Below are 72,089 nucleotides of genomic sequence, written 5' to 3' on the forward strand. Positions count from 1 at the left end.
ATTTCAAAGAGCTTCGAGCAAGATTCACTGCATCTCCAGCATCCTAACTACCTTTGCTTGTAAAATCACTAGAGAACTTTCATGGGAATCTTGTTATTTTCTATTTTCTCTCAACTTCTTGTATTCTTTATCACAAGATTCATTATCAATTCAACTTATATTCTATATCTTCTCTCAACTTCTTGTATCATCTTCAACCTTCTTATATTCATTATATTCGAACATTTTTTTTATCACAATTGTAAAGCAGGTAGAAATTACAATCATCTAGCTCCTTTTGGCTAATCTATAAGCTATAACATTACAGTTTCTAGGGACATAACAAAAGGAAATATAATGGAAATTATGAATCAGATTAAAGATTTCTTCAATAATAATCTTCGTTCTATGATGAAGTCGATTAACTTTCAGAACATGCGATAACACCTGCAAACAATCAGAAAAAAAAAAAAAAAAAAAAAAAAAAAAAAAGAGATATGAACAAAATTAGACTCCAAAGCAGCAGTTAGTCTTCCCGAATAGTCATATCCTGAATAGCCAGAGTTTCAGCTTGTTCCGCACTTTGTGCAGATGAGCAACGGTTAGCTGAGCAACGGTCACCCTACAAAGTCACTTCTCCAGAGTTACTCTTGATGACCCAACCTAAACCAACAGACGGGTTTTTGTGCCATAAAGCATCAACAAACAAATCAAGTTGGTCATAATTATGCTTAGCAAGAATAAGAGGAAAAAAAAAAACTATTCCTTAAATCCATCAACTGGTTGTCAACAGGATGCAAATCTCCTTGGGGATTCATCCTATTGATGCGTGCCTTTTAGATGCGTTTATTCACATGTTTGACACGCATTTCTATTATCTTATTTGATTATTTCATTCTATTTCCTCCTGTATTTGTTACCTTGGGTGTGTTTTAATAGGAATATTACGTAAATAATCTCATATATATTACTCCGTATATCTTAGCACATAATCTTCATACTTTCGCACGTAATATTTGCATATCTCTTTATATTATCATAAGATGCTTCTTTCCTTATTGTAAACATAGTTTACGGCTACAACAGTGTATTAGGTTAGGTAATTGATAATTTTATAGCACTATGAATATGTATCTTGATCTATTATGTAATTATGCAATTCTAAATATAATTAATTTGTCTTCTAATTCTTTCTATTCTATCATGGTATCAGAGTTTCGTGCTCTTGATAAAGGTTAACACCTTAAGAGTTGATCCTCTTCCGCTACCACCACTCACCACTCACCACTCTTACCCTGTCTTCCGCTACCACAAGAATTGCATCAAATTATCCGATCAAACCCAATCTAGCGATCAACCCCTAATTTTATCACCCATGACCACAACTTAAACTTGGTCTCCCATGGCCATCCCTTACAATTTTGGTCACCCACGGCCACCCCTTTATTAACTTGGTTGCGCAAAACTTGGTCACTCACGACCACCCCATACAAATTTGGTCGCCACGTGACCACCCTTTTATAAATATGGTCAACTACTCGACCACTCCTTGAAAATTTAGTCACTCATGGCCACCCCTTTACAAATCTGATCTAACTACTAGACCAACTTGTTCACCTTGGCCTCTCCTTACAAAATTGATCAGCCGTGACCTCCCCTTACAAACCAGGTCACTCTCGACCACCCTAACAAAGTTGGTCACTTATGGCCTCCTCTTACAAACTTGGTCACTCTCGACCATCCCTTGCAAACTTGGTCATCCACGACCGCTCCTTATAAATTTGGTCACTCACGTGACCACCCCTTAAAACTTTGTTGCCAATTTGGCCGCCCCTTACACACTTTGCTATCAAGCGATACCAACGAATTTGTCTTCAGTCATAATCCAGCACACGGTTAAATGGCGATTTAGCTCTACACTGCCAAAAAAAACTAAAGTCTTTTTCCCCAAACCTTCGTTTTGGGGAAAATTATCATGACACGTAAGAGGAGTATAAATGATAGTGAGACCGTAGCTTTGACTGAGGTGGGGTCAGCCCTATTTCAAAATAAGTTACCCCCTAAGCAATCAGACCCGGGTAGTTTTTCGATTCCGTGTCACATCGGTATGCAGTTGATTGATAATGCGTTATGCGACCTAGGCGCTAGCGGCAAGTCCTGGCACGGGACGCACGAGCTCCTCTTGATGGACGCCCATCTTGTATTAAAAAATGCACGTCCTACTTTGGGGATGCACGGGTAGAGCTTGGGGACGCCCGTTCTGAAGGGCAGATTTACTTCTTCTTCATTTGGCTGTCCCCTAACTCGTGGGGATCCTTCAAGGGTCATGGGGGTCCTTCATCATTGCCTATTTATTTGTTCCATCAACTTAGGCCTTTAGTATCGGTCTCATGTTTGGTGCTTGGTCGTTATATGCGATCAATTTAGCTTCGTTTTGCTCCATACACACAAGGCTAGCGCTCCTCCCCTACAAAGAGCACAAAACCTCATAGAATATGCAAAGTAGGAAGCTTAAGATAGAAACAACCCTAATACATGGTAAGAAGCATAGGAACGAGGCTAGTTAAGGGACTAAATGTGCGTAAATACGAGTCACATCAAATATCCTCAAATCGAACCTATACTCGTCTTGAGTAAAGAGGTGACTAAAACTATTACCTTTATTTATAACATAGTCGATGTGAGACAATTAGCGGGTCTCACTCTGCCCCTTCAACTCACAAAAAGGCATTTATGAGGTAAGATGCCTTATTGCAAGGCAAGGTGGGGTCAGCCCTATTTCAAAATTGGAGAATTCGAATTTGCGTGATAAGATCTTAAATCCACAAAACCCTACAAAAAGAGAGTTTTTAGGTCATCTTAGCCAAAAGCATTGAAATACCCCATGACTCAATGAGATATAGGCATGTTTATACCGAGTAATTTAGTATGAGGGGGTTTTCAAACTAATATTCCCGGTACTGTAGCCTTACTCGATCGAGAGGCAATTAAAACGGCGGTATGTATGAAGTATTTCTAGCTTATTTGGTGCGGTTAATTCTAGACATTTTTCCGTAGGAAACTCCTACATACATACCTTACTCTTTAGTGTTATCAACAACTTAATGGGTTCAGTGAACGACTATGATTCCATCATAGTCTACCGGGGATCGGTACGGCTGGGCGTTCCGGGGTATGAGATGTTTAAACTATTTTTATATGCCCTTATTTCGAAATGAAACCTTTTTACACATTTTTAACGATAATCCGAGTTTCGGCGAATGCTGATTTCTGGCACACCGGCACCCCCAAATGTCTTCCATTGGTGCTCAAATTTGGCGTGGCCGCTTTATCTGACCCGAGGAACTTTCTATGTGATTTCCGGAGAATTTTTTTCCGGGACCCCGGAACCCCGAAAAACCGTGTATTATACACTTCAATTTCAGCCGTTCGGAAGGTCAAACCGGACCCTGTTTCTTTTTCTCCCTGTTTTTCAATCACGCGTCCGAGCTCATTTCAGGAATTAACCTGTACGATTTCAACTTCAAATAACGAGCTTTAACACATTTTTCACGATAATCCGAGTTTCGGCGAATGCCAGTTTGTGGCACACCGGCACCCCCAAATGTCTTCCGTTGGTGCTCAAACTTTGCGTGGCCGCTTTATCTGACCCCAGGAACTTTCTATGTGATTTCCGGAGAATTTTGTTCCGGGACCCCGAAATCCCAAAAAATCGGTACACTTCAATTTCAGCCGTTCGGAAGGTCGTACCGGACCCTGTTTCTTTTTCTCCCTGTTTTTCAATCACGCGTTCGAGCTCATTTCATAAATTAACCTGTTCGATTTCAGCCTCAAATAACGAGTTTTAATACATTTTTCACGATAATCCGAGTTTCGGCGAATGCTGGTTTGTGGCACACTAGCACCCCCAAATGTCTTCCGTTTCTTTTTCTCCCTGTAGCTTCAAATAATGGCGATTTAGCTCTACACTGCCAAAAAAACAGACTCATTTAGTCATTTCCCCAAAAGGGTACGAACTAATTGACTGGCCTCATTTTAACAAATCTTCTTAGCCTAAAATCTCATTATGTCAAGCTTTTGTGTGTTGATTTGTTAGCTCTACACTCGAAGCTCATTTAACAAACTAATATCCCCAAAAGGAGTGGCCTCATTTAAATCCATATAAACGGATTGCGTTAATGGGATGACAAGGGCATGTTTATATACTACAATCATCCAATGAGAGGATGAGAGGTTATATGGGGTATAATTACAATTACTGTGCTATACTCACATAGAAAGTTCCATAGTGACTCGTTGTGTAAAATTAACTTTCATTAATTATAAACCATTACTTTTGTAATTTGGTATAGCTCAAAGGAAATTATTGTACGAGCGGAGTCGCCAATCTATGGACATGCCCTTGTCATCCCATTAACGCAATGGATAATCTATATTTAACCTATTTGGGTGTTCTATCATAGGTATGATTAAATTCACAAACACAACCTTTTCAATAACTGATGGTATGATTAAATATAGTCACAACCGGTAGGTTAAAATTATTCCATACCCTTGTCATATTAATTTTATGGTTGCATTGTAAAAGGTTAATTCATATTATTACAATGATAATATTATTGGGTATTATCAAATATTCCCAATAATATTTATGGTTGCCCATGTAACCATACAAGTATCCTTATATTTACTCAATTTTATAATCACCATAAATTGTAATGATTATTACTATATTTAAAATGTATATCCTACATGATTACTTTTCATATTAAACACAAATTTTATTGAGTTAGTGTTCTGAAGCAACCTTGTAAAAAAAAATTTTTTTGTTACTGTTCACGTTCAGCCGTGAAGAAAAAAAAAAATTGTTTTGGTTTTTTTTTTCCGGCCAATTTGTGCATAATACGGATTTTATGCATTCGCTTGATAGTGAAACGGTTCACTTATGTATCATTTAGTTATTTTAAAACGATTTAAAGTAACGGATTATCACGGATTAAAATTAAGTTGATTAAAGCGGTTTTGTCACATAATTTTAATCATTAAAGGTGGTTTGGATAAATTTAACATAATTACGGAATTATGTCACGAATAAATTTGTTTTAGTTGATGCATTTTTATCGTTATTGTTGAATGCCTTGAATGTTTTTAATTACGTATTTATTTATTTTTACAAACGATTGTAACTTAGTGTGGCCTTAGTAGAACGTGTTACCGTAATGATGGAACACGGTCTTGGTTGTATTTTGAGATCTCGTATCTCCATTTTTATTTTTCCCCAAAGAGAATAGCAAATTATGACTAAAGTTTAAAGATGCATATTGGAGGACAAAATTGTTTAAAAGAGAATAACAAAAGACCTCTCTTAGATTAGTTTGTTAAATGAGGCCACTACGGGTGAGTCGGATATAGACCGTTAATTAAAGGTAGTTTAACAATGAACATACTGAGCAACCGTGATATTAAAGGTATTGTTCATTTTGGCTAAGACAGTAATTGTAATTATACACCATTCATAATTATGGTTAATTCGTAAGATTGAAAATTATAATCTAAGAATCTTTCCTTTGAGCTATACAAAATTGTGAGTTTGTAATCCGTTCTGCCGAATTCTAGGAATACATGATGAGAATGATGAAAGTTATAGCTGAAATAATCCAATTACTTTTCGAGCTATATAGACATTTACAAGGTTGATTAAACATAATTATGAATGATGTAGAGGAATCTGTTTACAAAAAGAGTGGATGCCTTCTTGCAATGTCTATATTTACCCAAAATTATGGTCAAATTGTTAATTAAAGGTAAATAAAACTCTTATTTGTAAAGGCTATATCCCCCCCCGTTTGTAGTATTTTGAATACTTAATGGGATGACAAGGGCATGTTTATATACCCCCTGTCTTAGTTTGTATTTTTTTCGTTTTTCAAAAGGTAAGACAATTACTTTTTGCAATGCTATCAGAGCATCTTTGATCGATCAGCCAACCATTTATGGTCTTAAGCAAGCATTGAGAAAACACCGACTTGTCATCCCTATATATGAAATCAAATATGCAAATGCTAAAACCCGTTCACAACTCTGAACACCCATATTTATACTCCGAACACCCATATCAATACTCCGAAACACCTATATAAATATACTTCGAACACCCATATCAATACTCTGAAACGCCCATATAAACAATAAACTCCGAATACCCTTTTATATACCCCGCCACCCTTGGTCCGGGTCTTCATATATCACCCACCACCCCTGGACCGGGTTCATATAACAACAATACAAGTGTATGCAACATGAATAATAATTAATCAACGGATTAACAATGGCAGTTCTTATCAATAATCATCCAATATCCAATTCCAATCATCATTCAAATATTAAATATCACCAAAACACATTCAAGTTGAGTGGATAACCTACCTGATAAGCAAATACTCCAATTTAAGCAAAGCAATCCAATTAATAACACTCCTTGACAATTCCGATACCTAAGTAAATATAATATTTGCAATTACTAGTTATTCAAATTATATAAACTAGTATTGGTGCCCGGCTTCGCCCGGGCTACCTCTACTTACCATTAATTTTTTTTTCATTTAATAAAATTAATTGAAGTTGCATAACCCATAAATTTATCATTAATAAATTTTTCTATGATATATTCTAAAATTACGATAAAATAAATTTTGAGACAAATTCACTACTCCCGCTATTAATATTTTACTCTTATTAATGAAACAATAGTAATAACATTTCACTACTTGTCCGTAATCATTGTTACTTTCACTACTCCCGCCGTAATTATTGTTATTGTCACTACTGCCGTATTAATATTGATAATTTCACTACTCCCGCCGTAATTATTATTACTTTCACTATTGGCGCATTAATATTAATTATTTCATTACTCTCGTTGTTGTTTCTACCACTTTCACTAATCTCGCTGATAATATTGTTACTTTTACTATATTCAAATGAGTGATTATTATCATATAACTATATCCAATGTTACTATAATTCTTTTCTTTACTGACGAAATTATTTTTACTACTTAGGCATGCAATTTTAAGAGGATTATATATTTATATAAATATATTACATATATGCATTAAATCAAATCAAAAGAATTATGCAATATTATATATTATGAAATCTAATTTGAAATATTTATAACCTACTTATATTATATTTTTTTATGTTAAATAATTAACATCTCTATACATCTAATAAACTATAAAGTTTAATAAAGTTTAATAAAATTGCATAGATTTTAAATTTAATATATAATTTTATGATGATAATAATTAATACCATAAGTGTGCATGTTTATACTAATTAATTATTTTATTTTAAGGAAATTGACCATCTTCTATAAATATTTAGGAAAATTACCAAGCATCTTTTTTCTTTTAGTCTCCTTGAAATTGACCATCTTAATTAATTATTTTATTTAGGAAATTGACCATGTTTTAGTCCCTTACAAATGTTAAAGAAAATTATCAAGTTTCTATATAATTTAATTTTAACCCAAACTATATAATATTTGCATTGAGATTCCTTAATCGGGTCCATCACACGGTGCTAGTGATTTAAAACTATATAGTATAATTAATTTGTATAACTTTCTTTAATTACATTGAAGTCCCTTGGTTTCTGGATTTAATATATAGTATTGATTATAAAACAATTAAACTAATTAATTAATTATATTAATCATTACGTAACTTAGTAGTTTAAACCGGACTTAAAACAACCCAAACTAATTACTCATTAATTATAATATTTATATGACTACGTAAATTACTAATTAAAAACTCGTCTCAAACCATCCCGTCTTAACAAGCACCCTAATAACCAAAACCATTACATGGTTGAACCCGTTTAAAAAAACCCACAAACAATCCCCCTTCTAACACCCAAAGCACACGGCCTCACCACCCTACACCACCACCTAGCCAGCCACCACACTCTCCCACCTGCCACGGCACTGCCAGCCTAGACCTACACCGACAAACCTTCACCCAAGTCCCCCAAATGCCTGCCCTAACCCAGTAACAACATTCAACACCCAACCCGACAGTCCCTTAAAAATTCACGGTTTCACAGCCCTTAGCTCAGCACAGCCACCACCGTGGTCACCACTAACCCACGGTGGCACCAGAGGCGACACCAGACCACTGCCAACCCTCCGGCAGCCTGCCCAAACACCCAGCAGCAACAACAACAAACACCAACAGTCAACTCGCCCAAACCCATGTAAACAACCTGTTTTATATACTAACCACCACCACTAGCTACCCACAACCACCACGAACCACCAGTTGCAACCCCTGCCTAAGTCGTGGTCTAGACAAGTCACGGCGGGAGTCTAAAAATCCTAGCTATACATGGTTTAGCACAAAAATACAATCTCTCGCATTTTTCTGAAACCACCGCGCAAAACACCACCTTTGACCACCCATGGTGGTCGACTCATCACCTAGGAACCACTCTACCAACCCCAAGTCAAGGCGTGTGCAATTAAGGGTCCAAAACCCTGTCTTCCTTCTCACCCCCTATTCCGACACCACCAACGAAAACACCTCTTAAACCACCTCACAGCCGGTCAACGTCGATCAAGGGTAGGTCCACTAAGGTCGTGGTGGTCCACTGCAAGGCCTAGGTCAACGGTGGGTCACACGGTGGTCAATATACGATGATTAATTAAAATAATACGAGATTGATTATATTATAAGACGGTCTTACCTTGAGGCGAATAAAAGACGATAAATTCCTTTGCTTTTCTCCTTCTTATTCTCCCTCTCTTTCTTTTATGTGAATTTTGTGCAAAAATAATTTATGAATAGATCTAGTCTTGTATTTATACTAGTAGAAAGTAGGTATACGGAAGGTACTAGGAAATTTCCTAATTCCTATTAGGTATTATTATTATTATTATTATTACTACTATCGTAATTGTAAATTATTATTATTATTATTATTATTATTATTATTATTATTATTATTATTATTATTATTATTGTTATTGTTGTTGTTGTTATTGTTGTTGTTGTTGTTATTATTGTTGTTGTTATTATTGTTGTTGTTGTTGTTGTTGTTATTATTATTATTATTATTATTATTATTATTATTATTATTATTATTATTATTATTATTATTATTATTATTATTATTATTATTATTATTATTATTATTATTATTATTAATAAATTATCTTCTGCTGAGCACATCCTATAGCTTGTAAGTATTTTATTTTTACTTTTGAATTTTTATTTTTATTTCTTATTTAAAGTTTAAGGATGAGCCTTGAAGGCTAATCCTTTGTATTGAACTATGACTGCCTAAACTAATGATTATCTAAGCTCCATGCTTGTTATACTTTTTGTGGTGCTGGTGCTTTTATACTTTGGCTGTATATAGCAGATAGTTTAAACTTGGGTCGCTATTGTTACGAGTTCATGGGATCGTCCTGTTGCCCGTTTTGCCTGGATCTGGCGTGTTTGGGGCGTTTGGAGTGGTCATTGAGCTGTAACAATATTAACCTTTAAGTTTTGTAAAATTTAAGAATATCTTTCATGTATGCTAAACTTGTTATCTTATGATAACTTTTTTACTGTTGTACACAAAAGAGTAAGTATTCATACACCCTTTTTTTTAGTCTTCATATAACAGGGCATTATGATGAAAATAATATTTGCTTGCAACTATTATGCCTCAATACTCTATTGAAGCCTCAATACAACCTTGTAAACATTTTAGTATTTCTAGCATCCGGAAAATTAGTGAGGGCCCGTTACAAGAACTCGTTTTAAGTGTTATTCTATATATGATATAAATTGTTATGTTTTCATGTTATGGATGACCAAGATAAATATTTTATTATTTTATTACTTGTAGTGATGATAAAATAATACTCACTCCTATTCACTCATTTCCTCCCTCTTTCCGTTTTTATGATAGTTGAATTTTCTTCCTTCTTTCCTTTTTTGGAAGCTTTTGTGTGGTCCAAAATCAATTATATGTGGGGTACAATGTTTTGTGTGGTCTAAAATCATTTTCTTATTTCTTGTGCAAAACAAAAGGGGAAGAAATGAGTGAATAGAAGGGAGTATTTTCAATGATAAAAAACTTTCGTAGAAATCCGCACCCCCGTTACTAAAATCCTGGAGACGCCACTGGTTACATCCGAAAACTAGGTCGAAGACGACATCTTGAGTTCCAAATGTGAATGTCTCAATTGCTAGAATCCCTCTAGCAATGGACGACCCGTCACTACCATAACGTTTCGTGTACGAGCAAAATTCTCCAATTTGTTGATCCTTGAAGCATAATTCATGAGTATTATAAGGAATTGGGCGATATGAACTCGATTTACTATTCTCATAAAAAATTGGAGGTTTTCCGAAACACTTGTTATTACCCTTTCGACAATCTTCACACTGTAACCATGTTAGTTCACTACCGGTATCAAAATCTAAGTAATATGATTTATAAGGGGGCGTAACCAACGTACCGATTCCAAGTTTTACAAGGATTTGTGAACCCTTTTCGATTCGAAGATCTTGTTGTGACGTCCATTCATCTAGTTGTGTGAAATTGACGGTTTTACGTGAAGTTCGACTAGCGAATAGACTATTAGCTCGATTTCTAGAGTGTTGAAGGAGTCTCTCTATAGTTTGTAATCGGGTTTGATTTTTTACGTATAGGGGTGACTCCGGTGAATTTGGAAAAATGAGTGGTATCGTCGTTGCACTTGAATTTCTTACAAAATATTGTGAAAATAAAAGGGCTAATGAAAGAAACATGTAAAATAATGTCAAAAATTCTGGTTGCTCCATCCTTAAGCTAGTCTGTAAATTATTGAGAAATACACTTCTTTTATAACACATCGGAGAAGTAAATCGACTGTAATAGGAATCTAAGGGATTACAAGAACAAATTTAATAGTTTAACCTAAGGACTACCTTATAATTTTAAGAAATTACAAACTAGTTGCTAAATTAGTGGAGTTATCCGATTAAATGATATTAAAAGTATTACTCCCTCGCATTGAATGACTTCAAATCATTTTATTAAAATATATAGGAGTCGCATATATTTAACATGAATCCAGTTAGTATTTTGATTTTCAAATATGTTTTTACCAAATAAAAATCTAAGTATAGAGTACTAAACTTGTTAAACAAATAGAGAAATGAATCATTTAAAATTAATTGAGACATTAAACTACAATCCACAATTATATTCCAATTTTTGAAATAAATCATCTGAATTATGAGTTTAGATTTACTCTATTCCTCCATGATCGAGTTATTCCATCCAGAAACGGATCTTAATAGAGCTGGTCTAGGGCCCAGCCTGGCCACAAATAGGATTATACATCCAGTTGTAACATAAGCATGGTACAACCAAGTATAAGAATTCGAGCTTATGTGTATTTTTTTCAGAGCTAATTTAAATTTCATGTTTTTAATGTGTAAATGAATGAACTCAATACTTTCTAATAAAGCTCATATTCTTTAATATAAAGCTCGGATACTTTGACACAAAGCTCATGTTCTACACCGTACAACATATACATCTGGTTGTATAGTCCATGAATTGCAGCCTGGCCCCGGCCCCCTAACTCTTAGCCCAAACAAACGCTGGCCCCGACTGATTCTTGCAACTACTAAAACTCTATTCGGCCCTCTTCTATCTACTGTTTGATGTAAATGCACTGCTTTGGCTCACGTGTGCTTACTTTCTTTCAAACTTCCAATTTCATAGTCAACTAGATTTAATGTCCGGACGATTTTCGGGCCAATTTGTAATAACGTATAATTATGATGTAATAATACTCTAAGTCACTGTTCTTTCGTACTTAATTTTGCTGAAATGAACCTATAGCAACTGAACTAAATTCAACTTATAAGATCTTAACTTTACTAAACAGAATTGTCTCTGTTTTTTTGTACTTTATTTTGCTGAACTGAACCTATAGAAGCTAAACTGAAAGATTTTAACTTCACTAAACTGAATTCTTATAGGAACTAAATTGAACTTATAGCTTAACTTATAAAAAAATGTTTATAAACTGAAGTTAACTTTTCTCAACTGAACTTATAATAGTTGAACTTATAAATTGAGGTTAAAATTTTACCATTATCGTCACTTGGCTCAATAATTCTATAGGATTTGTTTGATTGCCCTGGAAAAACATGAGAAATGGAAGTTCCCATTAATTAGAAAAAGTGGAGGTATTTTTGTGTAACTTTTAAAATTATACACTAATTATATTTTTTAGCTTCGTTTTTTTTATCTCTTGTTGAAATCTCACTATAACTTAGTGAATAATTACAAAAGTTGGATTTTCTAAGGTCATTCGAAAATCCAATTTCAGTGAACGGTTTAAAATCCAAATTTATTATAATGATATTGCTAAAAAAAGGCTTGCTTGATGCACGAGTCGATTCCAACTATTATACCCCAACAAATCAACAATCAATATTGTGTATACTTTAGTTATTATGTATATAAAAATATAACATTGATTAAGTTTCGCTCGAAAGAATTTCTCGTAACACTAAGATCGACACGAATACGTTGGTTAAGAGGAGTGCCCATACCTTAAATATATTAATATTGAAAATGTTCTCCTAAATCTAATCAACTTAACACTACGCCAAATCTGGCCTTCAATAACGGACATATCACAACGGTTTAACACATATAATAACGGCACTTAAAACACCGTTGCCCTAATATTGGCGGAAACCTAAGAGGGGGAGGAGATGAATTAGGTGTACCTTTTTAAAATTTGTTCTTAATTTAGTTAATTGATGACTTAAGTAAAAAACCTTGAAGTACAAACCTTGAGAAACTTAATGGAATAATGTAAGTTCACAAGATGATACAACAATTTTATGTCACAGTATAGTTGACTATGACATAGAACTTAAATAAGTATGAACGAGAAGGAGCAAAAAAAATAAGAGAACGTAAAAGTAAATGAACAAACAAACGACATTTTAAAAATTGGTTCATCATCTACTCTGGGGCCTACGTCCAACCATTATTTTATTGCTTGTTTAGAAATTTACTCAAACAACTAAACCCTTACAATGAAAATAACTCGCCAATCTACCCCGATTACACTCAAACTTAAAGCTACTCCGATTCAAGAGTTTATATGTTCTATCTCACATATTTACAGAGTCTTTGAATCTCAAGAGTTCACTTGTTGTGTTGTTGTTGTTGTTGTTGTTGTTGTTCTTCACCCGGATTTGTTGTTGTTGTTCTTGTGTTTTTTTTTCGAATTTTTTTGTTATTTTTGAAGCGGATTTCAATTTGTTAATTTTTTGAAGCGGGTTTTTAAATTTTTGAAGCGGAATTAGTTTGAATACGAAAATGAAAAAAAACAAGATGGTAGTGAATAAAGGAGCAAGGGGCAAAATAGTACTTTGTTAGGGCGGAATGGGTAAAACTAGGGGCGACATTTAGCAAACCCCTTCCTAAAACACGCTACACAAGAATAACATGTTTCTTCCGAATTTCAATTCGCCAAATATTTCAATCCACTCCCATTTTGATGATTAAGAGTAGGATTGGAAACGGGTCGACCGTGTCCGCTTTTGGTCAAGTATGTAACACCCCGTAAATTTGAAAACCTTTATTATATTTTAAAAGTAATATTTTAATCTATTTTAATTTTATATTAATTTATTTGAAATAAAATTTATTTGATAAAATATAATCTTATTTTATTTTGAAGAAATGTAATTATTTTTTATAGTTTAGAAATGTTTAAAAGTGATTTAAACTATATTTAAACCTTTCCCTTTGATAAAATAGATTTCGGATAAAAGTCGTAAAATTGGGATTTTCCCATTTCTTACGGTCGTTGGGTAAACGAGTTTGGATATTGGGCATATGAGTACTTAATCTTTTAGTAAAATCGTGTTTAAGAACTTTAATATTCTCGGAAATCGCGTTCGACGAATATTTCTAATTTCCGTCGAAACGAACCAAAACGTAAACAATTGAAACTCACCCAAGCACCCTATCCCAAACCGTGCCCCCTCCATCCTCTATGGGTCTCCTCTTCATCTTTCATTTCCTCAATTCTCATTCTATCACTTCCTTCTTCCAAACACCAAATTCATCTCAAAAATCATCCTTACCAAACCCTAAATCCACCCTAACTTCTTCATTTCTCCACCAAATCGCATAAAAATTATATATTCGGAATCCTCTCTTCATTCCCCATCTAATAGTAAACTCTATTTTCATTTCCCCCAATTTTGTTTAAGACACAATTTTCTAGGGTTTCGAGTTAAGGCTAATTAACATGTTTTTATTAAAGTATCAACAGTCCATTACTGGGCCATTAGTCAAATATGTTGCATTTTCAACAAAGATATTATACTGGGCCATTAATCATAGAGAAAGTTTTAGGTGTGGTTGATCATTCATTAATGTGAATAGTACTTTCCTTCTTGCACAGGTTGAAAATTTTTGTCTTATTGTTTCTGTACCGTTCACTGAGTTGCTTATGAAGGTTGCCATGATTCTGATGATTGTTGTTTTGTCTATATTAGGGAGGATTTCCGAGTCCAGTACAAGCAGAAACACCCCAACAACAAATCTGTTGCTATTGTAAGCACTGTCTATGCTTGAGTTTGCAGATTTGAATCTGACCTCAACAATGTCGAGTGTTGCTTTGTTTAACCTGGTAATTGTTATGTCTATAGGTTGGGAAAGCTGGTGGAGAGAAATGGAAGTCATTGTCTGATGCTGTAAGTTCTGTCGCTATTGCTTAATTTCGATGTAAGAAGTTGGGGAATTTAACCAAAACGCTTGTATATTGATGTTTGTGTTCTTTCCAACTTATAGGATAAGGCGCCTTACGTTCAAAAGGCAGAGAAAAGGAAGGTTGAGTACGAGAAAAATATGACTGCCTACAACAAGAAATTGGTACGTTGTTTACCTTGGGAACCGTGTGTTATTTAAATACTGTAACTCTTAAGGTGTTCATTACTTTTATGATCGACTCTATTGACAATGATAATCTGTTAAAAATTGTAGGCTGGAGGTCCGGAGGAAGAGCCTGAAGAGGAGTCGGACAAATCCAAGTCTGAGGTTAATGATGAGGATGATGATGATGGTTGGGTAAGATAAAGATGACATACTTGATATCGACACGAAAAAGGTTTGACAAATATGATGATGATGAATCGTATTAGCTAGAAAACATAAGACGGTTTGAAATGGCCCCTCGATCTATTACACGTTATTATGCCCGTCACTTCTAGAGAGCATCTTTGATCGATCAGCCAACCGTTTGACTTATGGCTCGTTGAATCCACCGTCAATCGACTGCACAATATAATAGACAGAGTTATTAGCTCATGTAGGCGATTACGGACCAAAACAAATATGATGTAATTCAGTTCACTTTGTGGCGTTCAATGTTGTCATACAATCCACATGAAAAACAAAATATGTAATAAAACGATGAAGTTATAAATAGCATATGAAAAAGATAATGTATCGAATCCATAATCATCTAGTACAACTCAGGAACACGTTTAATTCCCATGGAAATAACATGCCCTTCATGCTTATCATATGACAATGGTTTAGTGAGAGGGTCCGCGATGTTGTCATCCGAAGCTATCTTGTCAATCACTATATCCTCTTGCTCCACATAATCACGGATCAGGTGAGCCTTCCGATGTACATGTCTAGACTTGGTGCTAGACTTAGGCTCCTTAGCCTAGAAGATGGCACCTCTATTGTCACAATAGATGGTGATTGGGTCATTCAAACTAGGAACTATGGTTAGTCCTTGCAAGAATTGATGCATCCATATAGCTTCCTTTGCTGCTTCTGAAGCGGTATAGTACTCAGATTCAGTAGTAGAATCTGCTACAACATTCTGTTTGGAACTCTTCCAGCTGACCGCAGCACCATTAAGAGTAAAGACAAATCCAGACTGAGATTTCGAATCATCTCGATCTGTTTGGAAGTTAGCATCTATGTAACCAATATCACATAGCTTAGTATATCCTCCATAAGTCAATACCCAATCCTTAGTCCTCCGTAGGTACTTGAGGATGTTTTTAACAGCTATCCAGTGTGTTTCACCTGGATTGCCTTGGTATCGACTCGTCATGCTCAATGCATATGCCACGTCTGGACGTGTGCATATCATGGCATACCTGATTGATCGTATTATTGATGCATAAGGAACACGACTCATGCGTTCAACCCCTTCAGGTGTCGTGGTTGACTGAGACTTGCTCAAATGCATCCCAGACGTCATTGGAAGGTTCCCCTTCTTGGAGTTGGTCATGCTGAACCTCTCAAGAATCTTATCTAAATAAGACTCCGGACTCAATGATAACATCAGTCGTGATCTATCTCGATAGATACGGATTCCCAATATGCGTTCTGCCTCACCCAGATCTTTCATCTGGAAATGGTTCTTCAACCATCCTTTTACCGAAGATAAGAGAGGAATGTCATTCCCAATCAAGAGTATGTCATCGACATACAATATCAAGAAAGCAATCTTACTCCCACTTGACTTGACATATAAGCATGGTTCCTCGACCGATCGAGTGAAACCATACTCTTTAATCACCTGGTCGAAACGATGATTCCAATTCTGAGAAGCTTGCTTAAGTCCATAAATGGAACGCTTTAGCATGCACACTTTCTTAGGATTTTCAGGATCTATGAAACCTTCGGGTAGCACCATGTACAACTCCTCCTCTAAATAACCATTTAAGAAGGTGGTTTTCACATCCATTTGCCAAATTTCTTAGTCATGAAAAGCGGCAATCGCTAAGATTATCCGAATGAAACGTAGCATAACTACGGGTGCAAAAATTTCATCATAATGCAATCCGTGCACTTGAGTGAAACCTTTTTCCACTAGTCGTGTTAGATTTGGAACTGAATTGAAGACCCAAAGAGAGGTCTTAACTAAAGTTATCAACAACTTTATTATGCCCGTCACTTCTAGAGAGGTTTCCATTCATTCGATAACGTCCTGACACAAAATATCAAGTATGTCATTGCTCTGAAGTATGTTCTTTTACTCTTTAGTGTTATTATTCTAGACATAGGATGGTTTTAGGATTATCATGATTATAGTAACCTTCAAGATGGTGTGACTTCCACCAGGACATTGGACACACCACAGAAGAATGCATTCAACTCAGGAAACAAGTGGTGTACCTCCTAAAGAAAGGCTACTTGAAAGATCTGATCCAGCAACCCAGAGGCAAAGATGAAGGATCAGGCAAAAGAGATCCAGGGAACAGCAGGGATCCTCCTCCTCCTCCCCCATCTACGAAGCCAAATTCATAAACGGAGGCTCATAAATCTGTGGCTTGACCAGTTCAGCAGCCAAGAGAGTTGCCAGGGAGTCAAAACTTCAATATCCTTTCAGATCTAAATCATTACCCGGTATTACTTTTGATGACTCAGACTTGCAGGGAGTACCAGATCTGCACCACGACAGCCTGGTGATTACCATGCAAATTGGTACAACAAAGGTGTTAAGAATCCTAATAGACAGAGGCAGCTCAATTAACTTAGTGATGCTAGACGTCCTTAAAGCTATGAAAATAAATGAAGAAAAAATCGTCAAGAAGTCCAGTGTCCTGGTTGGGTTCAGCGGAGAAATAAAGAGTACCCTGGGAGAAATCAACTTGCCAACTTATGCAGAAGGAGTAGCATCCTATGAAAGATTCGGAGTCCTGGATTGCCTGTCCTCGTACAACGTAATCCTGGGCAGATCTTGGATCCACAACGTCAAAGCCATCCCATCAACATACCACCAGTGTGTAAAGATACCAACTGAATGGGGGATAACCACTATCAGAGGAGAACAGAAAGCTGCTCAGGAATGTTACACTCAGGCTTTGAAACCTTCAAAGTCGGTAAGTCCCTTGCATAGCAATTAAAGTCCCCTGTCAGGAGTGAATATATAGCCCAATCACAGATGGAAACAAGAGAGGTCATCCTAGACCAAGAATATCCTGACCGGAAAGTACTTGTGGGATCTGATGCACCTGACTCGGTCAGGCCTTATCTGGTCAGCTTTCTTAAAACTAAGATGTATTGTTTTGCTTGGTCACATTTTGACATGACTGGTATAGATGCTAACATTCATGGATTCCTCAAGTGGATTCAATCAAATAAATATGCATCCTCCCACTGGAGAGTACAAACCTTCATTACCCAAAGAGGAGTATATTGCTATAGTGCCATGCCTTTTCGATTGAAAAATGCAGGGGCAACCTACCAAAGGCTAGTCAACATGATGTTTAAACATCAAATTGGAGACACCATGGAAGTTTACATTGATGACATGGTAGTCAAATCAAAGAAAGCAGAGGACCATGTCAAAGACCTGGAAGTGGCATTCCAAATACTGGAAAAATTCAACATGAAGTTAAATCCGTCCAAGTGCCACTTCGGAGTCTCAGCAGGCAAGGTCTTAGGCTATATGGTGACAAAAAGAGGGATCGAATCCAGTCCTGAACAGATCAAAGCTATCCTGGAGCTTGAACCACCAAAAAATGTCAAGGATATAAAAAAATTGACAGGAAGAGTAGCCGCCCTGAATAGATTCATTTCCGGATCATCGAGAGATGCAAGTCATTTTATAACTCGCTCAGAAAAACAAAGACTTCCATTGGACTCCGTCCACCATCACCTTTGAAGACCTGGAAAGCATATCTATCCTCACCTCCTTTGTCGGCCAAGCCAATCAAAGATAAACCCCTAACGATATATCTATCAGTCACTGAGACTGTGGTCAGTGCAGTCCTGGTCAAAGAAATGGACGGACAACAACACCCTATTTACTACGTAAGTAAAAGTCTACTAGATGCAGAAATGAGGTTTGGTTTACTTTAAAAGTATGTTTTGGCTTTAATTATGAGTTGCACTAAATTGAGACCTTATTTTAATGTTTATTATTCCCCCTTCCCTTGTTCTTACTCCTTCATTTATGTCTAGCTAATTCTCTTGCTAGGATTAGGGTATTCGATGGATTAATGTTAATTGCTGATTAGGTTGTTAGATTCGTCATTGTTGTCTAATCTATGTTGTTATCACTGCCCTTAACTGTATCTTGCTAGTTGATTCGAACCAATTAGCCTTTTATTATTGGTAAACCTTGACCTGGACCGAAAGGTTGGAATGGGTGAGACCCGCAGTGAACAATAGGATGCTTTAGTGAGGGCGAAAGTTAAGCTAATAGCATTTTAGGGTGAATTGAGACCGAAAGGAGATATTCATTGCCCCTTAAACCGACACATCGACTGATTTGTGACCTTACCCGCAATTTACTGACGTTCATTGATAACCCGAAATCCTAGTTTCCCTTTTCTTCTGTTAATTTCCCTCGTTCCTTTCCTCTCTTACCTTAGTCTTATTAGTTTAGTCAAAACATTTCAAACCCCCAATTGTGACATTAGACAGATATAATAGACAAGTAGATAGTAAACCGCCTCCCTGTGGAGATCGACCCTACTTACCGCTGACTTCTGTTAGTAATATCTAGGTATTTTATTTTTGGTACATAACGACCGTATCATTTGTGATTGTGTATCTGTTGTTATTTATCTTATATTGTTTATGCAGTAACTGACCCCGTTTAAATGTTTTAAAAACTGTGGTGATCCATTCGGGGGGTGGTGAGCAGTTGTTTAGTAGGTATATCTTGGATACGCGCGGGATCTAGCTGGGGATGGAGTCATCACATATAAGAGTCTTTAGTTATCCGCTGTGTTTGTTATGGCAGTTTCACTTAGTTGGTTTACAGTTTTGAGAACAGTTGTATTTTACTTTACCGTTTCGGGTTTTGGATATGTAATCAGTTAAACTTATTTATCTAAAGTATGTTTCTTTATGGTCAATTTGATATACATTGCCTCGGGTAGCCGAGATGGTAGCACTTCCATGCATTAGGTGGTCCTGGTAAGCCACCTTGTGTATGGGGGTGTTACAATGACATCAATATTTATTTTTAAAAATTCTGTTTTTTTTTACACACTGATTAAAATTTTAAATTTAATTTATTTTTCGTTAAGTGTATCATGATTAATATTTTACATATTCAATTAACATTTTTCACTTATAAAATCCTACTTATTATTGGACAATATTTTTTTGGTCATTTATATTTGGTAATATAAATGGTGGGGCCCATAGTGAAAATGGGGTAATACACTTTTTTGAATGGAATTGTTGTAGTGGTGCGTTTTTTACTCGCTTTAGTAGCGGCCCGTGTTCAAATCTTGTGCTGGAGTTTTTTTGCTTAAATTTAGTCATCCCACATCGCAAATTATGGTTCTTTTTTGAATGAAGAACGTTATTGAAGGAAGTTTGGAGTTTAGGTTTTAAAGATTTAGGGTTTGGAGAGATTGAAAGAAAAATGAGATAATGGGTTGGTTGAGAAATGTGGTTAGCATTTACTGTATATGTAGTATTTAAATGAAATATGTGTCATTTCATATGCCAATAGTTTTTTTAGTTAATAAATTTAAATTAATATATTTTTGTTTAAAAAGTTATTTTTTAATTAATATGTTTAGGAAATGACAATGTGTCCTTTAATCTTCCAATTCAACGAGTTGTATTTTAAAAAATATTAATTAATATAATTCGGAGTATATTTTTGTTTAGGAAGTTATTTTTTAATTACTGTATTTCAACAATTAATTCGAACTAAAAATAAAGGGAGTATAGTAGATAAAACCACTACAATTTTACTTAAATGAAAGAATATTAAAATAAACTTAAAAAGCAAAACTGTACCTGCTTTGGTTCAAGAACATGTATACCTGATACACAGTACTTTTACGTACCTTGAGGAGGGTGCGGGAATATATTTTTCCCTTGTAACTTTTTCTGTGTTGTAGTGAGGATGCGAGAATCATGAGCGGACCCTTCCCACCCAGCTTCAACAAAAGTGAATAGCATGTCAAAATTGCAAAATGCCATGACATTTTGCGTTGCATAATTTTTTCTACCGATATAAGGGATCTCGTCCTCCTTAGGAATAATTACTGCACGAACGTGAGTACCATCTATAGCACCTATACACCCTTCAAAATGAGGCCAAAATTTATAATCTTCTCGAATCTTACTAGGAACTTCTTTAAAAAGATGATCTGGGGGTCTTATGATGTCTCTAGAAAAAGCCACCAAAGATGATAGAACCTCTTTAAATTTCCTGCTAATTGTTTCTCCTGAATGCTTGAACCTAGTCTGAAGAGTACGATTGGAATGATTATGTGCGCAAATGACATTGAATATTCATAGTACTTAAATGTTGTAACTAACCTTTTCCTTTTCATCCCACCATGTATCATCAGCATCAATGGTCCCTTTTTCGTGATCCCATCCTAGACCAGTCTCGGGACCAATTAATTGCTTCCATGTCTTATAATAAGTTTTTAAAGATTCCCATTTATTCTTAAGTTGAGCTTTGTCGTACCTTCGTCTAGTTTTAAGTTGAAATTTTCTCACCACATTTTCCCATCCTACTCTATTAAAGTGTGTATTAGGCCTATTTCCAACATGAACCTCTTCAAAACGCATATTTCACAAAATATCTTTGTTGTATTCGACGTACCTTATGACTATCCCTATCTTAACAAAACACTCTTTAAAATTTGTTATTATGGTATATACTCACAAATAAATGTCTGTGATACATTTATTGAGGCATAATAGTTGAAACTCGGATTATCTTTTAAAAGAAATGGCAAAAAGAAAGTGTTTAATGGGATTAAATCGCAAATCCCCAAAACGAGTAAGTAATTGCTTACCATGCCAATGAAGATTCCGTTATTCATCATAAACTTTATCTTCGTCCACAAATAGCACAAGGTATATACAAAAGGCATGCAAGTGGTATTATACTCACATCGAATTTGTAGGATTTAACATGGGTTTTTGTCAAATGAGATGTAAGAGTTTTCATGTAAAAACTCTTACATCTCATTTGACAAAAACCATTATTTTTCTTTAACAACGAGGCCATCTTATCTACACCATGCTTTCTTACTGTGCAGTTGGCCATTGACGTAGGTGATAATGCATTCATCGTTTGTAGTTGGTAGCTAGCTTCATTCCCAATATCAAGGCTTCGTATTCCGTTTCATTGTTGGTTGCCTTGAATTCACATCTTACAGCTTATGCTATCAGATCTCCCTGTGGTGATCGCAGAATTAATCCTACACCTGCCCCCCTTTGGTTGGAGGCATTTAGTCATTTAGTCATTTTGGAACCATGTGAGTATGCCCCTAATGGGAGTATACTTCTCTCTCAAAATTTGACTTCAAACACATCATGGAAAGTTAATTAAAGGTAAATAAAACTCTTATATAGTAAACATTGTCATATGATAGCATAATTGGAATGCTAAACATGGAAAGTTAATTTTGCACACCGGAGGTTGATAGAACAATTTGACCATAATTTAACGGTCTTGGTACGACTGAGGTGCTCCCCATGTAGACATATCCATTCCTTAAGAGTGGAAATCCCCGTTGTAGTCCCCGACTCCCCTCCACCAAACCGGATGCGGTTCCGAGGTCCCAATACCCTGAGTATACGTCATCTCATGCATGTTTCGAAGTGTCAAGGTAGAGGACACTCTCTCAGCCAGGTAGCTCTCACGTGTCTCCGGGGTGTCCAGAAAAGGGTAACTAGGAAACAGGTATTGTGGTGGTGCTGCCGGCTGTGGTTGTATCTCAGCCATCCTCTCTCTCACTCGGCGCGGCCCTCTCCTTATCCTAGGCCGATCCTCCTCAGCTCTCACGTTCTCCCCCTTCCTCGGCTCAGGCATGACTCGGAGGATCTCCGGATCGATGAAGTATGTCTGCCTCGTATGACGTGCACCCTCATCCTCTTCCTCATCAGAATCGGCAGCTACCACTGCCGCGTGTAAAAGCTCTGTCGGTAATGGACCACACGAAAACGTTATGATATAATGGTTGGGTAAGATATCTTGCTTGGTCGAAGCTACTGTTGGATCATACAAACGACGAGGAACATTACCACTTCATATAATAGATATAGGTAGCGGCAATTAAAATGTTTACAAGGTTGGGATGGCAGCTTGCTTTGGGGAAAATTAAGATAATACCTTTTTCGGACTTAATCCCATTAAAGATGTTTACAAGATATGTGTGAACCAAGAGTCCATGGTGAAAAAAAATGTTGATTATATACCGCCGAACATTTCAAACATGTATGTTTGAAATCGGAATTACAAGGTTTAGCTAGAAATCCCATTAAGATAATACCTTTTTAGATAATTAGCTAGAAATCGGAAGTTTTAATTTATTGAAGAATATTTTTTTATAAGTCAAACATAAGTCAAACGCTAATGGGATTTCTAGCTAAAAGACCTTTTTGTGATTTATCACCTCTGATAAAGGTAAATTACAACTTTTGGATCAGAGATCACTCCATGAAAGCTTTGTTTGAAATTCTAGAAATACTTCAATGAAGCTACTGTTGGATCATACAAACATGTTTACAACAGTAAACATGTTTAAAACGTTATTAAACATTACTTAAAATTGCAAACTGTAAAGCCTAAACCACTTTAATGCATTAACTAACAATCAATTAGTATTGTTGATACCGTCGTTTAGTACCAAAATTAAATTTATAATTCCAAACTAAAACTATAGCTTGTGATAGTAAGGGTCGAACCACAGAGAGACAAGGTTGATTTTGTTTGCTATTTTTCAGTCTAAAAAGGTAACAATTAATTGGGAGTTGAAAATTGATTGACTAACAGACTAATTGATAAAATGAAGATTCTTACCAAGATGAAAAGGGGATCGGGAATTTCGGTTCACCATGGCACAATACAAGTCAGTCAAGCAGTAGAGATCTTATAATACGGTCTCAGGGAGAATAAGCTAGTCTTTCGATCAAAGCTCAAATAACCTCACGGTCTAATAATTCCCTAGAATTTATCAAAGTTTTCACTCAAGAGAAATTCTAAATCTAATGATAAATTAAATTACCAATCTTTCGACCTAGCAAAGAAATCCATCAAAAGATGACAAGACCGATACGGAAGAACTCATGCTACACAACTATCCTAATCTAATACCATGGCTCACCTTATTCCCAATCAAAAGAATTACCTATGCATAATCATGACTACACTAATTGCGAAATTAATAAATAAAGACAAATTCAACATGATTGATTCTAACTAGAACAAAGGAGAGAAATTTAATTACTGAAATTAATTGAAGAAAACAAGAATTAAATTAACAAGGAAGAATAAGAAGGAAGAAAAATTGCATTAAAGGCTTACTAATTGAAAATCAAGAACCAAGCATTCGAATCAAAGTCTCCGTCTCAAGCTAGATCTGAAAACTAAGTTTTTCCAGAAATAAAATTACATAACCTAGAAGTTGCTGCGTTCAACTGATAAAAAGATACTGAAAGTTAATTACAAGTTGGGCTTTTAAAAGTCTAACACGGAAAATTAAACACCAAACCTAAAAAAAGTCGATCGATCGTCCGCACGATCGATCGATCGAACATGCGAAGTGGCTCCTATCTCGAGCTCCGGTGGTCGATCGATCGAAATGCTTAGTCGATCGATCGATAATCTTTGTGCAAAGTGCCTCCTTGATGCTTCCAAACAACTCTTCATTCCTTGCACGCATCCCAAGGCGAGTGAATGAGCTCTCCTTCCTCTTGGCTTCCCTGAACTCGCTTCCGGAGGATGAACTTGGCTTGATTTAGCCTACTTCCACGCATTCCTACAATAAATCATAGAAAATGCAAAGTAAACCGTTTCGGGAGAAATAGTAGCCTTAAGCTATCAATTATGCATGAAAATATGTGCCAAAACCGCAGATAAAGTGTATAGAATATGCACGTATCAAATCTCCCCAAACCAAACCTTGCTTGTCCCCAAGCAACCACTATGACCCGTATAAAAACCTAAATGGAAAGGAGTACATTTCAGAGCTAACCACAAGTCAATGCCAAACCATTTAATGCCCAAAATCAACTACTGCGAAGCTTAAATCAAGCGAACAAATTTATGCATATCATAGAATTAGATCGGGCATTCGACCTTGCAAGACTCACACAATCGGACTCTCCCGGATCGCTCTTCTCTCAGCAAAACAAATGGTAAGATGATATGTAAAAGAGAGGGAAGAAAATAAAGTCTCTCACCTAGACTGCGACCGACAAAACATGTATGCTTGACTAGCATGAGTAATGATTCTATTCACCGTACATACGCATAACCACCGTCAAGGACTATCACATGCCGAATTATTGCAAAATTTGGGAATGAGAGGCTAAGTCGGAAAGAAGGGGCAAAACAATTATGGGGAAATGAAGGTAAGAGCCAAGCTAGTACCTACTGAACCATTAGAGACCGAATCCCTTCCTCCAACTTGACTAAAACAAACAACCATGCCTTTATTAACTAGGCAACACACCAATCCAAACGGACGCCTCCAAAACAAAAAGTAAGCACATGAGGCGTGTTTTTATTTCAGCTAAGACTCATTTTTTCATCTTTTTTTTTTTTTTTCATTCCTGTTTCTTTCTTTTTCTTTTCATACTTTTTTTTTTCAAAAACTGAACTGGTGGTCGATCGACCAATGAGGGCTGTCGATCGACCACTCTGCACACTTCAGAGCATTCTGCCCAGGTAACAGCCTCTTTTTTCATTTTTTTTTTGAATTTTTTCTTCTTTCTTCCCTTTTCCAGACTGAAATAAATCCGTCACTTCTCAAAAATACTCGCTCCAACATTACAAAAGCGAACCAAAACAGCTTAAATCAACGAATTCCTCTACTACTTCCTAGCTTGGCACAATGGTAGGCTAATTATGGGATGTAGTTGAGGGCAACTGGCAATTTTGGCTTATAGTGGAGTTAGTGGGGCAAAATGAGAAAGGGGATGATGCAATAATTCTCCAAACATGCAATACCGACCACAAACCAATGCGTATAGGCAATAAGAAATCAAAACTCATACACGTGCAAAACATGAAGTGAAGGGAGTAACTACTCTCAATCCTAAATTAACCGGTCATAGATGTCACCAGTTATAGGCTCTATATCTCAGAAGGTATAAGTAGTTTGCCAAAAGTAATGAGTCAAGTCTAATTGCCCGAAATAGATTCCATAACAAAATTTGAGATATCGCTTTTAATTCTTGCTAAGCAGCTAAAATTTGATACCGTTGTGACCTTTACAGACGAAACAAAGAAAGAAAATTTAGCGCGCTGAATAGGTTTTTCAAAGATAACCTGCGGATAGTCAGGTAAACTATCCGTTGTGGTTTCTATCATCAGAGGTGGTCCGCGCGGGCGCTTAGCAGGCCGTTGACTCGACTGTCCCTCTTGCATTGGCGCTTTTCCCTTTGTCATTGCTATACCTGCAAAAGAGTCAAATTAGCAACAACAACCAACTCAAGCTATAAATTCCGGAAGCCCGCGTCAAAATCAGACCATCTACCCAAATTAGGGTTTCGAAATTTTTAGGGCAAACGGAATTAATCACTCCTAGTTATCACCGGTACATTCCTTGTTAATGGTATTCCTACCTTTGTTTTGTTTGATTCGGGGGCTTCTCAGTCGTTTGTGTCTTCGAGTCATGTTAAACAGTTGGGTTTGAGAGTATATGAGTCTATTAGTGAGCAAGTTTTCATACCTTCGGGTGAGTCTGTATCTTGTGGGAGATTGTTTAGAGATGTATCTATGATAGTGGGGCAAGTTGATCTACCTGTAGACTTGCTAGAGTTTCCTTTTGACGGTTTTGAGATGATAGTCGGGATGGATTGATTAGGAAAGTATAAAGCTAAGATAGACTGTCATTAAAAGAAAGTGTCTTTAAGAGGTCCTAAGGGTGTTAGTGTGTCTTATCGTGGGTTTCTAGTCAAACCCAAAGTTAAGTTGATTGCAGCTGTCACCTTGAAGTCTTATCTGAGGAAGGGATGTCCTTTGATCTTGTGCCATGTGAGAGATGACCGAATAGAGAGTCCGACAGTTGATGAGATACCAGTGGTGGGAGAGTTTGCAGATGTTTTTCCAGAGGAGATTCCGGGGTTGCCACCAAAGAGGGAGATAGATTTCACCGTTGAGTTGAAACCAGGGACGGGGCCAATCTCTAAGGCACCGTACCGCATGGGTCCTAAGGAGATGGAGGAGCTTAGAAAGCAGTTGGATGATTTGATAGAGAAGGGATACATTAGACCAAGTGTATCGCCGTGGGGAGCACCAGTTCTTTTCATGAAGAAGAAAGATGGGAGTTTGAGGTTATGCATAGATTACAGGGAGCTGAACCGAGTGACGATAAAGAACAAGTATCCTTTGCCAAGGATAGATGACCTGTTTGATCAGTTGTATAATTGATTCTGTTTATCATATAATTTGAATATGCTTATCAATCTTGTCATTTTAAGCACTAATCCTAAAATATTTTCACATGAACCGTGTATCAGGTCCATGCCGAAGAACTCATGACCAAAAATTGAAAGAAAGGTGAGTTATCCAATGGTTTTTCAAATTGAAATTTGTCTTTCCTTTGTGTTAGTTCATATGTGTGAACCTTTTCAACATTCAGGATCTTTGTTTGTTACTTATTTTGCTATAATTTTGAATGAGCTACCTCATTTATATTTTATATGTGTGGTATAAAATGAAATTTAATTAGGCTACTCCACTAACCCTTTGCTAACATGACCTGGTTACTATTTTTTTATTACACCAATTTGAAGAATTGAAGGTATAGCACATTCAAATGGTGGATTACTGGGTGTGTGCTAAAACGAATGTTTATTGGTTTTGGTGTCAAAGCTTTATTCTTTCTACTCTATCCACTCAAATCCTATTAACCCCATAAGTTACTTATTCTTGAAAAATCACTAAAAAAAAGTTTGCATCTTTAACACTAACACACTTGCTGATTAGCTAAAGTATTCATTTGACTGGAGCAATAGTAATGTATTCATTTAATATGCAGCTATCAGTTTGAATCAGGTTTGGAAACTTTAACTATGGAGTAATGGAAGATTTCAAGTGAAGCACATTGAGTCTATTTTTGAGAAAATATGCCAGTTTTCTATTATTCTTACATAGTTGGATGGGGAAGTTCTTGGAATTTAAAGATCAGAGATGCAGTATAAGAACTTGAAGTAATTTAAACTTTCTTGTTTCCTGCCATATCATAGTGTAATGTGTATTTTTCATGTGTTTTTCAGAAGAGTGTAGGTTAATAGTTTGATATAATGTAATCCGAATTTTTTTACTCTTATAATTATTCATCTACTTTGTACCATGTACTCGCTATTTCTTTATCAATAATAAAACTTGATGGGATATTTTTCATGGATCGTAACTATGTTATTTTGTATTATTTAGCTACTTTTAATTTGCTTGAATAAGTTAGGAGTAGTCGTAGTGAATTTTCCTAGTGGCAAGAAAAAGTGTTGAGAAATTTAAATTTCGACGCCAAAAAATGTAGAGAAACCCTAATGCTAAAAAGGGTTGATGCTCGTGACACAAAAAAGCGTCGACAAGGCTGACACTAAAAAGCGTCAAAAATTCCTGACGCCCCGAAAACCACGCTTTTAAAAGCATCGGGAAAAAAATGGCGACACTTTTAAGAGTTGAGAAAATCCTAAAAAAGCGTCGAGAACGCAAGGGATTTGTTGTAGTGTGACACAGAGGTTTGCTTTAAACTGAAGCACGCCATCGAAGATATGATCGAGAAAGGAGAACTACCTTTACCTCCACCCACCAAACCAAATAACAGAACGAACCCCTTAGGAATCCATGCCATATCTAATGACGAGCCGACCTTGGACTGCTCACACCTCATCCTGCCAATTGATGACGAGGTGAATGCCTTGGAGAAGGATGCCCCAGACGGGATATTCATATTGAGCACCGCAATCATGCTCACCATGTTTCAACAGGTTGAGGAAGCCATAGCTAGTCTCTCAGAAAGGATTACCAGTCTGGAGGACGCCTACCACCGGTTGATTTTCAACCCACCAACACCAACACCGCATCCAAGGGAGGGTCCTACAAGCACTCAATGCCACCCTCACCAGAAAGGATTGCTCCCACGGGTTAGATCGAGTGGTAATGTTCCTCGTCGTTTGTTAAGTCACACCAAACTCATGTATGCTAAACTTGCCTCTCCCACCGTACTTGATCATGTCCGTCATAATGCCCAACCTTGTAAACATGTTTGTATGCGCTATGTCACTAATTTTCCGGATGCTAGAAAAACTCACATCAAGATTAGGGATACGGACTAAATCGTCAATATTTTGTTAACACTCCGCTTATACGGAATGATGTATGCATTAACAACAAGGGCATAGATATCTATGGTGCGCTAATGGGCATCAAACTTACATGATTAGGCGGTTGAATCAAAGGAAGATTGTTTTACTATATAAGCCAACTATTATCAAGATGTAGAGGAATCTGTTTATCCCCCCCCGTTTGTAATCATTTTGATCACATGTAAGCCTCTTACAACAACAACTTCTTATCTGGCAACTACGCTTCTTGTGCATATAGATTTTGTATGTTCTTCAGGGCAGTCGTCGAACCATTGATTTTTTTTCTTTGGTTTTAAATGCTGAAGTATTTGCATATGAGAAATACATAAACATTTCATAAGAAATGTCTAACAAGAAAATTCTTACAAACAGAGTCATTTTCGATCAAGCAGCATACCTTAGAGAAGATTTCAGAAGACTTGGTTGAAGAATTACAATTCATATTCAACACATTTGGCTACTGAACATTTATCTGCTCGGAAAAAAGACGTCCAGGAATGAGCACGTGGAAGTGTAAGAAGACCTTGATGAATTAAAGGCTTTGGAGTTACGACCTTGGCGCAAAACAAAGCGAGCAAATGGTCAGTCGTAAAGCGAGTTTACATCCTAAAATCAACTGGCGATAAAAGGGTAATCAGCCAACTTATAAACTAGTCTCCATGGCATATTTGTCACAAAGATCTGAATTTCGAACAACATTCAAATCTAGAATTACTGTTAAGAATTTTATTGATTTCCTTCAAATTCAATCCTAGATACGTAAATTATAGACACATGAATTCGGGAATCTTTGCAGAATAAGCTTTTACCTCAGTACACCAACTAAACAAAGTTTGCTTAACAAATGACTAGCTTAGTGAGTTATTCTGCATTAATTCATCATAGGTTGAACCAATAGATTACGAGTCTTTGGCTCCATTAAAAGCAGAAATACTAATTCAATTCCAAAAAAGGAATCTAACTCTTACCTATCATCTCTTTAACTTTAGTTAAGACCTCTCTTATGGAAAAAAAAAATAATATGAAAATGTCTAGAATTAACCTTGTAAACATGTTTGTATGATCCAACAGTAGCTTATTACACGTTGGATCATACAAACATGCTTACAAGGTTGGATCATACAAACATGAAAATTATGACTACGTTAATTTTTGTGGATCACGGCAGACTTGTTTGAAGCTACCTCCACATACTTATCGAATGAATGGAAACCTCTTTAGAACAAATTAATTGCCGCTTACAAGGTTTGAAATGGCGATTTAGATGAAGAGGTCTCAAGTCTTCCGTATAGAATTTATACATATTGGAGGACAAAATAATATATATTAAAAGCACTACATCATTTGTTTTGATATCTCATTAACAGGCGATATATTATAATTCAAAAATCACTCAACACAAGAAGGCATCCTAACACTTAAAACGTAGTTAATAAGATGAGCATCGGAGGATGTGGTATAATACAAGGTTAACAAAAACACATAAAAGACGATAAACAATTCTTTAGCTTAGACTAAGACTATAGACCGTTTTGCTGCGTATTTGGTATTTTGGGATGTATTTTGTGCAGGTTTGGGGAAATGTCACGCATTTCGAAGAAGTAAAGACGGAAATCAAAGAGCCTACAAGAGGAAGTCCTCGATCGAGTGCATCTTTAAATAGCTAATATAAGAGAGTTGATGTTCATTGTTAAATCCATATAAGCACTTTACAAGTTTATATTAAATTTGCTATTATAAAACAATTATAATTTATGTGGTGAGTATAAACCGTAATGGCTCATTGACTGGCCTAATTTTACTTCCCAATATTACTTCTTAAGATACCGTTATTAGTCAACCTAATTTTAGAGTCAATTAGTTCGTAATAATGAGGTAAAAACGGTAAACACTATCTCAGCAAGTGAATGGAACGATAAAATTATTCCCAATAATTACATAGATCATAACGGTGACAACAAGGAATGTATAGGGACATATTCACAATGGGGTCATAAATAATATTATGATGGTAAATGTCTATACTACAGGATTGAGGAGGTATGCCTTGAGAAGGTCTGTGAGGGAACGATAACATTCAGAATGGGATCTATACATTCCTTGTTGTGCTAAACAGGGAGCAAGTTACGACCGTTAATGGTATACCTCCTCATTAGTAGGTATAATTGCAAAAAAAATCTGCCCCAATCGGACTCTCCGGGAGCAAGTTACGACCGTTCGGAGACACGGGGACGTGACGGGATATTGAAAACTTGTTTATGGTATACCTCCTCCAAAAATGAACTCACCCTAAAACCTTATTATTGGAATCATTAGTAGGTATAATTGCAAAAAAAATCTGCCCCAATCGGACTCTCCGGGAGCAAGTTACGACCGTTCGGAGACACGGGGACGTGACGGGATATTGAAAACTTGTTTTATGTTGAAAAAAGACTAGAGATGAGGTAATATAATGAAATTTGTGAGGAAAGTGTATGGGTGCGATCATACCAGCACTAATGCACCGGATCCCATCAGAACTCCGCAGTCAAGCGTGCTTGGGCGAGAGTAGTACTAGGATGGGTGACCTCCTGGGAAGGCCTCGTGTTGCACCCTTTTTTTATTTTTTTCGTTTTTTAACGGTACTTTGCCTCCTAATTCTCTTGGTTTAATGAGTTAAACGCGTATATCTCGTCGAGAAAATATGCGGGTCTCCTTTTAGCTAGTCTCTTCATCAATGCAGGATATCTCGGCCTAGACAAGAAGAAGGATCGTCCGAGATTAACTAAGTTAACGTTTAGTGATTGCTCGACTTTTCTATGTGTTTTCAATAAGGTGCATGCTACTGGGGGAACGTCATCGAGTTGCCTAGACAAGAAGAAGGATCGTCCCCTTTCCCAAGTTCTTTCATATTGTTCCTCTCATAAATTAATGGGTGTTCTTCATCATCAATTTCCCCTAATCTCATCGTTTACCATCAAATTTGGAGTAAAAATCGCAGTTTTAAGTCCGAGGCGTGGTGATCTTTCAAAAAAAAAAAAAAAAAATTTTTTAAAAAAGCAAACCGCATCTACTAGAAACCATTAGTCAGCCCACCACATCATTTTACGCGGGCGAAGAAGACACCGGCCCTAGCATTAACGGTTCACCCTAAAAAAAAAAAAAAAAAAAAAAAAAAAAAAAAAAGCCATCGATGCCCAAACCCGTCATAGAAGAATTTTTTTCAAAATAAATATTTTTTTTAAAAAAAAAAAAAAAAAGTGGGTCTTACTCGATGGCCTTCTCCGTGTACCCGTCACTCCAGCTCATCGATGCCCAAACCCGTCATAGAAGAATTTTTTTCAAAATAAATAATTTTTTTAAAAAAAAAAAAAAAAAGTGGGTCTTACTCGATGGCCTTCTCCGTGTACCCGTCACTCCAGCACATCGATGCCCAAACCCGTCATAGAAGAATTTTTTTCGAAATAAATAATTTTTTTAAAAATTGATAATCAAGATGACGAGGTGCAACATAATTTGCTAAAGAGTTGGAAAGATCCAAACGGATAATATGGTGTGCACTATGATGTGATAATCAAGCGTATTGTAGTGAAACATTTATCGATGTTTGATATGATGATGGGATCTTTAAAGATTTTTGGATTATCTATCATAGATATTATTCATCAATAAGCTGGTTAAAACCACAAACAGGTGTAGCTTTTATTATATAGGTGGATATCAGAAATGTTTGACTTATAGTTAGAAAGTACACATTTGGTGTGACAACGTTAGTGTTTGTATCCGTGAATATAATGTTTGACTTATAGTTATCGGTGGTGGGTTATCTAACAACCCAAGCAATGGAAATCGATTATAGCTAATAGTTGTCGGCCAAATATAAAAGTTAACTATTATGGTCGACAAATAGTAACCTTGTAAAAGTAATGGGTTAATCCATATTTCCAAAACCTTTTTGTTCTACGCCTTGTATAATACAGCTTTCTGTTATGAGGTGTATAATACAGTATCCCCTATATTTAGTATACAGGACCATAGACTTGTATAGGTTAAAACACGGACAACTAGCAGAGCTGCGTCCCTTGGAAGAGGCGCAGTGGTCACTGCGTTTGTTCCTGAGGTGAGTTCTGGCTGTGAAGCCGGAACTGCATATAGTTAATGTTCGTTGGTAATTTAATGATCGATTATTGATATTTGACTCAGATGAAAGTGATTTAATAGATTATTTACATGTGAGAGGGTCATAAAAGCAATAAAGAACGGACTCAAATTAGTTAGAAAGAGTAAGAAGGCTAATTACAAATGAATTATTTAATTAGATTTATTAATACGATTAGGTTTATTTACACACACAAATTAAATTAGATTAGATGATAATGAACAGACGAAAATATACAAAAGATGAATTTCAGAGGCTATATAGCTCATCAAAACTTTCCATCAGACAATTAACCCCACACAGATTTGGAAGGTATCAGACCGTGTTACAAGCAGTTGCTATTTATGTTTCATGCACTATGAACAAATCCGCAAGGTTAATCACTTAATCATCCCAGCTATCCCTACAAATTGTTTCTTATAAATTTACTTAGTCTCTCGTCATATGTGACCTAAACGGAATGATAGAGTAATATACAATTTCAGTCTTATGAGTGGCTTAAACAAAACACCCACTCACCCATACTACCTCCAATATTTCGGTTTCTATAGTGTAATATAGAGTCCATTTTATTTTTGTCAATTGTACAATTGTATGTCATGTGACATGTGACATGTCTTATGTCATGTTTTAATTTAAAATGCATATTTAACAAATTAAATATCATTTATAAATTAAATAAATCATATTTAACAAATTGACTAGTAATAGAAAATTGCTTTCTCATAAAATGGTCATTTAATTACTAGTTAGTATAATTCACAATATCTTGTAATTATAACTAACTTATCATTCTCATTTTTGAATTGGTTACCATCACAGCCGTAACTAGGGTTTAGGGTGAGTTCAATCCATTTGTTAGTCCACTAACCAATTATACAATGAGTGTATAGGGATATTAGGCTAAATAAGTTACTAAAATTGATAGACCTTTTCATGTTTATGTCATTGGTATTATTACCCAAATGGACATGACCACCTATTTCAAAGACTGTTCAATTTTAGTCTATACATCATCGGTATGATTAAATTCACAAACACAACCTTTTCAAAAATCCAACCTTGTTGACTTGTTGTAAACACTATTGTCAATTTACTAACAGGATTAATCATCTTAACCTCTCATATTGGACTAGTTAGGGGAGAATCATTTTGTACTCGGAGGTTGATAGAACAATTTGTTCAAATCAAATTTCCGCTCGATCGGTATATAAATTTCTTAACCCAAATAGGTTAAATATAGACTATATTTACCCAAATAGGTTAAAAATAGAACAATTTGACCATAATTTGACAACATGTTCAATTTTCGTAAATATACGATGCGGTAGAGGCGGCAAACAAGAATGTTGTCACGATTCTCAAGAAAATGATTGACAACTATCGAGATTGGCCAAGCAAGATACCCTTTGCTTTGTGGGGGTATCGTACATCTGTTAGGACGCCCACTGGGGCTACTCCTTTCTATTTGACCTACGGCATGGAAGCCGTACAACCAGTCGAGTTAGAGATACCATCCTTGCGTATCCTACTCAAAAGTCAAATCCCAGAAGCCGATTGGAAGAGGGATAGATATGAAGAACTCATCCTCCTGGATGAACGTAGGCTACGCGCCTTGCATAATGTCCAAACATATCAAGCACGTATCAAACGAGCTTTCAACAAAAGGGTTAGGCCAAGAAACATCAAGGAAATCGAATTTTCTTGACATATATTTAGTTTTGTGATCAAGCACGTAGGCGTCGAATTAATCACTCCTAGATCAGAGGTTAATCATTAATTTTGCCATATGCATAGCCAGACATTTTTTGTAAACATGTAAAAAGGTATGTATCTTACAATCCTAGCTCTCTCTCTCTCTCTCTCTCTTTATCTTCTCTCTTTAGTTAATTTCGCATTCTCTTCTTCCCTCTACATTAGTTTAGTTTTAGTTTAGTTAAAAATCTTTTTACCCCCGTTATTCTTAGACTAATTTAAAGCAGATAAATCTCATTTTTGCCTCCTTGTGGAGATCGACCCTACTTACCTCTAGCTTCTGTTATTCTTAGACTAATTATTTTTGGTACCTGACGACGGTATTAAATTTTGGCGCCGTTGCCAGGGAGGTTAAATGGGATAGTTATGACGATACTATGGATGAACCTATTATTGAGGACCTAATTGACCCAATTGACTTTATCGTCCCTTGCATTTGGGATGAATACCCACCTTCTCCTTTAGCAGACCAGATTCCTCCACCTCACAATACAAACCCGTCAGTGCATCTGGATTATACTCGCGTTATTTTTAAGTCAAATGCTCATGAGCTCTCTTATTTTCCACTCGCGGTTAATTTGAGCTTTTATATTCCGCCCGTAGCTGGAGGGAGGAATAATTTTGTGGATATTTTTAGGAGCTGTCATAGGAAATTTGTTAGACTTAAATGCTATTTCATTTTAATTTCCTATGTTATTGCTATTTTATGGTGCTACTGACAGGTTTGTGTAGCACATGCGCAGTTATTTGATCGGCTACTGCGTGCTTTGAGCTGTTTTGACAGGGCTTAATTGAGATGGCTGGATGAAGAAAAGATGGTCGAGTTGGGACCTATCTGAAACTAGCGCTGTCCGGAAGGCAACCCGGAGTTTAAATTTTTAGTTGATTTGCTTTTAAGTTTCTGTTGCGTGTGTAATAATTGGTTTTTAAACCATAGACTGGAACTGTTAGCTTGTTTTGTTAGTTTCGCGGTCTGTTTATTACATTTTTGTAGGAATCTAACATGGATGGCTCGATCGAGTATTTTTTTATACACGATCGTACCCTTTTGCTGCTGATTTCACTCAATCGAACATATCTTCTCCTTGATCGAGTGCCTGCAAAAGAGGGTCTTTTGATCGAGAGCCCTATTTCCTCGATCGAACTACTTAGATGCCCAGTTCACTCGATTGATCATTGCATCCTTTCGATCGAGTAGTTCCGCTTTAATTCGCTTCCTGTGACGCTGTTCTGGGGCTATTTAGCGACCTCCCATTTTGCTGGCTGGTTTGGGGAGATCCCTACTTCGCGTACTTTTGTAAGTTTTCCACAGTCTCTCTCTCCTTTCTAGTTTGCATTTTCTTTCCCTATTTTTGGTACAATGAGGGCATTGTACGGTATGGTTTGGGGAGGTTATGCATCCATATCTGTGTCTGTATGTTGTTTTTATTGCATTTCTGTTATCACGTTTAATTTATGTATTCATTGTTGTTTATTTTTATAAAAATTCAAAAATCGCATAAAAATTAAAAAATTGGTAAAATTCAAAAAAATTTCACGTTTATTTTAGCATATAGGTCGAGTCATAACGGTAGATTTCAATGATGATAATACACTATGATTTGTCACTTTGCTTAAGCCTTGCATTAAACTATTATCTTTTAGTATTGTCTTATTGCATATCTACGAGTTAATGTTAAAACATAGCTGAACAAATAGACTTGACCTGAAAATTTTGGATACTAAGTCCTTGTGGGGAATTATCAGGCCAATCACATTTAAACAATATAACCCTATAAACCCTTTGCTCGGCATAATAAGAAAGCTCAATTACTTCATTTAGGGTTCAATAGTAGTCCAACCCTTCAGTTTAATTCACAGAAACCCCATTGCTTAACGTAGACTTCGAAACATCAACTCCCTCCTTATAAGCTCGAAACTTATAGCCGTTGATGGAATACCGTCTCCAAGACTTCACCATGTTACTAGGACCCAATGCTAAAGCTATTATTAGACGATCCTTCAATCTATGAACCTATGAATAAAAAAATGTTAATTAAGTTGTTATATTTTTTTCAATATCTAATAAGAAATCTAAATGTGTAGTTCAATTTCAAAGAAAATGTATCATCACTTACTTGATTTGAAACCATTTAGGAAAACTTTTCTCATGTGATGCCCAAACATCATCGAGGAGGATGTGACATCAGGAAAATTGATTTTGATATGTGCCTCAAATTCCCTATAAGTAGGGAAAGCATGTTTTAGTTATGTATTAATTACCTATAAATTCGATCTAATTTGATAATTAAAAAACAATTGAGTAATGATGAAGTATTAACTTACTTTTCATAAGTATCTAAAAAATCTCCACAGTTCCATAGCACATAAAAATGAGCTTCTTCATATTCTTTCTCAGTTAAGTACCTCTGTATACATTTTCCGGTTGTAGTTCCCATGTCATCATTGAATAACCCAGGTAACTTAGATTTCAACTGGTCATCAGAATTTACACCAACATCTAAGTCTTTTGCTTTTGCGTCAATGTGATCTTCGAAATAAAAAGAACATAAATTTGAAATTTCCTCTAACAAAAAAGCGTTGCATATTGAACCCTCCACCCGAGCTTTTTTGCCAATCTTTTTTTTATATGATTAAGAAATCTCTCAAATGGATACATCCATCGATATTGAACAGGTCCTCCAACTTTCGCTTCATAAGGCAGGTGAAAAGGCAAATGCTCCATTGAATTGAAAAAAGACGGGGGAAATATCTTCTCTAACTTGCATATTATCTCCGCAATGTTTGACTTCAGACGTTCCATAGAATCAACTCTAATCGTAGAAGTACACATGTCTCTAAAAAATTGGCTTATCTCAGTTATTGCATTCCAAGGACCTGTCGGGAGCAACTCTTTCAAGGCAACGGGGAGTAGTCGTTCCATAAAGACATGACAATCATGACTTTTCATGGAATGTAACACCATCTTTTTATGGTCAACACACTGACTCAAATCTGAAACATAACCATCCGGGAATTTTAAGTTAGCAACCCAGTCATATAGAGCCTTTTTCTCCGCGTTTGATAAAACAAACCTAGATGATGTGGTCCGTTTATAGCAAAGTTCATTAAAGTCTTCTTTACCCTTAGTGTCAAATTTAGTTTTACCTGGTACATCCATGATGGTGTTGATAAGTTGTTCAAAAAAAGTTTTCTCATTGTGCAAAACATCCAAGTTGTGTCGAATCAGCAACGTTTTCCAAAGAGGGGAAGTTCCCAGAATATGCTTTGTTTCCACCAACCTTCATTCTGATCTTTCAATCTTTTCAATTCTTTATCAGAAGCATCAACTATTTTAAGCAAGTCTTTTGCGGATTCCCACACTTCATCACCCGTTAGTTTCGATGCGGCTATGCGATTCTCAGTTTTTCTGTTTTTAAGAAAATGCTTACAATTGTCGCGGAAAGGATGATCAGGTGTTAAAAACTCACGGTGACAATCAAACCAACAAACCTTTTTGCTATTTTTAAGCCAAAAAGATCTATGATCATTTTCTGGACAATAAGGACAGGCACGATATCCACTTGTGGACCAACCAGAAAGCATGCCATATGCCGGGAAATCGTTGATCGTCCACATTATTGTAGCCTTTAATTGAAAATTTTGTTTCTTAGAGACATCATAGGTGTCCACGCCGATTTCCCAAAGTTGTTTCAACTCTTTGATCAACGGTTCCTCTCATTCTTTCTCCTTTATTCGAACCCTAAGCCCTAAAATTCCTCAAAAACTCTCACAATCTTGTGGTGGTAGTGATTTATTTGGGTTGTTTTTCCTTGTTTAATTGCATTCTTTTAGTTTCCACCTAATCAAGGTATGAATTTCTTCCCTATCTACATGTTTTATCACTTTGAATCTATTAGAATGATAGAATAGTTCGAAAATTTCTATTCATATGGACGAATCATTGCTTTTAATTGTTGTAATGTGATTCATATGCTTCCCTTTCATGATTGTTGATGTTAATTGCTCTAAAAATAGAATAGAAATTGCTAAATTGGGGACGAATTTTCTAGGGTTTGCAAAAATCAAAATCAATTTTGGTTGTTTTCTATATGTTGGATGATGAAATTGGGTACTATATGTTGTATATACTATGTTTAAAGTTGAATTTTGGTAATTTTCACTTTAAAACTTGCCTTAAAACTTCGTCTTAAAAGTGCCCCAAATTGAAATTCGTTTCCTATGACTAAGGTTTTGTGTAGATACCCGTATCCGTCGATATTGGAATTTATAGAGAACCCGACAAACACCCGATGATGATAGGACACATGTATTCTTTAGTTGTCATCGTCATTATTTGGAGCTCGTTTTACGAGGTAGAATGGGCGTCGTCGATGAAGTATTTTATTAATTTAAATGATATTTAAATTAACGTTTTTAGTGAATTCATTTTTTATTTAGTTTAAATGATATTTAAATGAAATTTAATAATGATATTTAACTAGAGTCAAAACCGACACCGGACCAAAAACCGACTCAAAAATTCAGAAACCGACTCCAACAATGAGTCAAACCGAGTCAACCACCAAAAACAAAACATTTCAAACCTTGTACCTTAAGTTTTTTCGGATATATGTTTGCTCAAGTACCAAACATATGACTACAAAACCTAGGATAGAAGAAATCATGATTGCGTTTGTTGTGAAAGTGACAAGACAACTCGAAGAACCGCGACGTGGCTTGCGCCTCTTTGAGCAGCCTAAGTGGCCACGTCGATCAAAACTCACACAACCACTCATTTCCCTATAAATACCCCTCAAATGCCCCCCATTTGAGACTTACGCGAGTGCCCGCGCCCTCTTTTCTCCCTTAAAATTCTCGACTCGACTTCTTAAGTCACAATCCGACGCGTGTTTACGACCTACCGATCGTAAATACAAGCCTTACACATTTTTTGGTACCGTCATCGTGCATTAAATCACTTGACGGACCACTTTTTGGTACCGAGTCTTTTCCGACCAAACGAGTTATTACACTTACGTCGGTCACTCGCCATAACCAAACATGTAAGTATGAGGGTGTAAAAATCCTCTTTTATTATGTTTTCATTTGTTTCTGGACTATAACATGCTAAAACGTGCATAAGATGAACCAGAACATGGAATAAACGAGCCAAAACTGACTTTTGGCCTGAGACAGAAGCCCCTTGGTTCGCCGGCTTGCCCGCGCCTAAATGGGGTGTCCAGGTCAGAGATCAGCCGTGTTTGTTCTCGTCATTTCCCTTTAATTCATTTTCATATTTGTAATCAATTTTTACCATATCAAATATGTTCGAACCCTTTTTGTTTCATTTTATTTGTTTTAACCATAAAACATTTTTCACCCTTGGTTCCTCATACCATAACGGTTAAATCCGTGTTTCGGTGATAATATTTGGTTAATGACATTTAAGAGGTATTTTAAAACCTTTTTTCCATTTCTTTACATTTCTAAAATAAATATATTAGTCACCAACACAAAGTCATCCTTGGTTCTACATACCATGCCGGATTTTAACCCGCATACGATGATGATTATTGGCTAATTACATTCAAATGAACTTAAAACAATTAGTTCATAATTATTTTCAAAACTATTCATGTCAAGTTTGTCAAATTGAACCCGACACCGAATATTATCAAAATCATGATGATTATTCGAGTCTAGTTCTTCAAATCAACAAATGCGGTCTAAACGACCCTTCCAAATCAAACCGAGTTCAAATACCCATTTTTTATACGTTTTAAAACGTTTTTCTAATAGGCAGAACACGGCATAGAACCGTTGGTTGACTCACGCCTAAACAGGCCCTTCATTCCTCATTTTAAAAACCAGGGAGAGGCCCCTTATACCATCGGCTGGCTCGCGCCTCATATAGCCATTTGGTACAGGGCCTGTTCCCTTCCAGCATTAGTCTAGGATTATCCCGACTCCGGTTAGCCCGGATATAGGACGGATCAGATGACTATTTACTCCTTCATAATCATATTCGCAAAATGCCTTATTAAATGGATCACGTTATGCACCATAAACCTAATACGGTAAATGGATGTTTAATTTCCGTCTTACATGCAAATCAACCATTAATCCATCTCGACATCTTATACTTGATACTTGGACTAAATCAGCCGACTTAGAAAGCTCTCACATGTTAGGTTTAAATAATTGGATGCACATTCATGCATTTGAACCGTTTTATCAACTTTTGCATTCAACCAACCAAGATCGATTAGTACCGCTACTGCGGGCGGGATTGGGTGTCTGATTAAAGGGCTTTCCAATACGTACCTTCACTTCTTACTCAGAAACTTTGGATAGTGGACGACCTTATCCAGGGCGTACGAGAGTCATTCTAGAGATAGGATGCTAAAGAGGGACGATTTCCTTATCTTTAGTACCTATGTCAAACGCTACTTTGTGCTTCGATTTGACCGAGGTATAAAGTGGATTTTGAATGGGTTCCAAGCATCCCATAAATGCTTGGTGGCGACTCCGAACATCTCTAATCGTTTCGAGACCCTTACCGAGATGAAACCGACCGATCTAAAACGATCCAGCCGAAAGCCTTTTTACGCTGCCGAGCGTGGCTTTCAAAACACCGCTATACGTCCACAGATTGGCTTGCCGTGTAGGAGGCTATGTCCACAGGTGGACAATTCCTATCGCACTATTCCCTTCGTATAGCCACAGTTTATCATAACCCAAAATATACTCATTTGACTTCAGTTACGACAGTCATAGAGTATAAATCAAAGCCAATCAGAAACTTGTGCCAACATGGGCGAATAGTCTCTAGTCAAAAGAATCGACTCATAAGAATACTATAGTCGCTATTATCACAACTAGGCTTTATGAATTACCAGAACTCTATAAGCGGTCACTGCCCGACAGAGTGCCATACAGTTTGTCTATGTGATCGACTAGTAGTCATCCCATATGACCCTATGGAACTTCAACTTGCCATCAATTGCATCATACTCTAGTCACTTCGAGACATCACCTCCTATAAGTAACCAGGGGCGCATACTATGTCAATCCAGTTCACTTCAATGGAGTTCAATATTGTCTCAACAACCCATTTGGATATAACAAAGCAATGGATGAGTTTAAAGAAACTCAAACTCAAACGATAAATGTGATTATCATATATGAATAGTCAATACCTTATTGCTACTTCATATATTATAATCTACAGTGTACATTTTACTTTAGTTATATCCAAATGGGTTGTTGAGACAATATTTTGTTAAGATAATTTTCCCCAAAGAGAGGTCTTTTGTTATTCTCTTTGGGGAGTTAATTAAAGGTAAATTACAACTTTTGGATAGCAAATTACTCCCCGTTTGTAGTATTTTGAATACTTTTGGGTAAATATAGACATTATTAAACATGACAATCTTACGAATACTTTTGGGTAATTACGACCTTTAGTTGTAATTAATTTCATACAAGGGTAATTATCAGCCAACAAACCATATACAGCACAACTAACAGGATTAATCATCTAAATGATTAAGAGAATTATACCTACTAATGATTCCAATAATAAAGTAAAGAATAAAAGAAGTACTTGATGCTTGATTGAGATGTTGTCAATCTCCCAATAATAACCCAAATAATCTTCAATTACCCAAAATAAAGAAAGATTTCCAGAAAAAAGGGGCGCCAAAAGGAGTCAGTAGGATAAATCCCAACTATGGCCACCTATCTTAGATGAAATATTATCGGATCATCTTCTATCAACCTCCGAGTACATGAGAAATTCAATTTATCATACCATAAAAATCAAAATAGCTTTTCCTTCGTATTGAGATCTTCATGCTTAATCAACCATCCAATAAAAGAGTGTTTAGGGATTGCTTACAATTAAGGTAAATATGGATGGTTAATTCACATTAATTAGCTCTACACTGAGCTATACAAAATTGGTTACTTTTCATATTAAACACAAATCTATAAATTCAAACGCTCCTTTTCATTAAAATGAGTGCTCACGTCATATTATTACACAATGTGGGATTAACATAATTAATTTAAAATTATTAGACTATACTTGGTCATTTTAATTACATTGTAATTAAGTCATACCTATGATAGTTGATTAAATTCACTATACTAGAAACTTATTTCAGAATATTACCACATCTTTCACAAGGACATGCATTTTAGTTAGATAAGATGGCCTACATTTTAAGCTATATTTAATCAACCAATTCATCATCGTACTCGGGTTAAAATCCGACATGGTATGTTGAACCAAGGATGACATTGTGTTGGTGGCTAATAAATTTGTTTAGGTCACATATGACGAGAGATTTTTAGCCGATATGATCCCACCTCAGTAACTGAACAATTAGTTCACACAACGAGTCACAAGGATTGTCGTGTAACTGACCACACAGATTTGGAAGGTATCCGATCGAAATTACTCAATATACCTCTCATATCAAATACATCTTTAATTACATTTTAGAAAACCTCTCATATCATACGGTAATCATCCACATATGAGATGTGATTATAAGTAATTTACTACATTTTCATTCTAATACTTAGCAGATTGACATTTTCATAGGAGCGAGGTATTAGCGTCGTGGTAACCACCTCTGCTTCCGTTGTTACTCCTCTATTTCCCGTGTTACTCCTTTTCTTTTCCGAGCGAAAGGATAGGGAGTTCTTAGTTCGGTAGGTGGCAGATAGCCCCCAGTTCATTGTGTTAGGCCAGTGTCTATATGATAGATGGTTGCTTACAAGGCCAAATTTATAGAGTGGATGCTTACAAGTCCTAAACATTGTAGTCCTAACAATTGGATTATCGATCGGACTCTGTCGGGACTTTATAGATATTTTTCATATAATTACCCTATATGAAAATCTGAAAAAAAAAAAACAAGACTATTTCAAAAGACCACCTATTCCTGTGCATTAGTGCACATAAAAGCGGTTCACCATAAATTATAATAGCTTTTATGACTGAATTTGTAGGTTCTATCAACCTAATAAACCCGGGGGTACAATGATAATCTATATTTAACCTTTTTGAGCTATACAAAATTGTAAATTAATCCTTCATAATTATGGATAAACAATTATAATTCTCTTTTTGATGTAGAGGAAAAATTTATACACCATTCATAATTATGTTTAATCAACCTTGTAAATGTCTATATTTACCATTTACAAGGTCGCATCATGTATTTTGATTAAAACTCATCATGTATTCCTTTGATCATGCCGGATACACCATAATTACAAGGTTGATTAAAACTCACTATGTCACTAAATTTGCGCTAATGGGCATCAAACTTACATGCTTTTTCTTCTTAACCCTAAACAGACTCATTTAGTCATTTCCCCATTCATCATTAATACTCCGCTTATACGGAATGATGTTTATAGGGATGGCCCCTCGATCAGTCCGTATCATTAATTTTCGCGCTATGTCACTAATTTTCCGGATGCTAGAAAAACTCACATCAAGTTCTCCCAATATTGCAAGGCAATCGGAGAACACGTTCTAGCACAAGGGCATTTCTCGGACAAATCTTGGGTGCAACAATTAGGAGGGAATCTCGTTTGATTTCTGTTCTTTACGCCGTGCATCAAAGGACCCGAGGTTGATTCTTTATCTTTATCGTTTCATTGTTGTTTTTCGTTTATGACCATATTTCACATGTTAAATTTACGTTATAGTCCTAAATTTAGAGGGTCTTATACGGATATTACCCCACAGTTAGTGCTTTAAGTAAATAGGTTAAGGTGGGTTAGTTTGGTAATAATAGAAAAGTAGTAAGGATAGTTTGGTAATTTCATAAGAAAAAAAGGTTACCTAAAAAAGAAAGGTGAAGAGTTATATGGATAGATGAAATAGGAAAGAGGGGGAGTTATTATGAATAGGAGGGAGTATGTATTAAACTTTGGAAAAATTAATGGGAATAATCCATACTATGAGTCGTATTCCACGCACTAATAATCCAACTTCTTTTTAATCCCACAGTAAACCTAACCTTTGGCCAACTTATTTCAGACTAAACTTGGTCTTTCTTTGACCTGTTGTTTCCGGTTAAATAGCAACATGGGGCCCATTTTTTGTTAACTAAATGTACATCTTCGTCATTCTTTCTCCGCTTCCTTCTTCTGCTCTCCATTCTTCTTCTTTCTTCTTTCTTCTTTCTTCATCTCCTTAATCAAATTAACTTCTTCTAATTTCACAAAACCAAATCACCACCATTCATACAACACCCTCGCTTCCCTTTCTCCCCTGACTTGCTTCCCATTGTAAAATACCCACCTCCAAAAAAATTGACCCAAACTAATCGTAAACTGGTCGTCGTTTCCCATCATCACTTACACTCAAAATTAAAAATCACTTAATACCCGAAAACCTAAAATTTGTATATCAGATGCACAAATTCAATCCATCAAACCCACAAAATTTGTGTATCTCGATTAAATGTGTTGGAAGTTCGATTATTGTTATTTTAGATTTGGAAGCAAAGGTTGGAAAAGATGGATGCTAAATTGAAGGATATTTATCAAAGAAAATGACCCACACTTTTTCTATGAATTGGAATGCCTTTCAACTAAATTAATATTGGTTCTCAGCGTTTTTCAACCATTAAAGGGGGTCAACACTTTAGTTTATTTGCTTCCTTGGATTACTTGTATCAAAAGATTGACCAACACATGAAATGGGTATGGGCTTTGGATTTGGTGGAAAAAGCAAAGTAAAAGAAGAAGAGGAGGGGACATGGTACGAATAAGACGGTCTAGAACTAATTGTTGTGAAGCAGCTCTGCCGGCGATGTATGGTGGTGGTGACACAGAGATGGTGCCAAATTGGTAATGGTTGTGCGAAAGTGGCGTTGGCGGCACTTGGGCCTTTGTTGACCTGCATAACAGGTTGGGAGCAACAGATCGACGATTAGCAATAGGACAAAGGTGGTGGCAGTGTTGTGACGGTCTTCTGATGGTGTGGAGTGTATGGCGTGAGTTTGGTAGAGATAATCTTAGTAATAGTTAGATTAATGACAAGTTGTTTTGATTAAAAAAAATATAAGGAAAACTGAAGTATTAATGGAGATTGAAGAAATGAGAGAAGAAGGATGTAGTATGAAAAAGAAGATAAACTAAGAAACAAAGTCTTTAACCGGTTGGATAGGTAGCCCTTCCAATTGGTTTAGGCTTTGAAGAGAAGGGAATAGTTTGTTTTATTGTGGGATTAAATAAAATTTGGATTATTGGTAGAAGACGGCTCATAGTATGGATTATTCTCATTAATTTTTCCTTGAACTTTTGATTTTGGTGGTTTCACAATTATATAATTATATAGTTATATTATCTCATTTTCTACTCAAATTTAGTAGTTTAGCAATAAGTTATTTATTTTTTAATTTTTAAGCTGAATTTTTAAATAACGAACCTACATCAGTAGTATACTTATTATATAAGAGACTTTAAAAGTAACGTTACATAATTTTAATTTTTCATGTTAATTTTTCAAGTTTTAACATTTTTTTCATCTAGATAGTCCAACCCTTAAAAACTACTTAATATTTATAAGAAAAAAATGTTAATTTTATACGTAAGAAAAATTTTGGACTTTAGATAAGATTAGTTTGTTAGTAACAAGATAAAATTGCACAAATGTTACCTATATACGTGCGAAAAACTTTAGACTCTAGATAAGATTAATTTGTTAGTATAATGCTCATTATTAATCGGATTGGATGTTGAACGTACAAATATTAACATATGGTATTTGCTCATATTATTAAATATAACTACTATTAGATATAATGAGTAGAAATTGTCCGTATTTCAGGATTCGGGTTGGATGTCGAGCTAGGTGTGAAAACTATGGTGTATTTCTTAGTATGTTATTTGTACCACGTTGAAAAAAATGTTAATTTTATACGTAAGAAAAACTTTGGACTTTAGATAAGATTATTTTGTTAGCAACAAGATAAAATTGCACAAATGTTACCTATATATGTGCGAAAAACTCTAGACTCTAGATAAGATTAGTTTGTTAGTATTTGCGCATTATTAATCGGATTGGATGTTGAACGTACGAATATTAACATGTGGTATTTGCTCATATTATTACATATAACTACTATTAGATATAATGAGTAGAAATTATCCGTATTTCGGGATTCGGGTTGGATGTCGAGCTAGGTGTGAAAACTACTTGTATGGTGTATTTTTTAGTATGTTATTTGTACCACATTGAACAATAATGGAGGTGTTATGAATATACTAGGTAGGGTGATCTTATGATTATAAATAGAAATCATCCTTGAAACTTGGGAATCAACCAAAAATCCTGAGTCACTTAACTATTGTGAAAAAGAACTCTTAAGAGTTTCTATTATTAACGGTTAACATTAAAATTTAATATACTATGATTTTGTTGTTACTAAATTGTATGTTTGCTTATAGTGGCCAAAAACATAGATGGGGTTATCTTTTACACCTTTACGGTGGAATGATAGCAATAAGATGATCATAGAAGTATATATTACATGTGCTTTGTGAAAGAAAGAACATAAAAATGAATTATGTCTATCATAAATTAGAAGATTAATTAATTAATTATTATTATTATGTAAGACGGTCTTATTAATTTGAAATGACTAATTTAAAAGGATGACATGTATAAGTAAATTGTCCTTATTTGAAGGGTAGGTATATGGTTCAAACAAAATATATACTCCCTTCGTCCCAGTCAATAGTTTACATTTATTTTATTCCCCCTCACAAAATACAGGAAATGTAAACTATTCATTAATTTCACACCTGTCTTTATATTAATCATAACGGCTATCAAAGCGCCCCAATTCCCTTACACTTATGATGATTAGTACTTAATAAATTTTGCTAAAATTCAAGATAACAAAGCTTTAGAGGCTACTTAATGCTTAGAATCAAGTACTTATCATGTGACACCCAGATTTGAACTTCGAAACACATATTCGATAATGTTCTATAACTTAATTTTAAAATAATCAAGTCATTAACCCGTAAGAATTACGGGCTTTCAAACTAGTTATTAATATTTTGTACTCCCTCCTATTCAATATAAACTTCCCTATTTTCTTTTCCAACTATTCACAATAACTTCAATATTTCCTTTTTTGGTAAGTGTTTGCGTGGTCCAAATTTAATTGTATGATGGGGTAGTGTATTTGTGTGGTCCAAATTTATTTATATGGTGAGGTAGTGTGTTTCCTTACTTTTTGTGTCAAAATGAAATGCGAAGTTTATTGTGAATAGGAGGGAGTATTACTCTAATTAATAAACAAAAATATTCACAATAATAATATTATCTATTATAATGGATACCAGTAATCGAAATTATGGACATAACCCATATTCCCAAGAATATCAAAATAATCAATTCAACCTAAGTAATCTTACACTCATATATCATTGAAAAATGATTTGGTTGAACATGTATGGAATAATGTTTGTAGAAGTAATTCAGAATAAAAAATTCCGTGTAATATCGTATGAAGTTAATTACTCCCTCTGTTTTTTTATATATGTCATTCTCACCTTTCGAGACATTCATTCTTTTCAATATATCTTAAATTTTATATAAAAGTGTTAGGTAAAAGTAAATGGTAAATAATATGTCCGTCTATTTTGACCCGTAAGGTTAAAACGATTAAATTAATACATCCGTCTTAAATGATAATTGTGTAATAAATTTATTCGAAATAATTTATTAATAAGTTTTGCTTAAGACGGATAATGACAGTCTTAAATGAAAATTTGTGTTTATTTAATAGTGTTAAGTAAAGTAAATAGTATATAGTGGGGTCAAATAAAAGGGAAGGGGAAACCTCTCTATTGTAGAGAAAAATGAGTAAAAACTTTAAGGAATAGTGAAAAATGAGTTAGAAGAAAGAGAAGATGAAGTGTAAAAAATATATAAAGAAAGAGAAAAATAGGAGGGAAATAATTCACCTCTTCAATGTCATTGCTCTGAAGTATGTTCTTTTACTCTTTAGTGTTATTATTCTAGACATAGAATGCTAAGGGTAACGATTAGTGGAAAAAGGTTTCACTCAAGTGCACGGATTGCATTCATATTTGGGTTTTAGGATTATCATGTGTCCTTTTGTCCTGGTGGAAGTCTTTTTCTACGGAAAAAAAGTGGTTTGGAGTACCATCCGAAATCTTGCCTCTCGATCGAGTAAGGCTACAGTACCGGAATATGCTTATTATCCCCAGGCTTATTATCCAATAACGCCGTAAAACCTGTGGCGTGAGCCAGGGCTCGCGACAAAGGAATTGCTCGATCGATTGAAAGCTGGTGTTCGATCGAGTGAGAAAGGTGAAGAAAGCCCTCGATCGAGTGGTTGCTCTGCTCGATCGAGTGAACAGAAGAAGGCGAGGTCGGTCGATCAGTGGTAATGTTACTCGATCGATCAAGTTGATGAAGAAACTGCTCGATCGAGTGAGCACATTGCTCGATCGAGTGATATTGATGACGGGAAGCTTATTCGAGAGCCTGCTAGTGCTCGTTTAAGCGAGAAATCACCAGAAAGACCTCGTTCGAGAGGTAAGAAGCGTCCAAAGGATACCGAACTTGCACCAGAAGACACTTTGGAAGCGAGAAACAAGGGACTCGAAATACCAATCACGGTTCCCTTCCCGAGGCGGCTGCAGAATACCAAGGTTAACCAACAGTTTGGCAAATTTGTTGAGCTTTTGAAAAACTTGGAAGTCTCCGTACCGTTCACTGAATTGCTGACTAAGGTACCCTCTTATTTAAAGTTTATGAAAGAAATTTTAGCACGTAAGAGGAGTATAAATGATAGTGAGACCGTAGCTTTGGTCGAGGTGGGTCAGCCCTATTTCAAAATAAGTTACCCCCTAAGCAATCAGACCCGGGTAGTTTTTCGATTCCGTGTCACATCGGTATGCAGTTGATTGATAATGCGTTATGCGACCTAGGCGCTAGCGTAAGTGTCTTACCTTGTTTATGAAATACTACAAACAAGCATCTTTTTTAGAAAACATAAGACCCTGTCAGTAAAATGTACTTATAAGTTTTTAGCCTTGTCATAGCCTGGTAGTTAATTAAGATAATACCTTTTTAGATGAAGAGGTCTAAAATTTTAATGTATTTAACAAACTATACAGACAGTAATTATAATTTAAAGTGCTTATTAAGTCACTGTTTATCCACACCATATAATCTAAGAATCCAATACTATAACACCTTGCATTGATGTTCATTGTTAAATACAAAATAACACTTAAATATTATTTTGGAACCTTGTAAAAAAGTTGTAATTTACCTTTAACATTTTTATGTCCTACTGAAAAAGGTATTATCTTAATTAACTACCAGGTTTATCACCTTGAAAAAATCGTTAATCCCCACCGTCATTCTACATACATTCGACCTTAATCTTTATCCCATAACGTAAAGGGCATCGATGTCCTACTCGTTTGCGTGGGATAAATACTTGCAAACATTTAGATTAGATTAGGGATACGGACTGATCGAGGGGCCATCCCTATCATGGCAGCTTGCTTTGGTTTACACAAAAGAGTAAGTATTCATACACCACAAAAATGCTCTCTTAGATTTTCCCCATATACCATACAAATACGTTAGGTGAGATAGTCATCCCAACCTACGTGGGAGGAGTCAACAAGCAAGTCAGGTACCTGGTTATAGATGGCCCCTCTACTTACAACGTCATCCTAGGAAGACCATGGTTGCACCAGATGAAAGCAGTCCTTTCAACATATCACCAGTGCATAAAGTTCCCCACCCCATGGGGAGTAGAAACGATAAGAGGAGATCAGGAGGAAGCTAGAGGTCGCTACATGAAGGCACTCAAGGGCACCTTTGCCGGCCCTCCCGCATAGCAATTACTGACGCTTGACCTATCCGGGACGAATACATCGAGCCCCCCAGAAAGAGTGGACCAGATTAACCTGGATAGGTTGCACCCAGAGAGAACCGTGCTCATTGGAGCAGGATGTACAAGGAGCTTACGACAGCAGCTAGTCAAATTCTTACAAGATAACATGGATTATTTTGCATGGTCACACGAGCAAGCCTTCAGAGACCTGAAGCACTATCTCAGCAGCCCGCCACTGTTGTCAAAACATATGTGATCCAGCTTCCTAGCTAATTTTAATTACTAGTAATGTACATTTACCCAAATAGGTTAAATATAGATTATCATTGTTTTTCAGCTCCCTGTAATCTATGCATAACCTGAAGCAACCTTGTAAATGGGTGGGGATGTCAAACTCTAGTCAGCCAAATTGCTTACATGGGCCTTCTTGAAGTATCCTATAGTGCTCATACCATTTTAATAAATTTAAAAGGTTGTGTTTGTGAATTTATGTTTATGTAAATTTAGAAATGTTCATTGTAATAATATGAATTAACCTTTTACAATGATAGAACTTTTATGATGCCAAGTATAGTCTAATAATTTACAAGGATACAGTGTCATGCAAGACTGTATAAACAACCTATTTACTCAATATAACAAAGTATCCTATAGTGCTCATACCATTTTAATAAATTTAAAAGGATACTTCATTTACAAGGTCAATTATACATTGTAATAATAATAAAATCTACAGCATTATTATTACAAGTAAAAATAATGTTCATTGTAAAAAACCAAGTTTGTCCGTTTATAAAATATAGTCACAACCGGTAGGTTAAAATTAGTCAACCTAATTTTAGAGTCGCCAGTCAAAGCTCGCATGTTTAAATCCATTGCGGAGTCGGAAGTGAATGCAAGGACTAGAGGGGTTGGCATCGTAAGAGTCGGTGTCAAAAGAGTAGGAGCTGAAAAACCATGTGAGTATGCCCCGTTTGTAATTATTTTAAACTCATGTTTGTAGTAATTAACCTTGTCAATTAGTTCGTAATTTACCGACTAAAATTACGAACTAAATTATAGGTAGATATCCGGCATGATCAAAGGAATACATTATTCAAAATACATGATGCCCAAGCCAACATGTAGATACATTCCCATTCATCATTAATTACTACAAAATAATGAAATGACTAAATGTTTGTAGTATTTTGAATACTCCGCTTAGTCCGTATTCCTTTTGTCGCTTTAACCAAGAAAACACCGACTTGAGACCATTACTTTTCTCTAGGGAAAAAAGGGGTTGGACTAGATTATCAATACTTCCTATCTTGCAATTGGTTTAAGTATTCTCACCCTAACATGGTTTGGAAAATTGGTAGACAAGACTCCATTAGTCTACTGGAAGAGAAAAAAGAAATTAAGGCCATAGTCCATACCAAGCCCTATCATGGGACTCGTTATGTGAATACCGACCTGAATTACATACATATAGCTCTACACTGCCAAAAATAGCCATTTTTTTATATTATGATGTATTTAGTTTGAGGCATAACCCTATAATTTGTCTACAGTGTACATAACCTTCGAGCTCCATGTTATTTTCATCGGCTCTTTAGTGTTCTGTTGAGATTAACTAAAATGCTCGATAGAAGTCTGCCGTGCCAGGACTTACAGTACCGCTAAAGTATGTCAATTACCCAACTTTGTTTTTGGGTAATTGAAGACCCATAGTACACGTTTCCCTGCCACGCACAAACCAAACCAGTAGCAAACTTAAAGTTATAGCTTTTTGTATTATAATGGATATTAAAATAACATATAGTTTAAATGTATTTAAACTGATAATGGGTTAGTCGATCTATATGTTATTTAATACATCATAATTCTCTCTTTTGTCCTAATTATTGAGATTATGTTCCATGTAAATATTCCTTATGAAAATTAAGGCATAGGTTTGAAACTTGTTTGATGTTGTCACAAAAAGGGTAATGTTTGTGACCCTAAAGTTGTTCAATACTAGTTGTTTGACCCAAGTGCCAGGTTTGCACTACGATGGAATAATATAAATAAATTTAGTAACCTTATTCATATGGATTATTAACAAATCCGCTTGCACAACCTAATTACTCCAATACCGTGCCAACCGTCATATACGGTTGGCACGGTATTTAAATTTTCAAACTTGTAAACTATATTTTATTCAACCAGTTATTGGGCTTAACTTGACTCCCCTATATGAATGCTCACAATCTATTAGTAATGCTCACAATTTTAGAAAGACAGTTGTGTAAAAACTGATCGAGTTTCGAGGAATTAAGCGGACAGCTCACAGACATAATTTTTTCGATCTGTCAACCTATAAAATTGATCGACTACTTTAGCTATCCTTTGATGAAAGCGGCGGCAACTTAAACATGAACGCCACAGTCAGTGTGTTTTAACCTAGACCGGAGGATGAAAGAACCGTGTGAGCTATCGAAAAAATTAGATCCTTGCATCTCCGACATGATCCAAACTGTATTTAACTAACGACCGTGTGAGCTATCGAAACTGATGAGGATAATTTTATGAAATTGTCGTGTGACGGTGGTGGTCAGTTGATCGACTAATCAATATTTGGACAGGATCTATCCCTGCTGGTAGCTAATTATCGGTATGTAGGTCCCATACAAGATCTCTTGGACAGGATCTATATCGACTAACCCATGTGCAAGTGCCGTTCACATGGAACCTTTCCCCTCTTCGGCCTTCAAAGTTCTCATTTGAATATTTGCTACTACCACCAAGATCTGCACCGACGGCCGCTCCGCCCTGGCTCACGCCACAGGTTTTACGGCGACCGCCGCGCCCTCCTACTCATCGGGGCCGGCACTTGCCCCGACGGCCGGGGTATAGGTCGCGCGCTTCAGCCGCCATCCATTTTCGGGGCTAGTTGATTCGGCAGTGAGTTGTTACACACTCCTTAGCGGATTTCGACTTCCATGACCACCGTCCGCTTTGTCTTAATCGACCAACACCCTTTGTGGGATCTAGGTTAGCGCGCAGATGGGCACCGTAACCCTTAGGTTCATCCCGCATCCCGATTCCGCTTACCAAAAATGGCCCACTTGGAGCTCTCGATTCCTTGGGACGGCTCAACGAAGCGACCGCCCGTCCTACCCATTTAAAGTTTGAGAATAGGTCGAGGGCCTTGCGCCCCCGATGCCTCTAATCATTGGCTTTACCTGATAGAACTCGTGAATGAGCTCCAGCTATCCTGAGGGAAACTTCGGAGGGAACCAGCTACTAGACGGTTCGATTAGTCTTTCGCCCCTATACCCAAGTCAGACGAATGAAAGATCCGGGCAGCTTTTCTATTACCTGTGTCATAGGCAATATGGTTATTGATAAGGCCCTTTGTGATTTAGGTGCCAGTGTTAGTGTCATGCCCCTTCCTGTCTGCAAGAAACTGAAGATGAGTCATTTCAAAGTGCCAGCATAATCCATTTCTATCAAAGAGGTCAAATCCTCAGATTATCACACCCTGTGACTCTCTTAAGGTAGCCTCAAGTGGCCCACCTACTCGAATAATTAACAATTTGGCTTATTCGACAAATAGCTTGGTTTTGATATAAACCTGGTTATTATTCTAGACATAGAATGCTAAGGGTAACAAATTTCCCCCCCTTAAAGAACACAACATCCTCGTTGTGCCTCCAACTTGACCGCAGCCAAGCCCAGAATCCTCCCCCGCTAGGTGTGTGACCCGGGTACTCCCAACCACGAGCTCACCACATGGTCGCAGGGTCGCTCTAATACCATTTTGTAACCTTTCACTAAAGTTATACTATTTAAATGTTGTTTCGTTTTTGTCTTATGATTATCATTGCCTCGGGTAACCGAGATGGTAGCATCCTTATACCTGAGTGGTCCTGGTAAGGCACTTGGAGTATGGGGGTGTTACAGTAATCTAGATGAAACTCCTAACAACACATAGGTACACAAACCGCAACAACAAAATACACCACATCCTCCTTGACATGTAAGCCCATCCTCCTCATATGAATAATGAAAAGAAAACTGATGGGGCATATTCTGCACCCGCTGACCGAGTCAATATATTGACCTTGGTCAAAGCCAAAAGACAACAAGTCAAAGGAAAAACAGCCTAACCGACGCAGCCAGTCGGCCTGTCACTTGGGTCTCGGCTCGGCAACTAGCCGGCCGAGAAGCATATCCGCGTACTCACATCCAGTAGGGAGATAGGGTTACTTGTCAAATGAGATGTAAGAGTTTATAAGGAGCTTGAGCATAAGTATCTTGCGCTTAATCTCACCGACCGTTTTGCATTTTCACAAATGTCGTCCACAAATGGTTCACATCCTCCGATATGACCTTGTTTATCCATAAATGAAGCATGTTTGGTACGCGCCGTTTGGACCTACATACCGGATACACCATAATTACCCCCTAAAAAAAGGCAATAGCAAAACTCTCTCTCACTACTCTTATTGTTTGTCGGGTTCTCTATATTATTAGTCCTTGTGACTCGGTGTAGATAATTTTTGAAAGCAGTAAGAGAGGGCAAATCGTTGCCCGACACAATCAAGTCATCCACATATATCAAGACATTGAGCCGTACATTATCCTTCACATAAGTGAATAAGGAATAATCATAATAGATTTGGGAGAATCCGTACTAAATGTAATAGGTAGATCCCAGGAGTTCACAATTTCAAATACATCTTTAATTACATTTTAAAATTACTCAATATACCTCTCATATCATTACTTAAAAAGATTTTTTGGTGATATTCAAAATTTTTATTTATCTATGTAAGAGATTGAGCATTTGAATAGATAATCCATGGTTTTAATTAACCATCCATAACTGAGATGTGATTATAACAAAATTGAAACCATTAAACCTCTCATCCACTAACTCTAACCGTGTTAATCGATCGAATGCTAAAGAGTTGACCCAACATGACATAATAATTCCTAGGGTATTGTATGGATTCCTAGTACATCCAAGAGAATAGCAAATTATGACCCATTTAAGTCAAACATATTTTTATAGGGGAAAATGATCTATGATATTGAACACCTCTGCGGGTGTTCAATATCACATCTATAAATTTTCGAAATCCAAGAGATCTTGTATGGGACCTACATACCGATAATTTTAGTTAATTTATGACGTCAATGGTAAAAATGTCTAGAATTAACCGCACCAAATACACGTTTTTAAATAATATGAAAATCATCATCATCAGGTATATATACATGTGAATTAATATACTATTGTGTCAAAGAATTAACAAGAAATAAACGAAACAAATAAGAGAACGAATTTACAGAGGACGAAGAAAGAAGAAAGAAGAAAGGAAGCAGGAACTGCGGCAGCCTCACGAAGAGGCGCAGCAAGAACTGCGCTCCTTCGAAGAGGCGCAGCAGTTGCTGCGTCCAACACCGTCATCTTCCATAAAAATGAGTATCACCATTACTATCGTTTTAATGGTTAATCCTTAACCTATTCCGTATCTGCGTTTAAATCTCAATCAATAAGCTTTGTTCAACTTATTCTAATCACTCCGAGGTAAAACCAAGGGGCAACAATTCTCAAAAGATTTGTTAAACTATCGTTACAAATAAGATGGAAATAATACTTACATCTGTTTTACTATAAATACTGTCATTTGTATCCTACAAATCATACGTAGGCATTCTCAGAAATACCCAACTTGTTAAATTTCAGTCTGTTTTAGGTTATATAGTCAGCTTTATAGTAAAACATTTGGAACTTACCATTAACTGGGTAAGGATAAATTGGGTATTTATAGTAAAACAATTTATCTGAGGTTTAGCTTTTACGTGATTGAATGGAAAGCGAATTTGTATGAAACTAAGGCATAAGCATATCTCAGCAAAATGGTATGAGTTTCTAAGGACATGCCCTTGTCATCCCATTAACGCAATGGAGGTATGCCTTGAGAAACAAACGATAAACGTTTATTTACTTACTACTTTATTATCATGATGCAATTAAAAATCCATTGCGTTAATGGGATGACAAGGGCATGTCCTTAGAAACTCATACCATTTTGCTGAGATATGCTTATGCCTTAGTTTCATACAAATTCGCTTTCCATTCAATCACGTAAAAGCTAAACCTCAAAGTAGTAAGTAGTCTTGGAACTTCAGTTACGGACTTACTGTGTTGGTACTTACCCGCTTTCGCAAAGACAAATTTGTTCTTTAGTTTTAATCCGAGAAAGCTTTTTTTTAGCTTCATATCAAAGTCATTGTTTAGTACTACTTATTATTATGGTATATACTCACAATCATAACTACGTTTATGCTCAATCATCTAGTAACGTCCACTATGGTGCAAATGTACACGGTGTATTTCAGAGGTGACAATTTAAAAAGCGGACGCTTGCACAACGTTGTAGCATTATGATAACAAACATGTTGTCCTGAAACTCCTATATAAATTTGTTAAGTAGATTGAGCATTTAACGGTCATGGATGGGGATGTCCTTTAGTTGTATGGGTAAAATTAAGAATGGTATATCTACCTATAATGCTATCGTAAATATACTTTCATGTTTTGTAATCATTTAAACATGCCTATATCGCATGCCCCGTTTGTAATCATAACTTATGACGAAGATTTAATTGACTAACATTTTGTTAACCTTGTAATTTAAATACAACCAATAACTGCTCACCACCCCCGAAAAAGCATGGAAATGACTGATAATAGTTGGCTTGTCATACCAGTTAGTAATCAAACTTACATGATTAGGCCACTCCTTACCAGAGAATAACTACCAGACTAAATACTACAAACATTTAGTCATTTAGTCATTTTGGAACCATGTGAGTATATCTTAATTATAATGGTTGGCTGATCGATCAAAGATGCTCTCTATATCTATTAATGATTAGTAAAAGGAGGACATCGATGCCCTTTTTGTTATCCAAATGGGCAACTATCGAGCATTTTAGCTATATCAAAAAAGCATGACTATCTCACGTTGAGGGAATGAGCTTGAAACTAGTTCCCAGACTGAAAGATCAGCCTTTGTCTTCTGTAGTTGCTTTAGTAAATGGTTAGTAGAGGTATCCTCGCCATCATTTGGTGTGACAACGTTAGTGTTGGTAACTGGACCATTAGCTATGGGACCATTTTGAGAAGTGTTTTGATATGGACGCCCTGAACGAGTAAGGTGATCTATATCTTGGTCCTCACTATTTTTGACTATTTCCTCACTAACCTTGACTAGGTAGTATTCGGTGAGGTATTTGTAACGATACTAATTCATTAATGTGAATAGTACTTTATCTTGTCAGCCCAATATCAAATTATAATTACTGTCTGTATAGCGGAGTATTGCGAGTAAAAAGGATTGTGGTAATACCCAACCTTGTAAACATGTTTGTATGATCCAACAGTAGCTTTTAACCAGGTGGATATCGACATGACGGTCCAAGGGTTCGATATGGATGGCCAAGTGGCCATGAACAGGGATGATTTTATCCGTGAACCCGAGTTTAGCAATGGGAACAATGATGATGATGATGATGATGATGACAGTGCGGACACCAAAACCGAGGAGGCCTAGTAATGATGGTCATCCTCCCTCCCTTTCAATCCAAAGCCAAGTATGATCCCTCAATCCAAATTTCTCAATCATATTTATTTTTATATGCATTTAGTTTATTTGTAATATATCTTAGGATAATTATTCATCTAGTTGCATTCATTTAAGCTTGCATTAGATTTAAATTTTGTAAAATATTGTCACATATAGGAATTGCATTCATATAGAGTAATTTGCATCGTACCTTCAATTTTGCATATAAGATAGCTCATGCATTGCATCCTGTGGACACGGGGGCCCACGAGGGCACTTGGAAAAATAAGCGTTTGCATTTGTGGACTCGCCACCAATTTATTATGGAAAATTGGAAACCGTTCGAATACCTCGCACCATGTTTAGACACAAAGTAGTGACATAGACACTAAGAACTCGTTACCCTTAGAATTCTATGTCTAAAATGACTCTCGTGGATGCCAATGAACACGGATGTTCACAGAGATCTGGAGTAAGGGGTGAGGGTACGTATTAGGAAGCTCTTTTGATCGAACACCTAATCCGCCCGCCGCGATAGCGCCTCTACTAATGATTAGGGAAAATCATCTATACTTGATATGTTGTCGATTATATGCATGCAATGCAACATCCAATAAATTAATCCTAGCATGTGAGAATTAACTAAGTCGGTGAACATATAATTTAGCATACAATTATGTCGAAGTAGGGATTTAATTGTTGATTACATGTGAAAGCAAACAAACAATAATAAAGAGACAATAAAATACAATAGTTAAGATTACAATAATTACATTGGTTTGATGATTGATTTACGTCGAAAATACACTTAAAACGGATAATTTGAGAAAAGAAAAGGAAAATAAATTAAGGTTAGAAAACAAACAGATAAGTAGTGATAATACGGGTAATAGTTGGTTAATACGTAAACTAATAAATTAGGTCAGAGCAACAACGGAGGTTGAGGCGGTAACTCAACTCGAATAAAGCAGCAGAGAGCCTGCGTCCCTTGGAAGAGGCGCAGTGGTCACTGCGTTTGTTCCTGAGGTGAGTTCTGGCTGTGAAGCCGGAACTGCATATAGTTAATGTTCGTTGGTATAGTCTTAGTCTAAGCTAAAGAATTGTTTATCGTCTTTTATGTGTTTTTGTTAACCTTGTATTATACCACATCCTCCGATGCTCATCTTATTAACTACGTTTTAAGTGTTAGGATGCCTTCTTGTGTTGAGTGATTTTTGAATTATAATATATCGCCTGTTAATGAGATATCAAAACAAATGATGTAGTGCTTTTAATATATATTATTTTGTCCTCCAATATGTATAAATTCTATACGGAAGACTTGAGACCTCTTCATCTAAATCGCCATTTCAAACCTTGTAAGCGGCAATTAATTTGTTCTAAAGAGGTTTCCATTCATTCGATAAGTATGTGGAGGTAGCTTCAAACAAGTCTGCCGTGATCCACAAAAATTAACGTAGTCATAATTTTCATGTTTGTATGATCCAACCTTGTAAGCATGTTTGTATGATCCAACGTGTAATAAGCTCTTTGTTGGATCATACAAACATGTTTACAAGGTTAATTCTAGACATTTTCATATTATTTTTTTTTTCCATAAGAGAGGTCTTAACTAAAGTTAAAGAGATGATAGGTAAGAGTTAGATTCCTTTTTTGGAATTGAATTAGTATTTCTGCTTTTAATGGAGCCAAAGACTCGTAATCTATTGGTTCAACCTATGATGAATTAATGCAGAATAACTCACTAAGCTAGTCATTTGTTAAGCAAACTTTGTTTAGTTGGTGTCGAGGTAAAAGCTTATTCGCAAAGATTCCCTCGAATTCATGTGTCTATAATTTCGTATCTAGGATTGAATTTGAAGGAAATCAATAAAATTCTTAACGATAATTCTAGATTTGAATGTTGTTCGAAATTCGAGATCTTTGTGACAAATATGCCATGGAGACTAGTTTATAAGTTGGCTGATTACCCTTTTATCGCCGATTGATTTTAGGATGTAAACTCGCTTTACGATCGACCATTTGCTCGCTTTGTTTTGCGCCAAGGTCGTAACTCCAAAGCCTTTAATTCATCAAGGTCTTCTTACACTTCCACGTGCTCATTCCTGGACGTCTTTTTTCCGAGCAGATAAATGTTCAGTAGCCAAATGTGTTGAATATGAATTGTAATTCTTCAACCAAGTCTTCTGAAATCTTCTCTAAGGTATGCTGCTTGATCGAAAATGACTCTGTTTGTAAGAATTTTCTTGTTAGACATTTCTTATCTTTGAGACAATTATAAGCTTAAACTGGTATGGTGGCCTATACCTACTTTAAGTAATGCATGTTAATTAATAAATTAAGCCAAGGCATTGTCGGATAATATTAGAATCTAATTGTCCATTTGCCTTAAATTATCTAATTGACCGGCGGTTAATGAGATAACAGTTTGATAATAAAGGTGTATATTACAAGTTATAAAAAAATCTATTTTTGCAGATCGATCAACTCCCCAACCTTGTTGACTTACCGAAGCAGCTAATATATACGGCTGACGGTGGTGGTCAGTTTGAAATTTTTTATTTTGTAAAAAATAACCATCTGCAAGTTCGGTATCCTTTGGTAAACTTCGTCCACAAATGGTTCACAGAATGAATTTACCGGCTAGTGAACTCCGGGAATTGCTAAGGATGCGATTAGGAAGATGAACTGGTTGCTTTCTCTCTTAAACAGGGTTTTAGGTGTGGTTGATCATTCAAAAGGGTCCCCTCAAAATGGTTGGATAGTCATAACGTGCGCATCTTCATTAATATGAAAACGGTCGTAACTTGCTCCCGGAGAGTCCGATTGGGGCGGATTTTTTTTTTTCAAATTTATTATCTCGACGAGATCTACGCGTTTAACTCATTAAACGAAGAGAATTTGGAGGATGACAAGGGTATGAGTTTTGCACAAAATTATTTATAACTGATGAATTTGTAGATTTTAGTCTATAAATTGAATTTCGGATGGGGTTTTGTTCTGGATTTTATTATAGACTAACTAGTATGTTCAACTTACCCTATGTTTTTAAACGTTTTTTAAAAAAGGCGTAGATTTATACAAACACTAATCGTGGAGATATTCGCACGATTAGAATACCCGTAGTATTAAAATTTGTTTTTTCAGAGACGATTATCATAGCTTCAGTTTACCTTTAACATACTTGTATGAGCTTGCTAATAAAGGTGAATATTCTCATTAAATTTGCTATCGTAGATGTAAGCACTACTAAAATCACTTTTGAGTAGTATACTACCATTATATCATCATATAATGGGTCCCATAATTGCTAGTTAGTTAAAATTACAACTTCTTGTAACTTTAAATAACTAATTACCTCTACCTCAAAACTTATATTAATACCTCAACTAATTTAGTAATATGACACTTAATTACTAAATTTAATCTTTATTTAATCACATTAAAATAAGACGCAAAATTGCACTCCCATAATTAAGGAATTAATTAATCTGTATCGCATACAATTAATTAAATAGCTATTTGGGCTTCATCCTATAGGTGTGACCTAAAGGGATCAACTGACCACCACCGTCACACGACAGTAATGTCAAACTCTAGTTCTTGGCCTAAGACAGCCCATTTGGATATAACTAAAGTAAAATGTACACTGTAATATTTCCACTTGGTATGCTCAAGCGATACCAACGAATTTGTCTTCGTCCACAAATAGCACAAGGTATATATTAGCTGACATAGCGCCATGTTACACTGGTTATAGCCTATCTTTTTCATCAAAAGATAGGCTATAACCAGTGTAACATGTATAAATGGCCAATTGGTAATATAAGGATACCGTAATTTGTTGGAACGACTATATTACCAATTGGCCATTTATACATGTTACACTGGTTATAGCCTATCTTTTGATGAAAAACACTATTGCCTACCATTATGTCATGTGCCACAAACGACAGAGGAATCATTTGCAAGATATCAGTTCTCTTCCTAGAAATACTACAAACATGTTTACAAGGTTTTTATCTACACCACACGCTCCTTCAGATCAACCCGCTTCCACATAGTAGTTTAGTAACATGGTGAAGTACATTCTCTTTTTGTAGGGTTTTGATAGAAATGGATGAAAAGCTTCCTGTGGTTCCATGATTATGAAGGGATAGTAATTGCCATTTTAGGTTTTGTGCTTGTGTAGTCCTTGTTGTTAATCGCTGCACTTATTTGTATCTGTCTAATTGAGTCGACGCAATTAGGCATTTAAATCATAATAAACCTTGACCTAGACCGGAAGGTTGCAAAGGGCGAGACTCGTAACGAACATTAGGGCGCTGTAGTGAGGGTGGAAGCTAAGCTATTTAGTTGTATGACATTTTTGATTATGCGGCTGATCAAGTATATGGGTCATATAATGGATCGGTACCACCTTTACGTATGATTTTTAACGGAAGGATCACAATTGTAGTTAATGTTATCCTTAATTCACACTTAATACTGATGTAAGTATTAATACCATCATAATGTTTGACTATGAATATAAACGCAATTTGTCGGATAAATTACAGTGTCTTGTAAACCGTAATACTATATCAAAAGAGATTATGACTAGTCCAATACTAATTCATTTCCCTATGTCGGATTGGTAAACAGTTAGGGGTATATTTGTTCAATCGCTATAACAGTCCGATTTCAAAATGGAACATCGATACATAATGGGTTAATTATGAAATAACGGATAATAAACCGCTATTTCACAATATATATATACACCATGCATGGTTCAGAGGTCATCAGACAAAACACATAATAGTTTTCACGTAATTAAAGATGTATTTGATATGAGAGGTTTCCATTCATTCGATAAATTTTCCATTCGCAAACATTCGATCTAACCAATGAATTTAACTTAGGAACTAGGTTGACCTTATCTTGGCCGTTGGTTTGGGCCGTGGCTTTAGGCCGTGGGGTTGGCCACGCCTTTCTTTGTCTCGCTTGTTTCTTATCTTATTAACCCATTATAATACTTAGCAAATTTTCAAATCAAAGCACAAAGCAATGTTTGTATCACTCTTTAAGATTACAACTCGATAAACAAACGATAAATTACAAACTAACAAACGACAAAGAACAAAAGGTAAGAAACAAGCGAGACAAAGAAAGGCGTGGCCAATGAATTATACCTATGACCAATTTTAGGCCATCTTATTAATTCTGGGATAATTGCTTAAATCCAACTTCTTAATTGCCCATTTTATAAACAAACTGAAATAATGTTTTTCGATTAAACATGCCTATAAAGTCGACATAAGTTTTTCGATCTTTCATGTATTCTCTCAAAAAAAGTGGGTCTTACTCTCTAATGAAGTGGGGAATGGATATCAGAGGACCATTGCCCAGAGCACCAGAAAAGAAGTTCTATATGCTCGCCATTACATATTATTTCTCCAAGTGGATGGAATTGATACAAGGTAATGTTGAAAGTAAAGTTGTTGAGAATAGCAATACTAGTTCAACAGTGTCTTGTTAATAAGAATTTGAACAAATTTGTGCAGGTGTGCCACAAACGACATTTTGCTCTCAGTGTGAGGATGGAAGAAACTGCCATCTTAATTATCGATAGCACAACTATGATTAAGGATACTTCTATTAATTACTTGCTGTAAAAATTGTAATTGGATCCAATAATCTTAATTACATAAACGTGTATTCGATATAATACACCGAGTGAATGTTAGGACCCATATAGACCGTCTAGCATTTACCAAGAATAACTCGTGTATAAGGCAGGTGATCATCCTCTCATGTATTTGTACGCCTACTTATAAACATGTCAAGCAACCCCTACTGTATTAAACAACCCGCATCCCCTTGCACGAATGAAGATTGGGAGACCATACAGTCGATGCTCGTGTCGTGGTTGTCCCACACGATCACTCCGGAGGTCAAGGCTCTCTTGCCGAAATTTGAAAATGCTAAGCAACTGTGGGATGCTCTTAAGGAGAGGTTTGGCGTCGTCGATGGGTCCAGAATTCAGCAAATCATTGCTGCCCTTCGTGACTGCACTCTGTTCATTTTGCATTTTGTTCTTGGAAATATTGATGTACTAGTGAGAAGAACAGTTAGAAAACAGTAAGCAAAAGAAGACAACTAAAGTACCAAGATTAACATGAATCATACTTTGCCAATAGGATTGGTCATTAGTGACTATGCATAAATTCTAGTCTATATGCAACTAACTACATGAATCATGTGAGATATATTACAATGCAAGTATACAATATGACTTAGGATTTAAAGCATAATTTATATTGTTTTTATAGGTTATAAAAACAATCCTAAAGACCATTACTTTTTTATTCCATACCCTTGTCATATATTGGCAGTTTGTAATTTACCATCCTCTTATCTTTATAGGTATACCGTCAAGGACATATACCTGAGAATAATGTCCTCAACGAGCGACTAACAGTCCCTGTCCCTTAATGTGCACATCCCCTCCCGTTGGAGGACAAAAGAGAGGTAAGAACTAAAGGGATTCTTATGTGTTGTATAACCAACTAAAAAGTAACTATTGTTCATTTTTTGTGGTCTTAAGGCATCCGTTGGGTCCTGAAAATCAATATTATAATTGATTTTTTCTAACTCATCTCATGCATGGTACAACGTTCAAAACCCAATAGCACTGGTGGTTTAGCCGGATATTAGTAACCCTATATTATGACTATTCGTAGAGGACGATAGTTTTTTTGGTGATATCCCATCATACTCGATCGGTTTGTGGAAAGCCGACATATCTTGTATGCACATTAAATTATCGTCCCAATGTTGGATGAGTGGTAAGAATATCTACGCTTTCCTATTTATAGGAAATAGGATTTTATCCGTTTTTTAATAGAAATGGATCTTCTCTACTTTTTTTTTTACCATTTTAGAAGTTTAGCCCTACTATCCCTATACACTAAATATTGTATAAAGCACAATTATACAATGCAAGTATACATTCAAAATCACAGCCTCAGCTCTATCATCTAGCATGATGATGATATATGGTTACTTAAACAGTCACAATATTTGTAGAATTGTTGTTCATGGCATATTTGGGATTGTGTCTCATGAGGAGTCGCATATTTGACTTATTGTGGATATTGGAGGATGTGGTGGAGTTGTGATGGTGATATACGGTTGTTGAGGAGACGTAAGGCGGCTCGGGAGACCGTCTTACGCTTGGGTCACTTCTTGGAGTTTCCCACTCCAAGAGGGGCGTGCACGTTTATGACTTGAGTATGGAGGGGCTTGTGTGGTGTCACGACTAGGGAATGGGTGTTCTTCATCATTAATTAGTTTAAGACCTCTCTTTGGGTATAACAACTTAGATCTGTGTTTAGTCTCACCGACAATTTCATATAATTTTATAAACAAGGTATATTGAACAACAATCCACTTTATAAAATAACATCATAGTTTATGCCTACTTGTTTATCTTAAATTTACCCTATGTTTAATCCATAGGTTAATTAGATTTTTAGGGTTACTAAACATATCTTTATTTATGTTTATACGCCAGTATCCGAACAGCGTATACTTTATTTGCAAAAGAAATTCATTATTCTGGGTCAATTAGTATTTGTGACCCCATCGTGTAAATACCCAATCCGAGTATTATTTAACCTATGACTTAAATTGTTTTAATGAATTGATAGAGATACACAAATATACCCCTAATTGTAAAGGCTATATACCTTTTATGGTTGCTTTTAATTAATCGGTGGATTTTTGAAAAGGTTGTGTTTGTGAATTTAATCATACCGATGATGTATAGACTAAAATTGAACAGTCTTTGAAATAGGTGGTCATGTCCATTTGGGTAATAATACCAATGATATAATCAAATGTTCATTATTTTTACTTTAAATCATACCTATGATAGTGCTCACGTCAATATAAAGCATCAACCAGGTACTTCTAAAGCATTAACCAATTTACAAACTCATACCATTTTACTTCACAGACAATCCTGTCAGTAACGTATTTTTAACCTTCGGTGTGCAAGTGTGTTTTTACCATAATAAATCCACGTCTCGGTCTGTGGATTTGGACCTATGGCTAAGACAGTAATTCGTAAAGACAAACGCTCTAAACTCATGTTTAGAAGTAAAGACGGAAATCAAAGAGCCTACAAGAGGAAGTCCTCGATCGAGTGCATCTTTAAATAGCTAATATAAGAGAGTTGATGTTCATTGTTAAATCCATATAAGCTAATCCCATTAAAATAAACAACCATTATAATTAAGATATACTCACATGGTTCCCACCGTTTTAGCTAGAAATCCCATTAGCGTAAGTGTCTTACCTTTTGAAAGGAGTGGCCTCATTTAACATACTCACATATACAAATTTAATTATTAATGTAATCATTTAACACTTAAATATTACAATTAATAATATAATATACACTCCACTTTTGAGTAGTATACTACCATTATATCATCATATAATGGGTCCCATATTCACCTTAGTTAGTTAAAATTACAACTTCTTGTAACTTTAAATAACTAATTACCTCTACCTCAAAACTTATATTAATACCTCAACTAATTTAGTAATATAACACTTAATTACTAAATTTAATCTTTATTTAATCACATTAAAATAAGACGCAAAATTGCACTCCCATAATTAAGGAATTAATTAATCTGTATCGCATACAATTAATTAAATAGCTATTTGGGCTTCATCCTATAGGTGTGACCTAAAGGGATCATCCACCACCACCGTGGGAGGACAACAAGCAATGTCAAACTCTAGTTCTTGGCCTAAGACAGCCCATTTGGATATAACTAAAGTAAAATGTACACTGTAATATTTCCACTTGGTATGCTCAAGCGATACCAACGAATTTGTCTTCGTCCACAAATAGCACAAGGTATATATTAGCTGACATACCGCAGAGGTGTTCAACAGTAACGATAGGTCGGGTCAGTTCTAAGCAGCAGTCGATTCACATAGAAAGTTCCTTTGTTTGTCCAAGAATTTAGTCCTTATTTTAAGGTGTTGCTACTTTGATTCTGAACAGCCCTATAGGTTGTTGGTGGAGTGGAGTCAGAATGCTTATGCTCTAAGAAGTACTTGATGCTTGCCTTGCGAAATTGTAGGAACTTGAGATTTGTAATCCACTATGGTGCGCTGGAGTGACGGGTACACGGAGAAGGCCATTCTTTATCTTACCCAACTCATGAGGTGTTCTTTTGTATAAGTCTCCTTGCATGAGAACGTATTGGGAAGCTAGTAGGCGTGGTGATCTGTGATGAGGTGTTCTGTTCTTGCATCTCCGTGTACCCGTCACTCCAGCGCACCATAGTGGATCACCTGGTGTGCGATGATGATGGTCTAAGATAAAGAGGGATAAGCAAAGTTACAGCTCGGCTTATTAGCTCAAAGTAGTAAATTTGAGAAAATATCCTCACACTGAGAGCAAAATGACGTCCTTCATTATTCCCTGCAGAGGACATCCCCATCCATAGCAAAATAAGGACAAAGTAGTAAATTTGTTTATCAATTTGTTTATACGAATAGTCACCTTTTTCAGTCATTGATCTGAGTTAGCAAATTTGCTATTGCGATGATAATCGCAATAATCCAAAATCCATTTACTTTAGAAGCCGTCTATAATACTTGTTCTTAGATATGGGAGTAAATAGTTTATCTAAAAATGGATTATTTCTAGAATATTGAGTAATTTCGACTACAAACATTATTGTAACAATGAATAAACCTAATTTTAGAGTCGCCAGTCAAAGCTCGCATGTTTAAATCCATTGCGGAGTCGGAAGTGAATGCAAGGACTAGAGGGGTTGGCATCGTAAGAGTCGGTGTCAAAAGAGTAGGAGCTGAAAAACCATGTGAGTATGCCCCGTTTGTAATTATTTTAAACTCATGTTTGTAGTAATTAACCTTGTCAATTAGTTCGTAATTTACCGACTAAAATTACGAACTAAATTATAGGTAGATATCCGGCATGATCAAAGGAATACATTATTCAAAATACATGATGCCCAAGCCAACATGTAGATACATTCCCATTCATCATTAATTACTACAAAATAATGAAATGACTAAATGTTTGTAGTATTTTGAATACTCCGCTTAGTCCGTATTCCTTTTGTCGCTTTAACCAAGAAAACACCGACTTGAGACCATTACTTTTCTCTAGGGAAAAAAGGGGTTGGACTAGATTATCAATACTTCCTATCTTGCAATTGGTTTAAGTATTCTCACCCTAACATGGTTTGGAAAATTGGTAGACAAGACTCCATTAGTCTACTGGAAGAGAAAAAAGAAATTAAGGCCATAGTCCATACCAAGCCCTATCATGGGACTCGTTATGTGAATACCGACCTGAATTACATACATATAGCTCTACACTGCCAAAAATAGCCATTTTTTTATATTATGATGTATTTAGTTTGAGGCATAACCCTATAATTTGTCTACAGTGTACATAACCTTCGAGCTCCATGTTATTTTCATCGGCTCTTTAGTGTTCTGTTGAGATTAACTAAAATGCTCGATAGAAGTCTGCCGTGCCAGGACTTACAGTACCGCTAAAGTATGTCAATTACCCAACTTTGTTTTTGGGTAATTGAAGACCCATAGTACACGTTTCCCTGCCACGCACAAACCAAACCAGTAGCGGCGACGGCGTTGATTCCGATTCCGAACCCGACTACCTGCTCCTTCTCCTTCGTGCTCCATCTCAACACCCACCACCGATAGCTACCCCTCCATTTATCACCCACGACCAGAATCAATCGTGCTCCTCCTTGGGTCTATGGTGGTTCGACTGATGACCAACACAGAGCAGCGGCACCGCTTCCGCCGCAACCGAGTTCGGACCAAGCACCACAACTGCTGGTCCTCTGAATCCAACCCGACAATAGCACCACCGCCCAGATACACCTCCGTTCAAGAGAGAGAGGGGGAGGAAGACGGAGTGATGGACTCATAGATGAGTGAAGAGATTGCACGTGACTTTTTGTCTTTTTGTTTTATTGTTTTGCCACATGTCAGTTTTTGTGTGGATGGGACAGGAAATGGGACAAGTTTATGGGACAGGTGATCCGGACTGAGTATAAGGTGGGTACTGAGCCAAGTTTGTAGGGGTGACCGCGAGAGTGGCCAAGTTTGTAGGTAATAAGGATACTTGTATGGTTACATGGGCAACCATAAAATTGTAATATAGAATTGTGCTATGACAATTTAAGATGGCCTACAATTTAAGCTATATTTAATTCATGTATTAATCAACTACTTGTGAAAGATGTGGTAACCAATTCAATACATATGACGATGATATAGTCGATTTATAGGTAAAACTAATTATACACTCACAAGTGTTCTATCATAGTCTAATATAGGGATATTATTGGAATCATTAGTAGGTATAATTGAGTTTACTGACGAGTGTGTTAAGTTTTTATGGTGTTAGGTAGTTAATACCATTAGTAGGGATATTTGTTCAAGCATTAACCAAAGATAAAATAAACGTTTATCGTTTATCCTAAAATATGGGCCGTCACTTGAGTTACCAATTCAGTTAAAGCTAATAAAATTACCACAATCCTCTTTTCCCCAGCGGAGTCGCCAAACTGTGGACAAGGCCCTCGGGAACTGCGTCCGAGGGATCCACACCTGACATAATCGACTCGAGGTTCTTTCGAATCGAATTAAGACAAATTAGAGTCGCCACCAAGTTTTTTGGGAACTTGGAACCGTTCAAGTCAACTTTACACCTTTCATCGAAAAGCATAAAGCCCATCGACTACGAGTGATTAAAGATAAAGACTTGTACCCTATATCACTCGATTAGAATTGTATGAATTAAATAAGCGAGACAAAGAAAGGGATGACTATCTATCATAGTCTAACTGAAATACATGACCTTCTCAAGGCATACCTTATTCCCTGCAGAGGACATACAATCATACCTATCATTACAAATAATGCGCCATAAAATATAGCCAAATTCTTGTTATGTTATCGTTCCTTATTTGGTCTAATTTCGAATTTGGTAAAAACCGTTAAAATTATTCTGGGTCAATTAGTTCGTAATAATAGATTTTTAGGGAAAAGCATTCACCGTTGTCCTCTGCAGGGAATAATCGATACACCTTGCCTTACAAGTACCAAATTGTTCTATCAACCTTCGGTTGTACCATTGTCATATGATAGCCTTTACTAATCTCGGCCTGTGCTATGTTACCCTATGTTTAGCAAACTTGTTCAAATGCCCATTTGGTTGTTCCGATTTCAAAATACAACCAAGACCGTTAAATTATAATTACTGTCTGTATAGCGGAGTATTGCTATTCTCTGGTAAGCATGCCGACCTTTTACAAATGATTACCAAAGGATAAATTGTGAATTATATCTTAATTATAATTACTTTAATTATTTATTGCCTGAGCGTTTGTCTTATTACGCTAATGGGATTTCTAGCTAAAACGGACAAACCTGGTAGTTAATTAAGATAATACCTTTTTCAGTTTGGTGTGACTATCCCTATCTTAACAAACTAATATTACATGCGAAAGCAACCATGGTGAACCATCTCAATAGAGTATTAAGATGCTGGTTTGAGTATATACTAAGATAATACCTTTTTCGGACTTAATCCCATTAAAGACCTCTCTTTGGGTCTTATGCATTAACTAACAAATAAATGTCTAAAATGAATACTTACTCTTTCATGTATGCTAAACTTGCCTCTCCCACCGTTATGGCTTCGCCCCACACCAGGAAGTTTGATGCGTGCATTTTACATACCTTTGCGAGATATTGCCAGTTCTTTGGCATGCCTCATAAGAACGGACAAAAGTAGTAGCATCTTTTAAGATAGTAGGCTAATAAAAACCCGATTGCATTACCTTAGCAAATATCCTAGAAGGACCATGATGACCACCATAAGAAGAAGAGTGACAGTGAGAAAGGATGGCATGTACCTCACCCTCTGGAATACATTGTCTATAGATACCATTTGCGCACTCCCGGAACAGGTATGGATCGTCCCAGAAATACCGCTTCACATCATGCATAAATCTCTTCTTCTGTTGATAAGATAAGTCAAGAGGAAGCATACCTCCGACCAAATAATTGGCATAATCTGCAAACCATGGAGTATTTGCAGCTACAGCTAGAAGATGGTCATCTGGAAAAGAGTCATCAATGGGCAAAATCTCTCTTCCTTCAAATCTCAGCCTAGACAAATGATCTGCAACAACATTCTCAGCACCAGACTTATCACGAATTTCTAAATCAAATTCTTGCAACAACAAAATCCAT

At 36.2% G+C, this 72,089-nt stretch overlaps 2 protein-coding genes and 1 non-coding gene across 3 annotated transcripts in view; all 3 read left to right on the forward strand.

Moving 5' to 3' along the window:
* LOC141615025 (glutathione transferase GST 23-like) overlaps positions 1-222 on the forward strand; it is a 1,251-nt gene extending 1,029 nt beyond the window's left edge. The window contains exon 2 of the mRNA XM_074433624.1: positions 1-222. This exon is cut by the window's left edge and continues 313 nt beyond it. Coding sequence (XP_074289725.1) covers positions 1-47 — 47 coding nt within the window. The 3' untranslated portion in view covers positions 48-222.
* Positions 223-14,363: 14,141 nt separating this feature from the next.
* On the forward strand, positions 14,364-15,144 carry LOC141613799 (high mobility group B protein 3-like). Its single transcript, XM_074432543.1, has 5 exons — positions 14,364-14,421; positions 14,525-14,622; positions 14,718-14,762; positions 14,860-14,940; positions 15,052-15,144. The coding sequence occupies exons 1-5, from the start codon at positions 14,364-14,366 to the stop codon at positions 15,142-15,144; spliced, it is 375 nt and encodes a 124-aa protein (XP_074288644.1).
* Positions 15,145-31,828: 16,684 nt separating this feature from the next.
* LOC141615429 (5S ribosomal RNA) lies at positions 31,829-31,947 on the forward strand. The gene has a single exon (XR_012529850.1). It is a non-coding gene; the product is annotated as a 5S ribosomal RNA (ribosomal RNA).
* The last annotated feature ends 40,142 nt before the right edge of the window (positions 31,948-72,089 follow it).

The sequence above is a fragment of the Silene latifolia genome, chromosome 11 (assembly GCF_048544455.1).
Source record: "Silene latifolia isolate original U9 population chromosome 11, ASM4854445v1, whole genome shotgun sequence".
NCBI classification, from domain to species: domain Eukaryota; kingdom Viridiplantae; phylum Streptophyta; class Magnoliopsida; order Caryophyllales; family Caryophyllaceae; genus Silene; species Silene latifolia.

Coding starts and splice junctions, on each gene's coding strand:
- LOC141613799 (XM_074432543.1), top strand. CDS start 14,364: ATGTTGCATTTTCAACAAAGATATTATACTGGGCCATTAATCATAGAG. Junction 14,623..14,717: donor ACAACAAATCTGTTGCTATT/GTAAGCACTGTC, acceptor TTATGTCTATAG/GTTGGGAAAGCTGGTGGAGA. Junction 14,763..14,859: donor GGAAGTCATTGTCTGATGCT/GTAAGTTCTGTC, acceptor TCCAACTTATAG/GATAAGGCGCCTTACGTTCA.